This window comes from Typopeltis vanoorti, chromosome 15, assembly GCF_054136105.1.
Source record: "Typopeltis vanoorti isolate ZY-2024b chromosome 15, IOZ_Tvanoo_1.0, whole genome shotgun sequence".
Taxonomy (NCBI): domain Eukaryota; kingdom Metazoa; phylum Arthropoda; class Arachnida; order Uropygi; family Thelyphonidae; genus Typopeltis; species Typopeltis vanoorti.
The window spans coordinates 91,617,645-91,680,582 of NC_143563.1; the positions used below are offsets into that span (position 1 = coordinate 91,617,645).

The 62,938-nt window shown below is 34.6% G+C and overlaps 2 protein-coding genes across 2 annotated transcripts; one reads left to right on the forward strand and one right to left on the reverse strand.

The window, feature by feature from the left end:
• Positions 1–15,812: 15,812 nt before the first annotated feature.
• Positions 15,813–29,977, forward strand: LOC150098969 (kappaPI-actitoxin-Avd3c-like). The gene is made up of 3 exons (XM_090405451.1): positions 15,813–16,016; positions 23,442–23,621; positions 29,726–29,977. The coding sequence occupies exons 1-3, from the start codon at positions 15,959–15,961 to the stop codon at positions 29,728–29,730; spliced, it is 243 nt and encodes an 80-aa protein (XP_090261577.1). The 5' UTR covers positions 15,813–15,958; the 3' UTR covers positions 29,731–29,977.
• A 387-nt stretch (positions 29,978–30,364) lies between these two features.
• LOC150098970 (calexcitin-2-like) lies at positions 30,365–54,043 on the reverse strand. The gene is made up of 7 exons (XM_090405296.1): positions 53,855–54,043; positions 46,226–46,331; positions 43,957–44,009; positions 40,576–40,713; positions 34,284–34,389; positions 32,264–32,361; positions 30,365–30,774 (listed from the first exon to the last, which is right to left on the reverse strand). Exons 2-7 carry the CDS (start codon positions 46,314–46,316, stop codon positions 30,661–30,663), a joined length of 600 nt encoding a protein of 199 aa, XP_090261422.1. The 5' UTR covers positions 46,317–46,331; positions 53,855–54,043; the 3' UTR covers positions 30,365–30,660.
• Positions 54,044–62,938: the final 8,895 nt, after the last annotated feature.

The window sequence follows — 62,938 nt, forward strand, 5'->3', positions numbered from 1 at the left end:
TGTAAAGGCTGGCTGAAGCTCACTGGCTAGAGCTACTTTGGCTGCGTATGGCCCGTGTTTAAGCAACAGGGTGAGATGACGTGGAGGGAGAGGAAATGGCTATGCGCGCGCATGAAATCACAGTGCTGAAGCGAGGACCTGGATGCTCCCACAACCAAGCAAGCCAAGGTAGCTTTGACTAGACGAGCAAGCATGGGCCTTCGATACACAACGCAAAGCTCAATTATTGACACACAAGCTTAAGACGTCTTCTGTCTATAAAAATAAAAGCCTAAATGAAATGCTTATAAATGCATGCATTTATTAACAAATAAATATTACTTCTTTCTCAATTAATGAGCTTGCGCAGCAAGCATAGAGAATTCGCCACTGCAGTCTAATTAAGTTTTCTTCACATATGAAACATTTTATTGCAGTTCCGTGTCAAGTAACTTAATACGTAACTAACGCAAGATCCTCAAATATAAAATGGAGGTCTGTTTACAGTTCCAGTATGTGACTTTTTTTTTTTTTTTTTTTTTTCGGCGAGTTCGTCGGTACGCTTGTTAATATACTGTCTTCCTGACTTTGCCTCTTGCAGACTTATTACGAGCAATCTACTGAACCGCAACTGACCTGAGAAAAACTAAGGTCAAACTCCTGATCACGGGTGTCTTCCAAGGTCAAACCACACTTATCAGAAAAATTGTCTCTTGAAGTCTTCGGGTCCATTCACCCCCGCAGGAAGGAAATATATGGGGGAAAAGTTCCCAGACGCAATCTTAAAAGGAAGTGAATGTGAATGGGATGCTTCCTTTTAACGCTACGAATAGAACTGTGTGTGTGTGTGTGTGTGTGTGTGTGTGTGTGTGTGTGTGTGTGTGTGTGTGTGTGTGTGTGTGTGTGTGTGTGTGTGTGTGTGTGTGTGTGTGTGAAGTGCTTTGATGAGCGACTGATAATCATCTTCTTTCGATGTTTCCGGGATAATTCCAGTTTCCCGTGAACGAAGAAACAAATTACACATTCGCAGTATTTTCTGGGAGTGGGGAATGAGAAACTAGTCCATTTCTCGAACAGTAAAAAAAAAAAAAAAAAAAAAAAAGTTCCGATTTAATAGTATAGCATCTTCAAATAAGATCTAGAGTGCAAATGCTTTTTTGGTTTTCAAATCTGGCAGAAGACTGTGACGTAACTATTAATTTCAAACTGAACAATATGAAAAATTATATTTTTGTTTTAAATATTGCCTTATGTTATAATTATCTAACTCAGCATTTAATACAAGATAATCACAAACAGTGAAATGTGACAACTTCTAACATTTATATAACATTAAATAGATTATATTTACAGTATATTATAACTATGGTGTCCTTCGTTTTTGATAATTCTCGCAATGTATTCTGTTTCAAAATTATTAAACATTTTCTAATAACTAAATCATAAACCCACGGCAGAGTAATCTGAGTCAGATGCAGATGAAAAAAACGAATTGTTTTTAATAAGAAAATCTTTAAATAAACATGTGAAGGTTTGTCTTTAAACTTTCCAAATAAAATGATCGCTATTCTTAGAAGTAATAATTATTCAAGACAATGTAATCGGATTCTCTTTGTATGCAGCTCTTTCGCTAATCTTTAAGATTTTTAAAGTCCATTAAACTAGTGATTTTCACAATACATTCCTGAAACTTTAATCCTATTTAGTTTCCATCGAAACTAGAATCACTCCCTGCTGCGAAGTTCTAGTATATTATATAATGTTTCTAACCTGAAAAATCAATAATTTACAGCTACGCCTGGACTTCGTGACGATTCTACTCATTATCTGCTCCCCCATCATCGAATTAAGCTTCTTTTCCATCCCGTGTGTGACATAATTTAAGGATACCATCTAATAATAACAATAAAAATAAACAGCTCTTCACAATATTATAGATCATATAAATGGGCTATTAATGCGATCCTAATTCAGTGAAAGGTGTTTTTGATCATGCTCTGTTTAACGTTTAGAAGATAATGGTGTGCTACAGGCAACAATTAAAGATTATTGAAATGATGTGTTATGTTTTCAAATTGTACAAAACAAAAAGGGAAAAATATCAACGAGAAAGAAATCACACCAAGTTCATTACTTCTCATCCACCCAAAGACAATTAATTAGTGGTTATAAAAGCGCTTGATGCCATCTTATCTTTACATCTTCACGAAGAAAGTGGAGGTGGGAATTAAGGAACACAACAGTGTTTCCTTCTGTGTATTGTTAAGCCTACAAAAGCAAATACCTAGTCAGTGTTTTAAAGCTGCTTAGATAGCATATAAGAGATCCTTTCTAAAGAAGCCAATGTTGCCAAAACACGTTCAACATAATAAAGAAAAGTATCGGCATTCTACAAATAAAAAGCTACGTCTTTGCATTTTTTTTAACTTTATACAACTAGTATTTCTCTGTCAGTCAGTCCTGACACCCATGACCTAAATTGCACTCAAACATTTGAGGTCATCTGGCCTCCAGGTACCGAGAGTTAAGAGAGAGAAGAGCAGAACAGCACAAGGAAATACTGACTGCCTTTATTATGGTGTTACTGCTTATCAAAATCTTCAGTAAAGTGATTCATTATGAAATAAATAAATCATAAACCCGCCTCTGTACATGAGACCGAATTCAAAAGAAAAAAAAAAGTCGCTTAGAAGCAAAGGTGGAACCCATTCTTTCGGGAGGAAAAATCCCCGACATGGCAAGGACAGACTGGCAGAAAAAAGGCGTAAGAAAAGCATCTATGCTTACTGACCTAGTAACTTCTAACAACTTGGCGTTGTGGAATTATCACGTGGCTATGTAGGCCGACTGAAACAGTTACAGTAATCTAGTGAGTTAAGTTTTTTTTTTAACAGCATGAGGCAGAACGAATACATCACATGGCTTATTGCAATAAGCCATCCGACATAGCATCCGCGCACGGTGTGACCGCTTATTAATGTGATGAAGCTATAATTTTTTTTTTACTATGTAAAACCAAATAAAAAATAATAAACCTCTGACGCCTTTTTATTGTCCAAAGGAGGGAAGCAGAGCTCTTGTAGTCTTTGGAAATCGGTATCAACAGTAGCAGAGTCTATGACTACCAATGATTTCGAATAGATCGGAAGGATAGTACGATATACAATTGCCCCCCCCCCCCTCTCTCTCTCTCGTGATTCTGACTAAACCAGCATCGTGTATGAAATAGTTCCATATTCGGATTTTCTAAGTTGTCGAGAGAGTGAAAAACCTTTACTTGCCTGTGCCAAATATCGATGAACTTGGATCTGGCTGAAAAAGCATAGAAAAAGTTTCTTTAGTAAACGAATACAATCGAACCTCTGACCGTCTTCTGACAATCTAGTATTATGGTTTGTTGCTACAAGACTACGCAGGCCTTTGCAACAAAATATGAAAACGCTTTGCTTGGCAAATACATACACAAAATGACATTCACTTCTTTTCAAGTTTCAAACGACTGTTCTCGTATTACTTTAGAAGAACTCCTTTGAATTTCTTGCAATGTGTTATTTTAAATTCTGGGTGCAGACTCTTCAGGAAGGACAAAGGATTTTATTTTATTTTATTTTATTTTATGAGACACAGGCCAGATCTTGGATAAAAGTGGGGATGATTGGCTTAGAGTCTAAGCCAGTCATCCCCACGTTTTTCCAAGATCTGGCCTGAGTGGTGGCGAACCTTTTTATGTGCACGTGCCAAAAATTTACCAATCGAATAGCTGAAGTGCTGAGCAGTTTTTAATAGGGGAAAAATTAATAAAAAATTAACCTAACTTAATTAATTAATTTATTTATAATATATATTTATTTATAATATTTTATAAACAATTATAATTTTATAAAAATATTTATACTTTTATAAATAATATTTTATTTTATTTATATTTATATATAAATTAATAATATTATTCAGTGTAAAATCAGGATTATTGTATTATTAAATTGATTTTAATGATGTTAGTTTGGAAAAAAAACGGCAGCGAAAAAAATATTTATGCATTGCAACTCACCATAGAAGTCAGCTGAGCAGGGGAAGCAGCAGAAGGATGTCAACTTGTCGGCGAAACGCTTACCGTATTTAATCGAATATAACCACTTCCCTTCGCGCTATAACTTACGCCCCTGATTTTACTTTACGAAAAAAGACATTAAAAAGTTTTGCATATATCTCGCACACGAAAAATGTTTAAACATGTTCACGTTGAGGCAATAGTAACTCGCTCCCCGCGGTTAACAACACATCCTCCCCAACAGCCAATACACTGCAGATGCAAGAAAAACAAGTAGTTTTATTGTATCCCTAAATAAGGTACAGAGCCTTTTGCAGCCTGTGTAATATATTTCTCAACAAAATAGTGCAATTACAGACAGATGGAATAAAAAAAGGCACTAACTAATGAATCACATGTTCCCCTCTCACAGAATCTATGCTGTATAGACTGAAGCAAAACCATATATTGCACCAGAAACACAGTATCTAACTAAACACTATTGTCCAATTTTTCAATTACATGACCGGCGGGCTCAACTCACACAAAGTGTCACACCAAAGGTTGACACTTTGTGTGAGTTGAGCCTGCCGGTAATGAGCAGTTCCGTCGGAACGATAAATATGTTAAAATCGTGAATGTGTTAAAATTAAGAAATATATAGTGAATGTGGTTATGATAGTTTCAGATGTTATGGAATTCGGTTGAAGAGAATTAGCATTTCAACTCAACAATTGTGGTTGCCTTTGTCTTTAGGTCGTGCATCTTTTGTTAATACCGCACCAATCATATGCACGTCTTCGTAGTTGCTCTCTCGTATAAAACAAAATTTAACTTGTACGTACTGTAACAATTAAAAAAAAGGTTGAATAATTGATAAGCGTGTATAAGGATATCACCTGTAAATCGTTGATGTGCCAGCAAAATTCTTGGACGTGCCATAGGTTCGCCATGGCTTAGACTATCTTGCATTTCTAACACTAAGCGACCCAGCTGCCACCATATTTCCTCGGGGCATGTTCATTTCTCTCCCTTACCGTTGAAATGAAAATAATATACATATAAAACTCGGAAATACTTTTGTGCTTAAAATTTCCAAATTATTTCTCTAACGTCAATAATACAGCTAATAATAATAAATTATTACGTGACACTTCCAAGAACTCATCGCAGGAGGGAACTCTACTCCATTACACAATATCCATCTAATCATCTCCACTACTACTTAATTCTCCTAATATGCAACTGCCATTAACGCCATCTACCGCCCATCACCACCACCAACAGTATTTTTTGTCTGTAAATTGCGTGTGTTCTGATAGTCGATTTGCCTGTATGCGGGATGAAAAACCCTGCTACTTCCGTATGAGATCGGCTAGCTCAATTTCAAATGAAAAAGCAAATCTTAGGCCTTTAAATTATCTCAAAATCACTTACGTTTGCCTACTTCATTTATTTTATTATATATATTTGGATATTTAAAAAATTATTTGTATCACCATGAGGGCTTTCTAGATCTTTCTCCCGTCTCTGTGTCAGAATGACACATCTTTTCGTCTTCTCTAAATTATTTTGCATCCAAGAGAAATAATGCTTAAGCATTGCCTTATTCTTTCCTTGATAGCAAACCGTATATTCTCCTTAAAATAGAAGCCAGTTTAGCAGTGCAAATTAATTTAATATTATCCCCTGTTGACGAATTTTATTTCTTATTTTCCATATTGTAAATAACAGCCAATAGATGGCGACACCACATTACCCATGATTTCGCTACTAGGGCAGCAACAAGGATATCAACATACTCTAATTGTAGAAACTTCACATAATAATACATTTCAATTATTAATGCCTTACATTCACATGTGTGCAATATAATTAAATACATTTTAAGGAAAAAAATATTATATTTACAAATAAAATCTCACGCAGTCTCTCATTTTACTATTATCTTAAAAAATCTTAACTATATAAATTGTCTACACAAAATTCACATGTAATTGAACTGTAGGACTTGATACTATATCACCATGTGTTTTGAGGGAATGTCCACGGCAGTTAATAACAGCTTTTACATATCTTTTTAACATGAGTTTTGCATTGAACCAAGTTCCAAAGGAATGGAAAGAGGGAAAAATTGTTCCGATTCATAAGGGAGGTGATAAGACTAGGGCTTTGAATTATAGGCCCGTCTGTGTGTCTGGAGTTGTGGTTCAGTGTTAAAGAGGTTGGTTAGGATCAAGATTCAGAATGGGTTGACAACAGAAAAATACTCTTTGGTGGCCAGCATGGGTTTGTTAAAGGAAGATCATGTTTTAGCAATCTGCTTACCTATTATAATAAAGTGACAAATGCATTGGATAAGGGTGATGCATACATAGTGGTACATTTAAATTTTGCAAAGGCATTTGATAAATTGCCACATGACAAGCTGGTAATTAAATTGGAATGGATGAGTAGTTCGCTGGATTGGAAATTGGCTGTCTGATAGGGTGTCAGAGCCTCCATAGCTCAGTTAGTATAGACGAACCCCTTCGGTCGGAATGTTCCTCACGTCTTGGACGGGAATAGAACCCTGGGTTCTATTCCCGTCCAAGACGTAAGGAACCTTTATTTGGTCTCTTTCGACTAAACTAAAGGTGAGTTAGTAGGTCTCATAGGGAGGTAGGGGGTTTTTCGCCCCCAGAATAGGCAAACCAGCCCCGTGAACACACACACATGGACTACAGTCACGAATACGTCCCAGACATATGCAGGTCCCGAGCCTGGATAAAACTGGGGGTATTGGAGAAAGCAATGGTGAGCTTCCCTGTAAAAATCTCACCAGGAATACTTTGTGGGCAATGCCTACAAAGTCACCTACGGGTTGGAAACGATTGAAGGGATAAATCAATCAATCAATCGTAGGGTATCAGCGAGTTGTCTATGGAGGAGCGATATCTCAGAAGAGGAAAGTTACTAGTGGTGTACCTCAAGCAATGGCGGCTCGTGCATAGGCACTGCGGAACTGCAGCACCCCCAATTTTTCTCGATATATAAATATATTTATTAATTTATTTATATTTGCTGGTGACATTTAATTTTATCATCAACAATCCTATCCAATTCTCTCATTTTTTATAAAAAATAATAAAAATCCATCTTGTAGCACTTAGGCGGGCGAAGGACGCTAGCAGTACTGTGTTTACCGCAGTGTCATATTGCTACGCGCAAGCATATGCACGTCATAGTGAGATGCGAGCTATTAGCGTAATGCGACGGACAGTGTCGAATTACGCTAATAGCTCTGTTGTTTATTTGCAGTTTGTCCCAGTAGTAGAGTGTTCGTAGTGCTTATCGTGTTTATTTCGTCTCTTTAAATATTTGGACATTATAATTAAAGACATAGCATTTGTTATAGTTTTTATTTTAGAACATTATTGGGGTTATGATAATGGATTTTATTTTTAAGTAATTTTGAATTATACTAAACCGTATAATTTTATTGATAAACAATATTTTTTCATGTTTAATTTTTTTTTAATTTTTATCATAATTTTGATATTTTATCCAAACAAGTATACACTGTACTTACAGTGTGTAAGTATATTTCGAAAGTTACAGCATCCCCACGATTTCAAGCCACGAGCTGCCACTGACCTTAAGGGTCTATTTTGGGTCCATTGCTGTTTAATTTGTATGTAAATGATATTGAGAGAGATCTCAAGGGTGATATGCAGTTGTTTGCAGATGATGCCAAATTGGAGAAAGTTATCAGGAGCAGAGCGGATGATGTGGCTTTGCAAGAGGATTTGAATATACTGGCTGAATTGGTAAATGAGTGGGGATGTCAATTCAATGTTGCAAAGTATAAGGTTTTGAAATTTGGAAAGCAGAGATGGGATGTAGAATATACAATCGGTGAAAATGTCTCGGAAGAGGTAGAGCAGATGAGAGATCTGGGAGCGATTGTGAATAATGACCTAGAATGTCGGGGCATATTGCTAATATTGTGAAGACAGCACAGTGGATAATGCGAATGATGCAGAGGACACTCGCTTGTAGAAGTAAGGATGTTATGGTTCCCTCGTATGAAGCTTTGATCAGCATAGTAATCCATATGCTGCATATGGATTACTATGCGCAGATTTGGTCACCTGGATTTCAAAAAGATAAAGATGTATTGGAAAAGGTCCAGAGACGATTAACTAAAGTGGTTTCTGGTCTCTGGAATGTTGAGCATGAAGACAAATTGACAGAATGCAATTTGCAGAGATTGGTAGATAGGATGAGGAGAGGGGGATATGATCGAGACATAAGCTGTTAAGAGGTCATTACCAGATTAATGTCGGGGAGGTTTTGCATAGAATGGGGGAAAGATAGGGAGAGAACAAGTGAACCCTGGACGCTGTATAAGGAGAGTGTGAGCAAGGGGGTAAGGGGCAGGTGTTTTTTGCATGCATAGTAGTTGGAATGCATTGCCCGAGAGTGTGGTAAGCATGGAGGCAGTGAACACATTTAAAGCGCGGTATGATAAACTGCGTGAGTAACTGTGGGACCTCCCGTCTTTTGACTCCATGGAAGTTTTAATTTTAATAATAATAACAATAATAATAACAGTAATTTAGTATGGAAAAAAAGTTTGGCTAGTAAGCAAAGAAGCTTTGATGCTATCCGAAATTATATAGAAAAAAAGTTATACAGCGGAAGGAGGGATGTAGTCCGATTGTTCAGCATTACATATATTGCTTGATTCAGCTTTGTCCATACCCATACTGTAGGCAGTAAAATCAAATATTGAGATACAGTAAGATTTTTACCTATCAATATGTAAATGCGGATTCTGTCTGAATAAAAATTTTAAAAGCTACTTGAAGTCTAAACAATTAACTAAATACATGTACGTTGGTATTTTTAATTTGATATGCGGAAGATATTAATATACATTTCCGTTCTAATTCTTTTCAGCAACTAGGAACGCTGCAGTGCTTCAAGTAACTTTTTGAATAATGACTCAGCATTTCCACCTTCGACATTCCCACGTATATTTATTTCGATTATCAAGTCTATTTGATGTCACTCAAATTAAGCAATATTTCGTAATTTTTTGCAAGCATGTGGCATATCAGTGAATTCAAACTGCATGATGTATTAGGGTACAGAGTAGTGGGGTTTATCGATGAAGTAAGTAACCGAAAAATAAAAAAAAAATTCTTAAAGTGATTTGAAAGGCGGATTAATTTTGTTACATAGGTAGTGTTGATTCCACAGGACATCTGCTGAATAAATATTTTTTCTCAGTTGAACTAAAGAGTTCGCATCAGTGTGTTCAATATTATTATTACTATTATTACGTGACACCTCCAGGAAGTCCACGGACTCATTATGGGTGGGCATACTAATCTACTTCGCTAAATACATCTCATCCTCTCCACTACGACACAACTACCATCAACGCCATCTATCGCCCATCATCACCAACAACAACAGTATTTTTTGTCTGTAAAAACTGCGTGCGTCCTGAAGGCAGATTTGTCTATATATCACTTTTATATAAAATGAGTTATACTTTTTGATTGAGTCTAAAGCGAGAATAATTAGAAAGGAGTTGAAATAGATGGGTTTTAATGTAGCTAATGGAATATGAGATGTTTAAACTCAATCAGCTATTTTGATGTGATAACAGTGTGTGTGTGTGTGTGTGTGTGTGTGTGTGTGTGTGTGTACGCGCGTGAGCTATCGCAAAGTGACCGAATTACATCAGTAGCTCCTTATTGTCTAATTTAAAATTATAGACACTGTGATTTAAGTTTAAAAAATCCAATAAACAATAAATGTCCTAAATCCAATATTTATGAATAAAGATAAAGAATTTTACTTTTTAAAAAGGGTGACATTATTACCATATCTATTATGTCTACAAAACGGATATTGAGGCTCAAAGCGCAATGAAGTTTGTATTCCATGAAAAGGGAAATCCGTACTAGCTCGAAGTTTAGGCTCTGTCTCTCTCAATGTCTTCATTATATTCATCTTCTGCAAGGGATGGTTTTTCGAGGAGGTATGTAAGAATCTTTCAGCGTTGGTGGGATTTCTGTACACTGAGAAATTAAGTCATTTACCATCAGACTTCTAGGGGAATATCAAGGAAAGTTAACGTCCGCAGTTCTCCAAGTTCAACCATGAACTTTATATTGAGATGTGGACAACAGATAGTTTTGGAAATTTTAAATTCCTCGTAGCATGTCCAAAATGAAGAATATATAACATTTTACCTTTTTATGATATTTTTCTAAGCCTTTCCTTTCAAAAGATTCCATGATTAGGTTAAGTAGCATTGGAGGTGGGGAAGAGGAGGAAGCCCATTGCGAGACCTGATTTTCCCTCTATGTATCCTGAAACCGAAAGAAGTCCAGTGTCTGAACATGACACCGGTATCCGTTGAAAAAGATCTCGAAGAAGATTCAAAGTTTCTTCTCTAAGGACATTTGTGAATACCCTGTAACATTTAGGCTTGTCAGAATATCTGATATTCATATTACCGAAACTCTCTCAATGAAATGTAAACTGGTTTGATGAACGACTCAGTTTTACGTGCGGTGCTACCAGTTGTGACGTATTTTTCTAGATTGGAGGAGGGTGATTGTCTCGTGTGTACACTGGGTCTCAAACGATACCTCTGGTTTATGATTCTTAGGAGACTCCGTAAATTCTTGGAACCAAAAGTTGTTTTGAAGTAATATTTATTTATTTATTTACCGAAGTCATTGGTCTTATTATCCATTTCTCTATAGAAAAAAAAAATTACAAAACAATAGGGAAAGAGGCATAGCATATTCTCCGTTTCAAAGTCATAACCCGCTATCTTATATCTCAGACAGAGTAGAATTTAAAAAGGTTTCAATTTTTCCTCGATCCAGACGATTAACATATTAGCTGACTTTATTCGAATTCAAAGTCTGTTACTTGGAGCTAAACTACCAGCTAGAAATATTCCAAAAATGGAACCCTGCTTTTAAAAAATTACAACAACAACGTCGGCTGTTAAAGCGGATGGAGGAAATGAATCAATCGTCATGGGCTCTGAAGAATATCACAAAAATGAATATCTTACTGAGTTATAAGAAAACACCACATCGGTCTGGATTTGGATAATACATGACGCACACATAAGACCAACGACTTGATATTAAAAAAAAAATTATCAACTAGGCAGAAAACGTAAAACTGCTAGATCACCTGGAAACTATGCTGTAGAGACCAAATATGCATTTTTTTTTTTCAAGTCACTTTAGACTTGCCGCTCTTCAACCCGACATGGGTGCGAATCCCCCCCCCCTCCAACCTGCGAGACATATGTATGGAAGTGTCTTTAGGTGGAAGCAATTTTCATAGTGGTGTGAGACCACCGTCTGCTTATCGGAGGCCTAAAAAAAAAAGTTCTATGATGGGTCTCAGCAGCATGTAATCCTTATCCGCGGTAAAAGTAGGACAAGCTTCCTGAGTGGGAATGGTATTTAAAAATCGCGATATTGAGGGTCTCGGTTGTTCTGAAAGATGTTGCAATGGGATATATTCATAATCAAATAGGGTAATCAAAATCAGCAATACATTGATTTTTATAAATACTGCCTCTACTAATTTGTAAAGAGAGATAGACCTCCACCACCAGCACATATTGCCCAATATTCCATATCACGTTATTATCGTTAACTTAGAATTATGGCCTTAGCTTGGCTAAGAGAAGAATATTAAGTTTGTGGGACGAAGAAACTGCCATCTTCACATAAAATACTGGTTAACTCACCTTCATTTGCAGTCTTATGAAGATCTTGTCTTAGAGGTGTTTGAACCCAGTTCATTCCAGCAAATAGGTAAATATCGCGTCCTCCCCCCCCTCACCAATGACCTGCGAATCCATTCTAAGATGTTTGTGTTGGGGCTTTTAACTTTAAGAAAATTTCTGGCTGTAGAGATATCTTTCAATCAAATTATTATTCTCAAAACATTTTGAAAATCCATAATAAAAACAAATTTCCTGGACATTTCTTTAGAAGTATTTGCTTTGAAACAAGATTTCTTGACGAGAGGATCTAGTGAGAACCAAAAAATAAAATAACATCGCTATAAATAAACAACCTATTTGAAGTGTTCTTCGGGACAAACAATAAAGCGGTAACGAATCTACTCCAAGGGTGTACAATTTCGACTACATCATCAGGAAACGAATATGAAATTAGGTTGTTATTTAATTACTTTCACTTCTTCTATTCCCCTTTAAGGGCCAGGACATTTTAATGCAGCCGATACACCACTTTCTTGCATATCCTCGAATTTTTCTGCCTGTAGATGTATCTAGAGGACGGTCTGCCTGTTTTGAAAGATGAAAAACCCGAGTTTTGTTAATTTAAAAATCTTTAAAAAAAAAAACAGTCTAATAAAAAGAAGTGCATATTTGCATATGTTGCATGATCTCGTGCCATTAATCTTACTCAATTTATCCTGTGAGAATTTTTTGTTTGTTGTAAAGTGCTCTTGATAATTCTTATAGAACTCTTTCTGAAAACTGTACATTCTTGTCTAAAATGACGTACAGGAAAAGAAAGCTTATCGCTTGTTAATCTCTGTTTACTCAATGCATTAGTTTTATCACGCAGCGAACAATTTTAGGGATTCCGAGCAAACCTATCAGTAAAACAAACAAGCTAGCAGCAAACTTGTCATCTGCTGATGGGGATGATACTGCAACTGAGGGGAAGATGGGGGAAAGGGGATTGGAGGAAATATCTGGAGATAAGAGTTTGTTCAACTTGTGGCACAGCACTCTTAAGTCGATTTATTATAGAAAACTTTAGTTCTGCTTGAGATTTTTTATTTTAAGCATTTTTATGATAGGACTATACAAGTCATTTTACAACTCCCATCAACGATAAACAAATATTTGGGAATGTTATTTATATCACTCCTCACATCTGCTGCATAAAAATTTTATAGTTCACAGTACGATGGTTTTCTTGTGATATATAACATACTGAAGATTTTTTTTTTTAAATTTCTAATACTATCAGTGTTTGTCAAATACATATATAACTGCATGCATATAGTTTTAAGCCATTCGATCACTTCATTATATGCAAATTAACAAGACTGAAATATAGCCACTTCTGACACGTAGTTTATCGCACTAGGATGGTTGAACTTCATCGTCTATGCTTGGTCGCTAGAGAAGGATTTCGCTAAGGTAATACAAGTCAACCTTTCGTGAGGAGGATCCACATAAAGTGATGCAACACAACCCAGCATCTCCTTAGCGTAGTTAGAAGATGACGTGGATGTAATTTTTCAATGGAAGATGAGTTAGCATGGAGGATAAACAAGTAAATGGCCAGAAAACGTACAAGACAACAAAAATAGAGAGAGTGTGACAACGTAGTAGAGTCCAAGGTAGGGTAATATAATAATGATATTATCGCCAAACAAAAAAAAAAAAAAAGAAATTCAACTAAACTAGTTGTAGTAGCAGGCTCTTCATGCTTTATAACGTTATAATAAAATGCGATTGGCATTTCTAATAATTTAAAAAGACGACAAAACGCACATAGCAAAAGCAGAATCAGCCTACATTGAGTTGGTAACAGGTATTTATACGCATTCACAAGAAGTTGATAACGGCACAACCTCGAATATTTTTAATATTTTCACCAATAATACTGAGAGGAAGGGGAGTGACAATATTTGTCTCTCCCCTTATTTTTTTGTATAATATAGTCTCAAGTTTTCAGGGGCGAATTCTCCATGCTTGCTGCGCAAGCTCATTAACTGAGAAAGAAGTACTATTTATTTGTTAATAAATGCATGCATTTATAAGCATTCCATTTAGGCTTTTATTTTTGTAGACAGAAGACGTCTTAAGCTTGCGCGGCAATAATTGAGCTTTGCGTTGTGTATCGAAGGCCGATGCTTGCTCGTCTAGTCAAAGCTACCTTGGCTTGCTCGGTTGTAGGAGCTTCCAGGTCCTCGCAGCTGCACTGTGATTTCATGCGCGCGCCTAGCCATTTCACGTCGTCTCACTCTGTTGCTTAAACACAGGCCATACGCAGTCAACGTAGCTCTAGTCAGTGAGCTTCAGCCAGCTTTTACAAGTGTACGTGTTGCTTGGGAAAATTCAGTTACAACCAACTTTTTATGACGATGTTATTGACCAGTTCATAAAGAACCGTAGGGTAGAATTTGTATTCACGTAGCTAAATTGAAAAAGATAGAATATCATTTGTAAAATCAATGTTGTATTTGTATGATTAAATGTACATAAATTTCTAAATAATAGATTTAAATGGTCAGTAATTCATTATTCCGTTAATCAGACTTCAATCACACCTCTCACTCCCTGAATGATAACAAGAGAAAGCGTGAATTTAAATTTGTTGAATTGAATGGAATTTCATTCCAATTCAGCATTCGCCCCTGCAAGTTTTCCCAAACGCATCCTGAATTCATTCTCATTCACCCTTCCTCATTCTGCTCCGTCAAATCAATCTATTTTAGGCGCAGCAAATTCCTTTCTCGTAAACTTTCCTTGATGATGTTCATTAAGCAGTATAATGATTAACATGAAAAAAGTAATGTAATCATCTATTATCTTTTTCTTTATATTTTTCTTTTTCTTCTCATAACCTGTTCTATTTATTCTTACTCGCAAACTGCTTTCGTTCAAGAAGTTCACCTTCAACTAACCATGCCCTTTGTCCCTAAATTCTCAATAAATCAACAAAAACAAAAGTGGGGCACTGCTAGCTAAAGGGTGAAATAAACTCATGACTTCTTTTTATGTTTATTATTATTTTTTATTTGCATTTCCGAAATAAGCAAACAGCAAAGCTCGTATTGTATGAGTAATACGAGATCCTGTCGCGTTATACTAGGTGTAATTGTCTATGTTTAAAATCTTTTGGCTTTTCTCTGTTTATCTATTCCATCAGCTCGACCTGTTCTGTTCTTTGAGCAAAACATTAACACAGATCACAATTAACTAACTTTTTTATTATTATTATTCGATATTATTTTTGTACATTGCGGATAACTGCAATTATATATTGGGTACTTTTATATAAGCGGGTGTACAGCTTGCAAAAAGTTTCGGTATCATTTACTGTTTTACACGAGTATAAATAACGATAGCTCGATGTTACCGAGATTCAATTCAAATTATTATTCGCATAATTGCGATGTAAGAATTATTCAGTTAATTAGGTGATCAAAAAGATTACTGATAATTTGAAGAAATCTTAAGAGTATTTGTAATTCGGTAGTATTTACGCAATGAGGGATTTTCAAGGGATTTAAAAGAACTAAAAACAAAATCAATAGAAGAAAAACTAAACCATTATAAACAAAAATGGATGGAACATGTAAAACTACCGAGAAATATATAAGGTGATTTCTAAAATGCAGAACTAAATGTTACTCTAGTGACTGGCATATTGCAAGTTGTTAGCAATGTTTATTTTCGTTGTATTTCCTTTAAAGGACTTAATTTCATGTCTTTTGTTCACTGATAAAATGCGAAAAATAAACACTCTGTTACAGATTATTCCTTCGCAACTTTGTAATTAGCTAAGTGGCCTTTTGACTTTGAGTTTCCGACTAAAATTTCTCCATCCGCTGTGTGTTGTCATTGCGCCATTTTATCACCTGAGTTTATTCCTTTCGGATACAGCCTTGTATTAAAGGATTACCTGTGAGAGGTGTGTTCATGGACACCAAACTAGGCCACTTTCATAACGTTCACTACAAGAGATAACCGCCTGTACAAACTCCTTGGATTCGATGAGTAATGGTAGGAGGGGATTTTTTGAAATTTTCCGTGTATTCTCTGTTTGTTCATGTTTTGAAACTTAGGGGCGTGGGTCACAACGTTTCTTTCTGTATATATACATAAGTGTAGTAGAAATTGCTCAGATTCACTCTATTACCATGTCGTGGATAAGTCGTTTAATGATTGTTTGCTTGGTTTTATTTCTGTATGAAAACGGTAAGTGTTTAATTTTCTTTCTCATGTGAAGTAAAATTTACTTAACAAATCTACATTAACATTTGTTATTTTCAATGTAACGCTTCGTTATTCATACTTCGGCAAGGAAGCAAGAGGAAATAGATTTTTCCATCCCTTGACGGCAGATCAAAAGTACATCCATTTAGTTCAATATAAAAGAATTAAAAAGGCAGGTTTACAAAACAAACAAACAAACAAAAATTACTTATAGAAAGAAAACTAGAAAGAATTAAAGAAGAAAGCGGCCATGGAAAGAGTGTAGAATGAACAGTTGCATGAGGAATATAAAGTTCAAGCAAAAAAGATGACTAGTATAGTCAAGGAGGAAAAATTAGCATATGAGAGGAGGCTAGCACCAGATTCAAGGAACAACCCTAAGGAATTTTTTCGTTATGTGTCTAGAAAAAGAAGGAATGATTGTGTACGAATGGTCTTGGTAGATGAAAGATTGTGGTATATTACCAAGAAATATTTTATTAGAGTGTTTCATTCTGGGAATGCGAGTCATATGCCAAAGAGGATGGAGAGGGTTGAAGGATTAGAGGTAAATGAAGTGGATGTATTTACAATAATAAGTACTCTGGATGTCAGCAAGGCTGTGCTGGATGAAATTTCGCCACAAGTCTTAAGAGAGTGCGCTAAAGAACTAATAGCTCCCTTGACCTGGCTATTTTATGAAAGCCTTGCAACTAGAAAAGACCCTGGGGAGTGGAAGGAGGATAAGATAGTGCCATTGCATAAAGATAGTGGAAGAATGAAGGTATCAAATTATAGACCAGTCTGTGTTACTTGTGTGGCTTTAGGTTTTAGAAAAATTGGTAAGAGCTCGTATAGAAAACTGGGCAGATGAAAATAATATTATCTGTGAAGATCAGATAGTTTTTTTTTTTTTTTTTTTAGATTTTGCAAAGGCATTTGATACGGTACTACATGATGCAGTCTATGGGTTTGGATATTAAGTTGGTGGAGTAGATTGGCAATTGGTTGTCTGATAGATATCAAAGGATCGTATATGGAAGGGCAATATCGGGGAAAAGGAAGTTCCTAGTGGAGTTTCACAGGGCTCTGTGCTGGGACCACTACTTTCAACCTTTATGACATCGTCACGGAAATTTAAGGAGATATTTAACTTTTTGCGGATGACGTGAAGCTGGGAAAGGTTATTGAGAGTAATACTGATGTAGTGACTCTTCAGTAGGATCTGAGTAAGCTGGAAATTTGGATAGATAAATAATAAATGGGGATGCCAGATTAATGTGGCTAAATGTAAGGTTTTGAATTTTGGGAACCGCAGATACTGATTACTCTATATGTGGAAGTATGCTGGAGGAAGTTGAGGAAGCATTGGATCCTGGGGGTTGTGGTGAATTGAAATTTAAGGCGCATGTTGCAAAGGTGATTAAGACAACTCAGAGGATTGCTGCAATATTAAGACGAATATTAATCAGCAGAGATAAAATGGTAATGATTCGACTGATAAGGCCTGATCAGGGCCTTTTCAGTCGAATCTGGTCATTGTGGTTTGGAGGGGGGTGAAGATACTTTGGACAGCATGCAGGGACTGGCGACAAAAATGATTCCAGGAACTAGAGGCCATCCCTGGAAATTGTGCAAGGAAGTGGTGAATAAGAAGGTGAGAAGTATTTTTTATTTTATTTTTAATTTAATTTAATTTTTTTATTATATTAACGATTTTATTTTATATTATTTCTTTTACGTGGAGAATAATAACACAGGCCTGCGATGGAAAAGTTGTCTGAGAAGTAATAATTAATTCTTATACATTTTTAGGTGCAGAGTTCAGAAAAAAATAGTAAAAAATTCCATCACCCACTAATTTTACCCAATTTCTAATTTTATCGTTTTTATTAGTAGCATTTGGATTTAAATTCAGCGCATTGGTATTTATTTTCATTCTCCTTTATTTACAGCTAATTAGTTGTTATAAGTACTTTTTTGAAGTGCCGTTTTATGATAAAAGAAATTTCCACGAAACTTCTCATTCTTAAGATAGGAGAGAGAGAGAGAGAGGAATGCAGATAAAAGTACAGATGGCTACTTTGAATCTGATTCGCCGAGATAACGGATGACTTTCCTGTTGTCATAGACACATTTTCTTGTGTGATTCTTTAGTTGAACTTTAGTCGCCGACTACTAAGGTTATCATATTTCTGAAAGGTGGCATATTTTCTAAGTTCGTGTGAGATTTAATTTAATGTGTTTGCAGTTTTTTTTAATGTTTTTACGTAGTGTCGTGTAATAATGTTGATGTCATTCGTTAAAATTTGTTTAACTGTGTTTCAAATGGTGTTTCAAGAAGTTGCAAAAATTCGCCTAACATTTTCTGCTACATATGCGGGGAGTTAGTGGTAAATAAACAACGAAGAAACATTACAGATTTCGTAAAAAAAATGTAGTATGTGTATTTTGGGATGAAACTTGGTGACTTAGATAAGCCATGGGCGCGGCATATAGTATGTTCCATTTGTGTAGAACTTAGAAGGTGGTCGAAGGGAGAACAAAAATCTTTCCATTTCGGAATTTCCATGGTATAGCGGGAACTCCGCAACCATACCGATGACTGTTACTTCTATTCTTCGAATGTTCAAGGCTTCAATGTGAAAAAAAAAAAAAAAAAAAAGAGGCATTTCCTATCCTAATTTATCATCTGCAATACGCCCAGTGGAACATGGTCCTGAAATACCCGTACCAACACCTCCACAAATTTTTAGAAGAACCACTCAGCAGCGATTCAAACAAAGAAGTTGAAGATTTCAATGATGACGAATACAAAGATTGTGACCCACCCGAGTTTTTTTTTCACAGACCGATTGAAACGATTTGGTCAGAGATTTGGGTCTTCCTAAGGAATCTGCAGAACTGCTGGGCTCGAGACTAAACGAAAAGATTTTGTTAGCTTCTGGCACTTCTTTCTCATGGTTTAGATACAGAAAACGAGATTTTCTTCCTTAGTTTTCAGAGGAAGGTGATTTAGTTTACTGTAGCGATATTCCCGGACCGATAAGCAAATGCAACGTAAAATATGAAGTCATCGATTGGAGGTTGTTTATCGAATCCCCAAAAGAAGCCTCAAAGCTGTGCTTCTCCATAATTACAATAAGTATGCTTCAGTACCAATGGCACATTCCGTGCATTTGAAAGAACGATATGAAATTTTAGGCTTCATTCTCAGCAGACTTAAGTACAATGATCATGGATGGACGGTGATCTTAAAGTCATATCTATGATTTTGGGACAACCAAGAGGATACACCAAATACCCGTGCTTTTTGTGCGAGTGCGACAGCCGAGATCGAGAGCAACATTGGATCAAGAAGGAATGGCCAGAAAGAGTCACATTAGAACCTGGAAGTAAAAATGTGTTACACGAAACTTTGGTTGCTCGGGAAAAAAATCCTTTTACCCCCACTTCACACAAAGCTGGTATTGATGAAGCAACTTGTAAAGGCTTTGTCGAAAGAAGGAGAGTGTTTTAAATACATCTATGCAAAATTTCCGGGATTATCTACAGCAAAATTGAAAGAAGGTATTTTTATCGGTCCGGACATCAGGAAACTGATGAAGGATAAACTTTTAGAAGAAACAATGGTAACTGTTGAAAAAGAAGTGTAGAAATCTTTGAAAGAGGTAGTGGGCAAATTTTTAGGAAATCACAATGACCCCAACTATAAAATGATTGTGGAACACATGCTACAGAAATTCAAGGATTTAGGATACTCCATGAGCTTAAAAGTGCACTTTCTCAACTCTCATTTAGACTACTTTCCTGAGAATATGGGAACTGTCAGCGAAGAGCAAAGAGAACGATTACACCAAGACATCAAGGAGATAGAAAGAAGGTATCAGGGCAGGTGGAATGTCAACATGATAGCTGACTACTGCTGGATGTTGCACAGAGACGATCCGGAAAAGAATTTCACAGAAAAAGTTCAAAAAGAAGCTTTGAAGGAAAAAGAAAAAGACACCACAACGAAATATAAAGTATGTACTAAAGATTAATCTTTAATTAAAGCATTTTTTCCAAATACTTTCATTCCAAAAATGTTTACGGAAAATTTTAAATACTGTTATTTTACTTAATAGAATGTGTTTTAAAACTATTTTACTGTAATATTGAGATCCATTTCGTGAAAAATCCCTACGTGATAGAGAAAAATGTTAGAGATATTTGAAATCAACGGTCAAAAATAAATCAGAAACAGTTAATAGTTTCCAGACAACTTTTCATGACTCGAATTTTGCAAGCCTGTGTAATATTTGACTTATGTTTGTTCTACTTAAGAACATGATTAAATTAACCCGTGGATCGGCACGTGATACTCTTCCTAATTTCTTAACAACTGTATATAATCTGAGTAAACTAGATATAAACAATGAAAACAAAAAAAAAAAACGCAACAGGCAACGTTCTTATGCAATTTTAGAAGAACAATATTCCTAAGGAAATTAAGTGTTGCAAATATAAAAGTGTTTGCAGAGTGGCGCCATCTGATTACAATACCTACAACTACAAGAAGATAATCGACTGTGTGACCGAGTTCGTAAATTTCTTAGCAGAAAAAGCCACATATAAAATAATTGGATTTTAATTATTTTTAGATATTCTGAAATAGTCAAAATCGAAATGATCGAGAGCCCATTACAAATTTTCCATAGCAATTTGTTGCAGAAGTCAACAAGAAAATGCAAGAATACTTACTCATTCTATATAATAATTTTAAAAATATTGTAAATAATTACGAAAAAAAAAACACATTTCAAAAATTAAAAACACACACACACTTGAAGATTTCGCGTATGAGTCGAAAAAAAGTTTCACGTTTTGTCTCTAGAACTTGATTTCCAAATATCTAATCTTTCGCCATCCATGAGACTTAATGTACTACAGGTTTATAACGGATTATTCATGGGTACAATTCACATTAAAAAAATAGACACAGATATGGAAAAACCGAACAGGACGACGAATCCTAGTTATAATAAATTAATATAAAACTTTTTAGTCTCTGGGTTCCACTATTTTTTCTTTTTTTTCGGAATTAGCCGTCTCGGATTGTAATGGCCCTAAAACATCGAAGAAATAGTGTGAATTTTAAGTCGATGTTATTTAATGAGATAGTAATTGAGATATTAGTACAATATTCATTCCGATTTTTTATTATATAGCGCTTTAGCTGATTTTTTTTTTTTTTTTTTAGATCACATTGCAACTACTTTTCATTATTGACTATCTATACCAGGTGTGGGGGAAACCCTCGCCTGCGGGCGAAATTTCGCCCGCGAGTCTATTCCAATTCGACCCTTTACTGATGTACTCGTATGTACATGTAAATAAAATTTTATAATAATTTAAATTTATTATAATTAAATTTATTTAAATTTAAATAATTAAATATACAAAACTAAAAATAGCTATATTACATATAATATGATCGTCATACGTCTGGTAAGATATATATTGCACACTACATACACTATATATATATATATATATATATATTCCACGCATCTAATAAAAAGTCAGTTTCCTGGTAATTTAGTCGATTATCCATCTCCAAACTAAGCACATTCACAAAAGAATCTTAACCTGTTAATGTCTAGATTCTATAAATAAATCAAGAAGTGCCTTGGATTCTGGAGTAGTTCTGTGATGGCTTAAAAAAACAGCGGATCAAATCAACGAAGTTATTTGCAAGAACCATAGAAACAAAAACGAATGGACAACAAGAAGACACGAAGAGAACAGAATTAAGATGAAATCTTTGACAGAAATGAAAATATTAAGTGAGTCATTAAGTTTCTCAATATCAGTGAAGAAATTGTCATCAAGGATTACGTTTCGATGCCCCGGTTATGAATCCGTCTAAGACGACATTCTGCATACGGGCTTTTCAAGTGATGGCAAGTTTGCCGGTCTCATACAACGGCTGAAGGAGGTTTTCTTTCCGCCAAATAGACAAGCTAAAACACACGGAGCTGACACAGAATTTTGTGGATGGTTTTAACCATCTCTCTACATGAAGCTTAGGTTTCTATGAAGCCAATTATTCGAGCATGACAGGCTATTAAGCCTAGCCACATTAACGGGAAGATGAAAATTATTTTTCCATGAGAAAAGTCAAAACGGGACGTACACTATAAATGGCTCTCCACAAATCACCTAATCAATCTAATCAGCATAAAACTAAACTAATCCAACTATTCCCTCTTTCCAGAGCTATGTAACAGCGGCAATATTCGCAAGTTTTAGACCGAGTTATTAGAAAATTCGTGTGACCTCGAGTTCCAAATTAAACCTAGCAGCACGATGCTTGCTAAATTTACTTCCTTACTTTGAAGATATGTTTATATTTTCAGCAGTCTCTTATATCACTTATGTTATGACAGAACTACGTTTGTTGCCAAAGTAGAACATCCTTCAGTTCATTCATTACATGAAAAAAATAGTTCGAAATTCCGTAAGATATTCGTTTATAAATTCTCCGCACCAGGTGACTCGTAATTTAATGATTTTTCTCATCAATTTTTTATTTATTTTTTTATTTTTAGAATAAGCTTCTATGTAAATTATATATAAAAAAAAGGACGCATTTTATCTTTTCTAAAATATTCTTTAATTATCTCCTTATAGTTAGCTACAAATACTGATTTTAAACAGTTCTATTCAACATCAAATCCATCACTATTACGAATGAAACTTTTGATTTTTGAAACAGAAGATTTTGCATTCTTCAACGTTCATGCAACTTTTCATTTTGCCCGCCACTGTTGCAGCGATGATTTGCGATCACGGGATATTTCAGAATGCATACTTCTCATCCATATTCACCGACCGAGTGGATAGCAACTCTCCAAACCGACAGGATTCGAGTTGGAATCCCATCGCAGCATATGATTAATATATTAAAGCGGTTTGTGATATTTATTGCTCAGTGTGAGACTATTTGCATACAAATGCTTGAAAAAAAAAATTCAATCTTCATAGCGATTTCTGGATTGACCTGATCTTCAGCCCACCCATGGTATTGTATGCGAATATACTGGAACTTTGGGGGGAGAGGGCATAATTACAGATGTGTATAATTCTGAATTAGTTTTTAGAAATGTTATAGATGTACTCTTTGGCGACACTCATGCCATCTACAGGCAGTCACCATCCTGGTACATAAAATTAATATCTTAATTTAAAGAACGAAAAGAGAGTACTTGTCTACTGAAAGACTGTGAACTTGTTACCTCGAACCTAGTATCTTAGGTAGGCAAAGGGTTAAACAACCGCATACTCCACAACATGCAAAACTTATATAAAATATAGAACTTATATAGCAATTTTTTAAGCTACTCTGGCTCTGTTATTTACGTATGTACTTATTTCTTCTCCCAGAGGTCAGTGGCGTTCATGATTGCTGCAACCTACCGCCCGATGTTGGACGTTGTAAAGCGAGTATCCCATCCTTCTTTTACGATGCTAAGGAAAGGAGATGCCACATTTTCTATTATGGTGGTTGTGGGGGCAATAGCAACAGATTCGCTACCAGGAGAGAATGCGAGGAAGCATGCAAAGGTAAGTAATCATACCGAATAAAGTAGAAGGGAATAAAAGGGAGTACCGCTTCTTTTATAATTTTTTTTCCCATGCATTTAGATATTTGGAAGCTTCACGAGTTGAATTACTAGTCGATAATTAAATATTACTGACAATATAGGAAGTTTCAACTAAATGTCGGATTTTTAGGAAAGAAATTTTCCAAAACGTTATCGAAATAAAGTCCTTGAGCGTCCCATAAACTTAAGTTTTTCAACATTGCCAGTTCAAGTTAATCCTGCTACAGCTTTATACGATTATCAGGTGGTTTAACCTGACAGACCGGCTAACTTTCGATGCACACGGACGAGCAACTCATATTTTACATAGATTAACACAATTCTTTGCTTGACTGTCATTATCATGTCATCTACTTATTATAATGGGGTGGACCCACCTGCGCACAAAACTATAGGTGATTTTGGTTAGGTGCCGATCAACAGTGTGGTTTGGAAAGTTAAAATATTTGCATATAAAATCAATATTATTATTGTAAATGCCGCATTAACGAAAATTTTTTTTTTTAATATGATTCGATTGCATGAGAAATCGTAATTTCATAAAGCCCAAAATTGTAAAATAGCTGTAAAATTCTGATTACGTCAACTTCTCAAGCACCGACGATGGCTTAGAACATCCGATTGCTCTGTTATCCAAATTGTATTTTACAATCAAGTAAGAAAACAGCGTAGTAATTTGTCTTGCAATTTTGAGAACCGTAAACATATTTGTTCGACAGAAATTTGGGTGTTGTGCGTGACTTCAGAAAAGGAATATTTTCAAAAAGGTAAGTGCTTTTTTTTTATCCCCCTTACTTATCTTTTACTAGCACCATGTTACAAAATACCCACACCCTCGTTTAGTTTTATTTTTTTTTTACGTTGTATGATCTGATTTATTTCTGATTTTTACGATTTATAAGTTTTTAAAATGGGTAAAAGTGTTGTGTTGTTTCTAATCTGAAAACTTATCAGAAAAATGCCTTTCGTTGCAACATGTTCCGTATAATACTTTTCCCTTCACAGGAAACGATACATAATATAACATTTTCCAAGACTCCCCCCCCACCACCACCACCAGAAAGTGGGTATAATCTTCAGTGGGTATAATCTAATGTAACTGAAACAGCTATATAAGTCGTCTAGAAATGTATACCTCGGTTAAAAGCGAACGACTGTCTTTATCATTGCTATGGTAAGAGGACGGATAGTTCAGCAATTCCAGAAAACATCGTGTAGGCGATGCTCACATTTAGAAAAACGTATAACTAAACGACATTGAACCCAAATGAAATCTTCCAACACAAAAACTTCACTCACTTTTCCATATAAATAACTTCACATTCGCTTAAACCAAGTTCAACACTGCGTTAAGTTATAATATCAAAAATTGGAAATCTTACTTGACCTTACACATTTGAGAGAACCAACAAATCGCGCATCGGTTCCCTCTCATTCCATGAAGGTAAGGAGGCGATTGGGAAAAGAGTTTACAAATTAGTTCTTACATTATATCTCGCTTGTATCTTTCTCGTTTATATATTTCACGTGAGTTTTCATTCTATTAAAAAAGTTGCAAGACGAGATACGCTGTTCCTTTATTATCCATTCATTACATTTCGTTCCTTCTACATTTTTCCTTTTTTTCTTTCTTTTTTTTTTTTTTTGACAGTTCCCTTTACCACTGACCTAATAATTTTTGAATTTGCATTCATAAGCCAAAATGATATAGACTAGTTTTTAATTAATTTTAATTTATAGTTTTTAATTTAATATAAAAACAAGATTTAACCAACATTATTACAACAATTTGACTGATGATACAGAACAATTCAGATTCTGCCCAAGGATCTAAGAATAGTCCGTCAGATAGCGTCGTAAAATATGGGCTGTTCCAAGTAATGCTGTTTTTTGTAGGTCTCGTTGATGTTGAAATGCTGTAAATAGTTGGATAGCTTTTTTTGAAATTGCACCAAGTGCACCGATAACTACTGGAATAACTTTAGTGTGTTTAAGCCACAACCCGCCAACTTCGATTGCCAGATCTCCATATTTCGTAATTTTTTCCAGTTCTTTATTGTTATCACTGGGTACTGCGATATCGATAATCCAAACCTGTCGATGTTCGATAATTGTGATGTCAAGTCTATTGTGTTCCAAATGCCGATCAGTTTGTATTCGAAAGTCCCAGAGAATTTTTGCTGTTTCGTTTTCCAGTGCTGTCTCTATTTTATGCTGCCACCAGTTATCGAAGTAGGAAAGCCATATTTTTTTCATACATGCCAATGAATTATTTTGGCCACTTGAGCATGGCAGTATTTATAGTCAGTTTGAGCTATCTTGCTGCAGGCGCTGATTAGATATTCTCCATTCTCAGAAAGATTCTCATCTTTCTGATCGCATAATCTGCATTTGCTGTTATTATTGATGTTCAAAATTTTTGCTTTCATTGCATTAGTTTGTAATGCCTGTTCTTGAGTCTGCTAGAATAAATTCATTATTATTATTATTATTTAATCAGACACATAGTTCATCAGTGCCATCTGTGTGTGACAGTGAAATGTTGTACATGATTTTTACAACTGATAATACATGAATAAAAGCAGACGTATAAATATCGAAATACTCACAGTTCTTCGGTAAACAACTAGTCATATTCTTAACTCTGTGATTTTTCTTTATCTAGAAAAGAATTTCATGATGATTTTAATTATGATACTCGACCACAAATCCACAGATGAATTTTGTTTTTATTTAGCAATTTTTATTTAAAATGTTTCTCTAACTTGTCAAATATGTTAGAGGTACCTATGCTGACTTCTTTTTTTATGTGTCAATGTCCCCATACTTCACCCATGGCAAAAATATCCCATTTTCAAAGCATCCGTCCTGCACTTAAATGCGAGACATCACTTACGGTTGATTTTTTTTTTCTCTCTCTCTCTCTCCTCTACTCAGGACCGTTTATTTTTAATTATGTATTTAAACACGCTGCGTATTAAAATATATTTTTGCTGGAAAATACCCCAGTAATAGCAATAAATAATATTTTACAAGGAATTTAAACCTAGCGTAACATTACTTTTTGTAAATTAATTACTGTTTATTTATGTTATTTATTTATTTAACGCAGACGTAAATCAGTGTTATCTAAACATAGAAATGAATAATATGTGAAATAAGAAAAAAATTCACAATTTTTGTTCCATACTACAAAGAAGAGTTTAGTGTGAGGCTCTTCTGGGGTGCACTGAAAATATACCAACGCAACCAAGCAAAAAGCACTGTACTTCTTATTTACAGCAAAGATTTGCTGTTTTTTCATGCTGATTTCAGGTTGAGCATGCGCATTAATACTGTGTATTTAATAGAGTTATCCCGTAGTTGTATTTATGTTCACAGATTTTTTTACTTTTCAAAATCCTTTGACAACCTGAATAAATAATGATTTATTGCATGAATTTAAAATTATTGACTGTATTTTATTTATGAACTGTTAAATACACGAGCGTGGAAACTCGAGTTTTTCATCCTACAAAACAGGCAAACCGGTCAGAACATAAGCAGACTTAATTCACTGGCAGCACAGCCTTTTTTGCTTTTGCCTTGAATCCACAACAACCAACTAGCTGCTGTAGTTCAGGCGTTATCGACAATCAGTGCAGTAACGAGGGTTTGAAGCGCCTGTGACAAGTGTCTAACTTGTGCCCCCCCAACCCAAAAATGACAAAAATCTTGAAAAATTTAAATATAACAAGTTAAATTTTACTAAATGCAATATAGTATGTTAAATACTTACTATTAACCCATCAAAATGAGTTGCGGTGTGTTGCAGAATTTGTGTCTAAAGCGGCGTATTGCTGAAATTTAAAAATACAATAAAAAATAGCGGACTTTTATATCTATTTATTTATTTTTATTTTTTACGTTCTGTGCTCCAAATCTAGTTGCGCCCGTGGCGGGCGCCTCTTTCGTTACGGCACTGTCGACAATCTATCCATCCATATGTTCACTGGGCATCCACAGATGCCGTATGGTCACTCCAATGCTCGGTGATGTACCACACCAGGCCTCGCCATGTAGTCCTGTTGTTTGCTTATCTGGAGACTTCAACTCTCTGAAGATCAGTCATTCCACACACACCATCCGTCCATCTCATTGATGGTCTACCCCTTCCTCCTTTTCCAGGAACTTTACCTTCTATTACTGTTCTGAGAAGGCCTCCTTTGATCTTTTCAGTGTGTCCAAAATATTTAAAAATTCTTCTGTCAATATCCTTAAGGAGCCTTAACGTTCTACTGATCTTTTCTAACACCCATTCATTTGTGCGCCTTTCAGCATATGATATCCTCAACAGCCTTCTTTAACACCATATCTCAAAAGCAGATATTCTTTTCTTATCTGACTTCTTTAGATTCCAAGTCTCACATCCATAAGCTGCTGTTGGAAAAACAACTGCATCCAAAATCCTCAACTTTGTTCCCATGGAAATAGACCCATCCTTCCATATTTTAGACAAATCTCTGACTGTTGTTTTAGATACACTTAAAGTACACTTGTTTCTCAAGAACTTCCCTCTTTGTATTTCCTTTGAGAACCATAATCTTTGTCTTGCTAGGATTGAGTCGAAGTCCTCTACTATTACTGATCTTGTTAACTTTGTCAAGTATCTGTCCTAGTTCTTCCATGTCATTACGAAGGAGGCCTGTATCATCAGCATACCTCAGATTACTAATCAATCTTCCACCTATCCTAATTCCTGTCTTCAGCATATCCAATGCATCACACATGATGTCCTCAGCATATATACTAAACGAGTGAGGAGAAAGTAAACATCCTTGCCTAACTCCTTTTCCAACCTGAAGCCAACCAGTCAATCCAACACGTTCTTACCGTGGCTTCTTGCTTCCAGTACAAGTTGGCTATCAACCTGATAGTGTGTTGAAGAAAACCCGTTCTTTTCATTATTGCCCACAGTTTCACATGCTGAACACAGTGCATATCGACGATGCAGTTGAAAATAGCTGAGTCCAGGATGTGAAGAACCTGGATCAGAGCCTTTCGGCTTATACAGTAGGTTGTTAGACCTCTTCAACTTAGCCGGTTTCATACGGTGGAGAAGGGTTTTCTCTAGGAAACTCGTGTTTTTCATTCCACAAAACAAACTGGCCGGAGAGGAACCAATTTGTATTGTGGAATGAACTCCCCCCCCCCCACACACACAATTTGCAGACAATACAGAGATAGGATTAAGCGCCCTATCGTAAGCAGGTTTATAAAATGCCAAATTACTTCGCCATGGCAAGCTACTAAGCCTAAAACGAAAGGGAAGATGGGATGGGATGACGAATACATAAAATACAAACTTGAGTAGAAGTGAAGATGTGTTTACGTGGTATTTTTAAAGGAGTTAGCCATGAGTGATATAAAAAAAAATTTGCTTCTTGGGTGGGGAGAGATAGAAATTTTCTTGGATATCGTACGGAATGTTGTATTTTTAATTTTCTAAGGATTTGGCACAGTATTTGATTTATAATATTTGTTTATTTAATAAATATACTTTTTATTAAGATGTTACGCTATACTTGTTTTTTAATAAATATTGTGATTAATTACAAATTAAAATATTAATTTAGTTGCGTAAAATACTGTATTTCACGCGCAAAACTTTTGTTTTGCTTACTTGGAAAAAGGATTAAAGCCAAGTATAAAATTTCTTGATATCTTTAACACACACATGTATGTATGTATGTATGTGTGTGTGTGTGTGTGTGTATGTATGTATGATAATAAAGGTTAACACTGCCTACCCTGCTAACAGACACAGAATCACAATATTGTATATATACACAGTGCTATATATATATATATATATATATATATATATATATAGTATAAAATTTTATATTTTAAAAATCAATATTCCTTTTTTTTATTATAATAACGTGTGTATGTGTTTTTAATTCCTAACATTACATTATAATTTATAGAAAGTTATAAGGTTTTATAGAAAAATTTGATTTGTATGAATCTTTCACTCATTGAATGAACTATTAGTGACTTTATTTACTTTTTATATTTCAGGATGAAAGCAAACGATACCTTTTAGGAATGTAGCATGTGAGGATTACGGACTTGTATGATTGCTAAATTCTCGTCTATTTACTGCGCATCTAGTCTTAAAATTTGTATTTATTCGTTTAGTACAGAAATATGACATAAACGGAACTGTGTATTGTTAAAATTTTTATGAAAAAATAAAGCTAGCGGAGAAGCATATGGAATATTATAAATCAAAATGTATAAATAAATTTAGTTTTAAAAAATACAAACCTTCGCCATGATATCCATCTCTCTCTCTCTCTCTCTATGACCAATTTTAGAGTTTTTTTTTTTTTTTGGATTGCATGGAGCGACTTCTATCGGCATATTCTATTACAGACAAGAAGCATAAAATATTTCCGTATATTTTTCATCGGAGAAATATTAACCGCACACACATCCCTCAAAAATTATGAAACAAAGACGAGAAAACAGTTCACTTTTAATATTCTATGAACAGTGCAATTTCTTTTTGGCTCGGTCTAAATTTTTGATTCAAGTGTAATTTTCCAAATAAGTTAAAACTTGAAATAGCAAAAAAATCGACTGTAATTCTAGTACATATGTCATTGGCTTTCTTTATGTACATTGGTTTCTATGAAATGAAGACAGTTGACAGTCTTGAATTTTAAAATGATATTCAACTATATTTATTTATTGAAAACTAACTATGAAATGATAAAACATTATGGCTACATTATCAGATCCTAAATTATGGAAAAGAGCAGAGGGTTATTATTATTATTGCATATATTTATTATTCGGCTCTTCAAAACATGGCGATCTTTCTTGGATAATGATTTCCACAAGCCATGCTTGCTAACATTCATTAAGGCATGCATATTCACGACGGTCGGAATAACTCATTAAAAAGGTTTTAAGGTTTTTTTTTTTTCTTTCTTTCTTTTCATGCAGTATCAAAACTGCAGTCTTCCAGAAATGAAGTTTCCAAGTGCACATGGATCGTCAGAGAAGAAATATTCTGCAGCCAATTCACAAAAGTAGACAAAGTCGAGCTTCTTGGTATTATTCTGGAATGGGAAAAATTGCAAAAATCACACTCAAATTTCAAAATAAAGTTAATATTATACACAAAGGAAAAGGATAATTTAACTAATTGTGTTTTTATGCTTCGTTATGTCCTCAAAGAATTTTTATTTATTATTTTACATACCAGAAACGACTTTTAGCCACCTCTGGTTGTTCGTGCGATAAGTTTTAATTGTTTACATAGGCCGACGATGTCTAAACGTACCGCTTTTGTATAGAAGTGTAAGGGATTGGAAATAAAAGAAACTTTCTTGACAAACTATATACAATAAATTTATGGAGCGTTTCACAGATATAAACAATTTATTATATACTATTCGAATATTGAAGGAACATTAACTCAAATTATTTATTCTTTTCATAAAATGGTTTCTTTTTATATTCTTTCTCACTTTAACACTCTCGAAATGTATTACACGTTGTCTCAAACTTCTTCACTCACATTTTATCATTTTTTGTGAGTAAATTTTATTACAAGGAACATATCTGAAATTATAAAACTCAATTTATAATTGATAATATAATATAAATCGTTTACGGTATTGAAATCTTTTCTTTAAAAAAATGGATGCCAATATCTTTAACAAATCTTCAGAAGCGTTATCTTAGCTAATGTTCATGTCTTCTTTTTGTTTCTTAATGGCGATTATTCTAATATGCAATGAAGTACGTATTTTTCCCGTATATTGAATTGAACTTTGATTTAGTTGACTGTAGCTGCCAAATTGAAGCCGTAACAACAACAACAACAAGAAAAGAAAAAAAAACAGATGATAATTGAATTAGTTTTTTGGAATATGAAACAATGTATTTTTGCTAGGTTGGGCTGGATTTGTCTTGAATTACCGCCGAAATAACTAATATGATACCATTATTATTATTATTATTACGGCTATTATAGCCTATTTTTGTTTAGGAGTGTCCCTTATTTTAAATACATTAGCTATTTTTACTCAAAAAATTTTTTATATATATTTTCGGGCATTATGGGTGAGTGCTGAAGGCAAATTATAGCAGAATAAAAGAGGAGGAAACATTTTTTGTACATACCTTGTTTTTGTACATACTAGGATGTCTTCAAATTCCATGTTCCTGCTGAAGGTTGATTATAACAAGGGGGGAAGGTGGTGGGGGAGTGTTTTGATATAATATCATACCGTTTTACTATATTTGTTAATCGGGTGTGTTCTGGCTAGTCTGTCGGTTTTGCGCGATTGAAATCAGTTGAAAAAATACTTTATAAAGGAGAGAGGTTTAGAAAAAGAAGTTTATGCACATAAAATAATATTCCTTCTTAATTAAAAAAAATAATGGAAGTCGTGAAGGCCTAATTGATCATTTTAATAGATTTTTTAGTTAACTGAAGTTGAAAATTTAAATTAACCATGAATATTTTTTATAAAGAACAGAGTAGCTAGAATTTATTCTAGGTATTCTGTTATGATGAAGTTAGAAATATGTTATATTTACTTCTGTGAACATGATGAAACATTGTCTTGATTGGCGCTCTGGAATTCCAAAACTCTCTAGAATAAAAGAATATTCTTCAACATCTACCTCTCCATTACCTGTAAGAGACAACCAATTTAATAAAATAAAATCAAAGTTTGAAAAACGGAGAACAGAAATAATTTTCAGTTAATGGGAAAGAAATATAAAATCACACTGAATTTTTTATTTTAAAAATATACAATGTTTCAATTATTATTTTTGACGAATAATTTGTAAATGATGAGTTTCTTTGCATATCCAATTTCATTTTCTTCTGGAGAATATGAAAAATTGGATATGCAATTCTTCATTTTCTTAACAGGAGAAAACTAGTGTAGACTAGAGGCAACTTCCATGACTGTAGGTACTTCTTCCTATCACTTTTATCAGCCATCATGAGTTAATCGATCTTTCGTGCATGTACATCGGGTATTTTTCGTTCAAGTCCAAAACGTGGTTTTTAACACAAAAAATCGATCGTAGAATTCGTCCTATTTTATACGATAATATCAGTTAAGCTCAGATACAAACGAGATGGCAGTGGTTGTCTTCAGTACGTCAGTATGATACGTCAGCCATAAATTTACAAATCATCAGTAGAAATGAACCCAGTTCAAAATGATGAAAGATAGATATTAACTGCCTACCCATTTCCAAAAGTAACAGGATATTACCTATTCGCCTTGGGGAATGAAAAGATGTTGAAAGATTTTTTTTTTTTTTATGTTTCCCGGTGTAGGAAAAAGAGAATAACCGATAATATCATATTAATTTAATTTCACCAGCATTTTAAAATTAATTATTATATATTTTTGTATCTGCTTTGGCAAGTAATGTATCATTATTTCAAGTTGGTTTTTACTTTGTCATCTTTTGTACTCACCATATTATCAAAAAGAGAATCGAAAAGATCATGTTGCGGAAACATTTTTTTAGACTTTTTCAAACAGAACAATGGACTTGTGCTGATAAAAGACTTGCATCGATTCTACAAAAGAAAATAGCACTTTGGATAGGTATCTGTGTCTGATTTTTCGCTGTTTTTTTACTTTTACCTCTTTCACTTTAGAGATCGTCCAAATTTCTCTCATCCAAATCTCGTTAAGGATGAGAGAATTTTTCTCTGCCTTTTCAGAGGTTCAAGTTAGTGTCTCAGCCGGACGAAATCTTTTGCAACTTCAGTTTCATCTCAGAAAACATTCCTGAGAAGTGTCCAAATGCGTTTGGTTCTTCAGTCGAGAAATTTTCGATGCCGTACAATTAATTATTCAACCTGATTACTTTAATGTTGTTCTTATTATTAGATTAACTGTCCTGTGCAGTCAAGCATCTAAAAAAATTAAAACGTAACAACTTGAATGTTCAAAAATTAGAAAGATCACTGCAAAGAGACAGTGGTGTGTGAACATGTGGAACAACCCAGGGGGAAGGATCAATTCTAAAACACAGGCCACTAGAAATCAGAGAATGCAATTAGAACTATGAGATTTTTGATATTAGGACCAAGATGACATTTCTCTAGGTCTTTGGAAATTTCTGTCAAGATCATGAATCACTCCAGAATGGAGATGACTCGTATTTTTTCTTTATCTGTATTCTTTATTTTGCAGTGATTTGTTCTCTGTTATGCAGAAGTCAGTGTATAATTACCTTATTTCTAGTATTGTATAAAGAATTTTTTTAACTATTTTATCTCCACTTATAAAAGACGAGATTTCTAAATTGTTTATCGTCTTTTTGGATATTTCGATTTAGAGACGGTTAATAAACAATATTATTAGTATTCTTCATTCTCATCAGCCTTCTATCTATCTATGGAAGCTTTCCAGGATTTTGTAACCATCGTAGTTACAGTACTAATTTATTCCTTGCATATAGCAAATAAACATCACTGTCATAACCTAGGAGACTATTATTGCAATACATATACCAATAAATAAATAAAATTAAATAAAAAGAAAAAACAAGGAATTCATAATAATCATTCCAAATGACTTACCTGTTCTGTCGTACATGTTAAATCTATACCATAAATAAGTTGTTAGCCATTCGGGAAGGCCAGCATTCTTCTTTAGAACAGGACCAAGTTGTTCCCACATTCGAACCTGTTACAGAATATCGGGTATTGTTTAAATAAAATAAATTGATGTTTTTAATATTCATACATTCATCTAAAAATTAATTAACACACTTTTTTCTATATCACAGATATAGAAAATATATTCTATATAATTAAAAACAAAACTCGAACGCATTTTAGTCCTCAAAGGGAATGGGCAAGTCTGTATTATCCCTAAATAACTTTTTTTGAAGATTAGTATGCAGCAACAACTCTCTTGCCAGTTTCTGATAGCCGGCTCAAAGCGATCACTGTTTTCTTAGAGATCTTGGGAGGAGAGTATGACAGACAACTGCTGAAGGTCTCTAACACCAACATTATATGTTATTGTTTGAAATAGTATGTTTGACGATGGATTTTATTCAAATGCGTAGTTAAAAACATGTTTCTCGAAGATAATGCCCTTCTTAGTAGCGCCAAAGGTCGACTAGCTACGAAAAAGGCTGAAAAAAGTCTACAAAAGTTCATCTAGTCAGCGACTAGAATAGAACTTACAACGAACTTCCATACTGAGGTTTAACACTATGTTAATAAAGGCCATTTCTAGAGAATTACATGTGCGTCCTAACACAAAAACACAAAATAATATTTAACAATTTTACATTAAATAATTCTTTCCCATAATTAATAAACACATCAATAAAGTATTTCAGGATACTTCATTTAGAAGGTGCTAGGTTTTTTTTTTTTTTTTTCAAGTAAGTTAATCTGGTTTAATTTGATGGGTACTAAGAACTGGTTGCGTATAAGAGGAAAAATTAATGAAAACAGGAGATATTAGGAAAGTATTCACAAATTAAATTATGTTACCAAGATTTCAGTTTAATCCAAAATAATCTACTCACAAACACACGAAAAAAATTGAATGGAACAGAAACCTTCGCTTTTCTTCACTCCGCTTATCTTATTGGATATGTATTTCCTATGTAGAACAAAGTCTAAATCTCCAAGAGAAGAAATTTATATAATAGTCATAGAATACTGCATAAATATGCAATGATTAGCCAAATACCTTAAATTCTGTGAATTTTTAATAAATGATTTATCAGCAAAAAATGCTCCATGAAAGGCAATGAAACGAACAATCTCACTTGGTTTCGAGGATAAAATAGCTTGAATAATTCCATAATTAATTATTATACGTATTGACAAATTGAAGGTATATAGAACCCTGGCAAAAACAGTTTTTAGGAATCCTCTGTTTACATCTATATGTCAAGAGCAACATTGAAATACAAAAACAAAATAAGTTGAAGAGAAGAAAAACTTCAATTTTTATTATATAATATTTTTAAATGTTAAAAAAAAAATTAATGTCACTTTTCTAGCTTTTACAGATGCAAATCCTGAATTTTTTTGTGAACGAATTCTATTTCTTTCAATTGTCATTAAACATAAAATATTAAAACAGGAGTTTAACACTGATCGCAGAACATTTTTTATTCAAGCATAATTTTTGAAAATTTTAATTTCATTTGTTGTTTCCTAACTTCTGTGGCACTTATAAGAACAGGTCCTCTAGCATAACTGTGCCACAATGCAGGATTAATTTGGCATTGATTATAATTGTTCTTTTTTTTTTGTTTTTTTTTTTGTAGTGCCAAAACTAATACGTATAATGGGATACGAAAACATTATCTTGCAGTAATCTTTCCGTAATGCGAGAAATCCTCAAAAAAGACCTTTATAGATGGTTCTAGTCGCGACCAGAGGAGTTTTCTGGATTTTCCCAACAGGTTCTGAGTGTGAGCTGTTCTTCGATAAAGCCAAGGAGAAGTTCTCCCGGAAACTTTGTTTTTGAACTGCAACTCATAAAATCGATCTTAGAATTCATGCCAATTCTAACAAATGCAGTAGCCGTTAGCCACCCTCTTCTTCTGAAGTATCGAAATCATCGGCGATCATGAACTCATATTATCCGTGACGACTTAAGGTAGGAACGGGCTGTACACTATTTAAAATTCACACAGGACTTCCGACTGTTACCTTTCAGTAATAAAAGGGGGGGGGGGATTAAAGAATTTATTTATGCATTTTTATTTTACTTCCACATGCTTTTCTCATAGAATCAATCGTTTCGAATTGGGGAGTTATTATATAGGCGTATGCTGACTGGAAAGATTATCCTAATTTTTCCAGTCAGCATACACCTATATAATAAATCATCAGTATAAAATAATTATACAATATAATAAACTCAAGTAATTTTTCCCTAAAACCTAGGAGATTCCTGGATATTAATATTATTAGGTTTTGTTATATTTTAAATCTTCAATTCTTTACATATGTATCATTGATCATTTGTACATATCCGAGTCTTATCCTCTTGTCTTTTTTTTTTTTTTTTTTTTTTAAATCTTTCTTGCATATAAAGATTAGAAACGAAATACTTTTAAATTAGCTCTTCTATTAACCTTTTAGCAAATATTTTTAAATTTTAATTATACATGCATCTTCTTATTTACTTTTTTTATTTTCTGGTTGTAAATTTTGATATTTTAAAGGCATATAGTATAATAAATATATTTAAACATTTAGTAATATTTTAATTTTAAATATATTAAATTATATTAACATTTTCATGCGCATACTGTTATCTGTTTTATGTGATCATTGTATCCGCTCTGTATGGATGGATGCTTGTGATTATCTGTGAAAATACTAGTTGTGGTGATGATGGGCGGTAGATCGCATTGGTGTAGACTGTAGATGATGATGGTAGTTGGTGGATTGAGTGGTGGAGACAGAGAGTTGTAGGGCAGGTGCCCTCCCTCGAAGAGTCTTTGGACTCCCTGGAGGTGTTACGTAATAATAATAATAACAATGCATCCAGAATATTCAGTACCTATCTAACGTTTGTTCTGCGTATGGTTTTGATTCATACCGTTCAGAAAGGCATATCAAAAATATATAATCAAATATTGTTATATGCCGGAAGCTACTGTTTTGATATATATAATTTTGTATTTATTAGTTTCACTTTTGTAGGTGAATCCAAAAAAAGTAAAGGCAAAGGAAAATTATTTTCTAAATCTGAAAACGTAAAATATTCGAAGTTTTAATGTTATTTTTCAATGTAATTTCTTACATTTCTAAACACTTGTTAAATCGATCAATAAGATTCTCAAATCGGCTTGAAAAGAAAAGAGACACAACCAACCCCGGCAATTGGGAAGGCACGTTTATACTGATTTTCCCTGAAAGCATATTTTAACAGGCTGGATTATTATGACACTAAAATTATCATTATTATCTAACTCTTGCTCCACGCCAGCATTAATACTAATATAGTATTGTGGGTTTACAACCCTTTGTTGGTGAGATTCGCTTTAAAAAAAAAAAGAAAAAAAAAAGAACTTTACTTTTCTTGATATCCTCCCGTAAACAATTAACCACACGACAACCCTTAATAAACAAAAAATAAAAACCGCAGATGACTCTACCATTTTCTAATAGCATCTAAGATATTCGTCGACACAAAGTACCCATTTTTATCTCGTTATACCTCTTGGAAAGAATTTCCATTGGTAATGAAACAGATTTGAAATATATCTTTCTATTGAAGGCAGAATATATTATGCAGTTAAATGTTTTTTTTTTTTTTTGGTCTGCAGTACAAATGAGCGATAACTAGAGGTCTTTTCACTTTACGATCAGCGTAAACTTCGAGGCATGATTCCATTTGCGTCCTTTGGGCATAAACGCTGTGCTTCTTTCGCAGTCGATGCTAATGATTCACACACACATTAAAAAAAAAAAAAAAATAAAAAAAAAAAAACGTAATTATGGGTGTAAAGCAACTCTAGGGCAATTTGTTTTAAAAGCACATGCCGAAGTAAAGAATTATGGCGAACCGAAAAAATTTAAAAGCTAAAGTAATCTCATCTTATTTTTTCAGTCTTAAATATTCTCCTGTGTAATAACAGCTCTTAATTATAGCTTGATTGCGTTGCATCCAACAGTTTTCTCTGCTCGAAGCATCGTCAGTGTTGACGATTTTAAAATTTTGCTTCGAAATCTTGAAGAAACGTTTATCTTTTTTTTTTTCCCTCCGAGAAAACGTATAAATATTCCACTCTTTTATTTTTTTAATTTACTTTTTATTTTATTTTTTAAATTAAATTAAATTTTTAATTTAATTTTTATTTTTTAAATTATATTTCATTTTTAAAATTTTGTATTGTTTTGATTTATTTATTTAATTTTATTTATTCATTCACTTATTATTGAAAACTGAATACAGTTTATGAACGCGAAACGGCATAATATTAGAATAACGATTAAGTATCATGCACGTATGTTTTATGTGTAGTCATGGCAACTTCAATGGGGGAGAAGAATAGATAATATTCAAATCCAAGTCTCTTTCTTATTGAAGTATTTGGAAGATGGGTAAGCGTCGCACGCATCTCTTAATGTCATCTCGATCATGAAATTAAAGTTTTCTACAGCATAGGCAGATCTTTGGACCACACTGGCAAACAGCTAGCTGCATCGAGACAATAAAAGTAATAAACCGCGGATGTATGTATGTGATAATCACTGTCCGACCACAGATGCGAGAACCTCGGCTGGCAATATGCCAAGAAAAGTCAATTCATGTTGAAGGGGAGAAAGGAATAAGGTGATGTACGAATTCGTCATCAACACGCGAAATCACGGGCTTTATACGTAAAATTTTCCAACTGTTGTACAAGCAAAATAGTTACCACTTTAAAAACTAGAATTTTCATAAAAGAAAAGCTAATTTTCCGACGTATAATAATAAACACTCATCCCACGAAACATATTGATTACCCTATTATCGGAATGGATTCCCCTTCCTCTGCGATGCGCAGAAGTGTCGAGGGGTCTCGCATCTGTGGTCGCACAGTAGAAAGTACCAACTTCTAATACGGATATATATATACAGGGTGTTCGGGATAAATTTGACAGTTTCGTAAGGAAAAAGAAAATCTTCTTTGTATCTATTAAATTTAATGAATTGACAAAAAAACATTACAGGCAGAGTTAATTACAATACTATCAACAAGATTTACTCAAAATAACCACCATTAGCATCGATCACAGCTTCAATTCTGCTTCGGAACCTCGAACAAGCTGATGCTACAGTCTCCCTGGGAAGGGCCGCAAAAACTGTTTTAATTTTATCCATTAACTGGGCTTTTGTATTACTGGAAGTGCGATTGGTGTCTTTTTCAACTGCGCCCCATACAAAATAATCCATGGGGTTAAGGTCTGGGGAGTTTGGAGGCCAAACATTTGGACTGGTGAAGTCGTAGAAATTTTCAGACAACCATTTTTGACTTTTCCCAGAGGTGTGGCAAGGGGCCGAATCCTGCTGCCATACATACGGCCTACCATTGGCTACCCTTGTTATCCAGGGCTTGACTACAGTTAGCAACTCCACGAACAAAGCCCGAATTCCAATGCCAGGGTTCTTCAACACCTGTTCCTGCAGATTTGCGAGGAATTCTGCTGTACGAACGCAATCAGATCGTCTGCTAGGGATCTTTCTTCTTGCTACATCCTCGTAGTCACCATTGCAAGTCTCTAGTTCATGCCTGATTGTTTTTACTGTATTCAGGGAGCATTGGGCAGCAGTCGTAATATCCTTATTTTGATGGCGGGCACGAATCATCATGATACAAGTTATTCTCTTCCATGATTCAGGTGGGTTCCAGCTATCCATCCTTTCTGACATCTTGTATATGAATGAAGAAGGGTCCAAACTTTTAAATGAAGAGAAGTGTGTGTTAATACATGTAACTTACGGAAAAATATAATTAATTATAAATATGTCAAATTTATCCTGAACACCCTGTATATATATATATATATTTTTTTTTTTTTTAATTTTCGAAAGAAAAAATACTCGGGAGGGAAAAGTAGTTTTTCCACACAGTTAAGTGTTAGAGTTAAATTTATTCTGAGAAACACAACTTTATTTTATTTTAAAAAAATGAAATGATAAAAATCAAGCTTTATGCCCTGGATATATAAAGCACATTAGGATAATTTCTCTCTCTTTCGATCAGTTTTAACAGCATAATTTTACTTGGTCCTAATTACACTGGAAAGGAAAAATTATTAAAAATTTATCTTAAAAATTACAGTAATCGAATGCATATATGTCGAATAGATCTAATAGAATTAATTCATGGCTCCTTACCCATTCATCAGCAGAAACTTTACCATCCTGATCACAGTCTGCCTCTGCTAGTAAATAATTCCATATGATTTTATAGACTTCTTCTATCTTTTCGTATTTTTGGGAACCCGGTTTCCAACCATTAAGTCTGCATATGAACTGAAACACGAAATAAAATTAGATGTTCGATATTCAGAAAAAAATACTGGATTATTTTAAATTATTAGCTTTAAATAAAGGACTTTCATGACGAAGAATTAGTAATAAAGTTATTACATCTGAAAAAGAGAGGAGGGGAGAGAGAGAGATTGAATTAACAATATCTCTCTCTCAGTTAAAGAGAGAGAGAGATTGCTTTCGTTTAACCACTTCAGTTAAACGAAATTACACATAAATACACTCAAGTTCTGCACAGCATTGCTTCCGAAATATACCGTAGTTCATGAAATATGTTCTGGATAATAACTAAACAGTTAGCGAAATTAGTATTATTATTTAACAGCCACGAAATAACATTGCAATATAGAACCTGACAAGGAATAAACTTTGTAGTAGCTTACAGAAAATTTTCTAGAATATTTGTGCATAAGAAATCTACCACCAGTTTTTAATTCTGATCGTTTTGTACACGTATATTATATAGAAAGGACAGATAATCCATTTTCTGTCCTTTCTATATAATATACGTGTACAAAATTCCTTGCTTGTATTCAGAGGAGAGCAAGGCAGCTAATCGATCTCATTATCATTCCAAACTCCCTTTGCTTTGAGACGATTTTTGCTTGCTTCACGGTCATGGGTACTGTTTAGCTGAAGTGGTATCCGTAAACGCTTTACTTTCTCGTATGATAAAGCACGAAAGGTGAGTAGGTAATATTTATCTGTTACCGCTAAAGCTCGAAAGCCGTTAATGTGCACATTACCTAGCTAATCTGCAGATTAACTGATTTTGCTCCGTTAACGTGCGGAATCAAGAGTTTTCCACATTTTACCTAGGTAATGTGCACATTAACGGCTTCCGTATCGTTAAAGTTCAAAAGTTTGTTTCTCTCATTTCCTTTCCCTACTCCTTCCCCTCTCTCCCTCCACCTTCAGTTTGGTTTCGCCAGTGTCTTGTCGTCGCCGGTTGTTTTTATTTCTCATAATTTGCATCGGCTGCTAGTGCGTAGCATAGCTAATTCATTTCCTTAATTGTAATAATATTTTAAACCGTTTGATTCTTTGTATTATAGTTTTTTAATTGATTGATGATTGATTCTATCAACTAATTTGTTGATTGTCTGATTGCATTAACTTGATTCTTTAGATATCGAAAAATAAATAAATAACATTATGTTAATTTAAGCGTACAGAAACGTTGCTGTTGTTCCAGCAAAGATCTTATTTTCACTTTAACGAGTGCTTAGTAGGTAATTTGCAGATTACCTAGGTAATTTGAGAAATGAAACAATTTTCGGCACGTTAACGGATCACCCTAGTTAATCTGCACAATACCTAGATAATCTGTAGAATAACTGATTTCTGCACTTTAGCGGTAACATATCCATTAAAAAAAGTTTAGTGAATTATCTTGATTTTCATTTTCTTACTTTTCCACCAAATCGCTTTAACTTGCTTCACCAACCAGCTTTCTGAAAGAACCTACATTTTTAACATTTCCCCCAATAATTCAACTCTCATCCGACCCATGGTACTAACATGAGTGGGAATCATATTAACAAATATAAGATTGCTCGAAACTGGTATTAGGAGAGATCGGAATGTTTAAAAAATGGAAGTACAAACGAATATATTTTTATTTTCTTCAGCATTCTGGTCTCTCTTCATAATTTTTACAGATGTAACTAGAGATGACTGGATACTCATGTATAGTCATCTGTGCTTCCAGACTCGTCATTTAAATTTTAAATTTATTATTTATTTATTTTTTATACGAAAAGCTTTAACCAATCAAGCTCTCTTTTAGAATGTAAATCAATCCAAGTACTTCGACTGTAAGAACCTTTTAGGTTCTTACAGTTTATTCGTACAGTCTTAGGTTCATAACATGCGTACAGTTCTTAGGTTCGGTAACAGTATGTGAAAAAATATAACGCGAGCGCAGGGAAAAATTGGCAATCTCATTCCAAACTAAACTCTAATACATGTATTAAAATGGGAAGAATATTGGTTCAATGCCTTTCTTCCGTAAATTTCTACAGAAACAAACACCATTTCTACAGGGAACTACGGAGGAGTCATTGAACATATTTCCTCAAATTTATAAGTGAAATCAGGTTAGTGAAAAATGATTTTTCAATATTTTAATCCACTTATTTGCATTAAAATACGTTTAATAATAATATTTATTAAATTACAATTTAATAATGATTACTCGGTGACATATAAACAGCAGTTTATTTTAGACGCACGAATTGTTAGATTTGGGAAATGCACTGATATTATTTTGAAATATCGTTATTTCTTTAAATCAAGAATAAATATAAATCTACTGAAGCCGTTATTCCAAAAAATGATAAATGTGATGCCATTTAGTCCTAAAGCATGGCGAGATAGCCAGACTCCACCCTATGCTACTCAGAGACATCTGGCTAAGAACGATGACGTATTAGGATTTTTTCTTTTTTTCAATCGTACCATTTCTGCTAAAATCTCATAGAACACGATTGACACCTCTTTCGGCACATTTAGAGATGGCACTTCCCCCGTCTTTTGTTATTATTTTTGGCTATAAAGAGTCCACCTTGTTCTCTGTTCACTTTATAATTTTCATTATAATTTTCTTTTGAAGTCCAGATTAGTTTTGGTGCATTTACAAATCGTTTTTTACTTATAATTGTACACTACCACAGCGCGCGAAAACAATAACAATTATCGAAGTGTATGAATACAAATACACAGCATGTTCCTGTTGAATAGTAAATATGAGATTGAGGAAGCGAGCCTCGTCAGGTGTCTGCGTTGTGGAAAACCGCTCATAGGTGACGTGTGAGTAACGTAAGGGATTTACCGTAAAATTTTTAAAACTCGTTTTTTTTTTATGCACTTTCAGGACAATTGCGCAAATCCGAATTTACTTGTCGAACTTGCGTAAAATTGGATGTGCCCGTATTTTTATTCTGCTCGTAAAATATCGCGATTATCGCAAGGAAAATGTATGATTTGAAAAAATAAAGAAACAAATACCAGGATTTCCAATTACCAAGCAAAACGTACAAAGAAAAGTGAGAAGACTTTGTGTCAAAGAAAATGTTTAGAAATGTAGATAGCAACGGTGATTAATTAATCTCCCCATTTTCCCAATAAATAAATTGGATAATTACTATATTCTCCAGACTGACCTTCAATGAGTTTAAATGACAAAATTTTATTATATTAATTAATTATATACAGGAATCTTACCTCTCTAGACATGTGAAAATCCTTTTCCGTAATAGCTCCATCTTTGTTGAGATCTAAATTAAAATAATCAACTTAATATTAGAAGCTGTTCTAAACAGTGGTGCATGCCTTTAAAATAAAAACTTTTAACATACTAGAAGTGAAGTTAGAGCTAACGCTAGAAATAGTTCATACGTCCAAACTATTCTTGAACAATTGTCTGTTGATACAGGAAAGGGCCTTCACTGAGCTGTTGTCATAAAGCTAGAAGCAGAGAATTGTCTAGAATGTTATTATAAGCTAATGTTTTTCATGTTTTTTCATGGGGATGTTTTTCATATTCCGGCCCGAAACATGAAAAACATCCCCATGATGCATGGAGATGTTTTTCCACCAAACAGTTGGCGCAACACAACCAGGCAGGTAGCGTTTTTCTGGAATCCTACGAACCCAGACTCGTCCGTCGGATGGTGAAAGGTGAGTCAGCATTCAAGACAACGCGCTTTCACTTCTCCTGAGTCCAATGGCGGCGAGATTTACACCACTCCACCAGACGCTTGGTCTCACCTTTGCTGATGTTAGGCTTGTGTGTGCATGGAAATCCATCTTCTTCTCCCTATGAACAGTTGTCGTGCTTGCAGAGTCATTTCGTAACTTTATAGGTGAATGTTTCAAACGAGGGCAGGCGATTTTTTTTGGCGAAAAGCACTTCGGCACTCGGCGGCTCCAATCATTGGCCTACCAGACCTCGATTGTGCTGCTGCTGTTCTTCCTAGACGTTTCCACTCCACAATAACATTAGTTACGGTTCATCGGGGGTAATTGCAGCAGAACAGAAAATTTCCGAACTTTGTTGTTGCAAATGTGTCTTAAAAATAGGACCTATCCTATTTTTAATATATGTAAAATGATCTATGTGAGTATAAACGCTTTTAGTAAAACTGTATCGTTCGCTGATGACCGGCATTAATATATACAGTACTGAAACGACGCTTGAGGATTTAGAAAACAGGATTAACCACGATACGTTGAAACTAAGTGGTTTAACAATAATGGCCTTAAAATTAATACCGATAAAACTAAATACATATATTTCATCATAACATATAAGCTAGATCGAGATATAACTATAAAACGGCAAGAAACGAATTATACTGGTACTCAAAACTGTAACTGTAGTTTAATGGAGGGGGGGGGGAATCGGTAAAGTATTTGGGCCTCCATATACCGACAGCAACTTGAAATGGAATCCCCATATCGCATTTTTAACAAACAAGTTGAGGTTCGTAATTAACAGAATATATTATTTTAAAAAATTTGTCAATTCAGCATTTTTAAGATGCTTATACTATTCATCGGTAAATTCTTCACTACAATATGGTATCACTTGTTTGGGTGGAGATTACTGCAACAATTTCTTTCCTTTGATTTGAATACAAAACATAATAATCAGAGCTATAGCCATTACTAATTTCTTCGCATATTCAACTAGTGACTTGTTTGCAATTTTCAATATTTTGCCATTACAGAAACTTTATCTATAGAACTGTATACTATATGTAAAAAATAACATTGTAACTTTTTCGCTATATAATGTAGATTATGGTTTACGTTGTGGACCGAACTTGCTGTTAGTTCCCAAGGCAAACAAAGAAATTTTTCACAAATATTTTGAACACTTAGCAACAAGCAGCTACAATAAACTGCCGAATGAAATAAAATCTGTAACATCAGGTTATACGATTAGAAAAGATTGAGAGACTACCTCATGGGACCAAATAATTTCACTTTTATTTTAAACGCATATTATAGAAAATGATTCTAAATGTAATTTTTTTACGATTATTTTCCGTATGTATACGTGTGCCCTCACAGTCATTTAATTTTTTAGTGACTTTATCACCTGCATTGTATTTTTATAGTAACCAGCATGGCGACGACTTTTGATCACACACACACACACACACACACACACACACACACACACACACACACACACACACACACACACACACACACACACACACACACACATTATTCCTGTCTTTATTATTATTTACTATCAATCTCTATATTACCACTTGAGATATAATTGTAGGATATTTTTATAACATATACAAAATATTACTATCACTTGCATTTATTGTATTATACTTTCATTTGTAGTACTTATTCAGTGTTAATAACATTTATTTAACATTTAAGAACTAATTTCAATTAGTTAAACTGGTTATTGAACATACTACAACAATTAATACCCATCTAAGTTCAAATAGTAAAGAGTACATACCGAAGAATGTATTGAATTCATAGAGCAACTTTTTTCGACGAAAGGGAGAAACAATTTTTGGTGGTTTTCGGTAGCTTGAAGTCACTCCCATTTCACAACTTAAAACCTAAATAAATGTGTAAAAGATCATTTTATTAAACAATGCAGTGCGTTTGTAATTATATGTAGCTTTATACAAACGTTTCATTCAACTATTATAACGAATCATGTTAATGTAAACAATATGGTAGTTTACTGAACCTTTTTAAAACATTTTCTTGTTATTATTCTTACTAACACCATGTTCCAACATAAAGATGTATACACAAGTTCACGTGGAGAGTGGAGACTACTGTATGTCATTGTTGATACAAGAGCGTACAGAGGATTTCAAATTGGAAGTGACCATCAATTAGTTCTAAGTAAGATAAAAATGAAAGTTTTGAAAAATGAAAATGAATAGTAAGAAAGTTTTAAAAAGAATTAAAGCTGATCAGTTTTTACAGGTAAAGGAGAAAAAAATGAAACCTTTTGAAAACAAGAACCTCAGTGGCAAACTCTGAAGAAAACATAGAAAGGCAGGTAGTGAAGTTGTCTCCAAGGATAAAAAAAAATAAGAACTCCATGGTGGACACAAGATGTTAAAGAAGCAGTCCTGGAAAAGAACAAAGCATAGCGAAAGTTTCTAGCAAATAAGTCTGCAGATGCCCTAAAATAATACAAAGAAAAATGTAAGAGAGTTAAGCTGTGTTTAAAAGTAGCTAAACCAAAATCACGAGAAGACTTCGGTAAGAATATAGAAGATAAATATCAGGAAGGCGACAGAATGTTCCTGAGGCTAATGAAAAGCTTAGAAGTGGACGAAAGAATACTGTAAAAGGAATCAAAGATGATAAAGATGACATGAAAACTGAAGATAAGGATATCCTAGATGTCTGGAGTAATTATTTTGAAGGACTATTAAATGAAGCAAGCAGTGACAGAAAGAGTAGTAGAAAATTTTCAAGAAGAAATACAAACACGAGTACATATCAGTACTTGAGGTAGAAAAAGCCATCGAAAATCTAAAATGTGGAAAGACAGCTGTAGTAAAGGATATTCGACCAGAAATGTTCAAATATGGGTATGAAAGTTTTGCAGTGGCTCCACTGCATAGTACAAGAGGGTCAAATTTCGGATGATTTGAGTAGAGCTCTTATAGTTCCCATTCAATGTTCCTTCTAATTTCTACCGGCCCAAGTGAGCATGAAAAACATTTTGTGCGCAAGTTTCTCGACTTAGACTCAATGTGCGTACTAATGTAAGATTTCTCATATTAATGTTGTCCTGTTTTTTTTATTATTATTTTTTTATATATATACAGAACCGGTCAGGCTGCGAGCACTACATTAATTCGCTTAAATCCGCGTAGCTATTAAAATCCATCGCCTTTGCACAAGTTCAAGTGACTATACTATACAAGTGATTTATTACTTAAACAGAATGGGAGAAAGGTTAGCAAAACAGGTGTTTGATGCCAAGATGACAGGAAAGAGACCAAGAGGAAGATCAAGGTCTAAATGGATTGATTCAGTCTGAATAATTTATTATATTATTAATATTTCCCGACTGCGTATTAGACCTTAGAAGAACAAATGTTAGATACAACAATATTGTGGTGCTGACATGTAAAAGGCTAATTTGGAGAAAAAAGTTGTTGATAAGATATTAATAATAATGTAAACTTAATTATGTAATGCTGTCATAGTAGCCTGAACATCCAGCAACAACGAATATCGCATTGCTCTAGAACAAAATATGATCTGTTACTGAATATGTAATCAAATGATGAAAAAAGGCATTTTATGAAATAAAATAAATAAATTAATATTATTTATTTATCATATTATTAATATTCCCCGCTTGCATATGAGACCGGATAATTAACCTTTTAAAAGTCCTGATAAAGGTTCTTCATGTCGTACACGAGATTCAAACTCAGGTCATTCCAACTAAAGGGCATCATGGATACCGACTGAACTACGAAGCTTTCATTATTGTTGTTGTTGTTGTTGTTGTTAACTGACATCTCCAAGGAGTCCAAGGACTCACGGAAGCAGAACTCCACATGACAGAATGCACTCTACATGAAAATTGCTATCTCAGTCTACACACTACTCTATATATTTATTAAAATTCAGCAAAAAATGCTTTGTGTTGTTGTTGTTGTAAATCTACATGATAAAAGCAATTTAACAGTTCGAGTAGTTAATATTAAGTATATGTATATCTTCGGAAGCCAACGCTTGGCTTATGTGAACATGTTTGTAAGTGTCGATAAGATACATAATTAGAATAATAATAGTTTGTAACAGATATCACTCGATTAATATAGTGCTATTATATACGATTTTCAGTGATACGTGCAAGCGTCAAGTTACTATTTTTTTTTTTTTCACATGCACCATAACACATGCAGCCCTGAAAAAGGCTTTGTAGTCGCTACGTAACAACTAGTGATAATACTTTCTACTAATATTAACCTTAAAAGGTTAATATTAATCATGTCCCAGATTATTAACGTCTATCAACCTTTGACATATGACGATAGGCTCCTTTTTATGTTATTTTAAGCCACTAATGGATGTATAACTTGCACTAATAATTGATTTATTATTAAACTGGAAGGACACTATGGGTGGACAAATACTTAAAGGTCAAAACCTAGTCTTGACATGAGCAGAGGAAAAACACAGAATGGCAGACATAATACAGAAGCATCACACGCCGCTAATACACAATGTAAAATTATCCTTTAAACCCTTCTATGAGTTCTTAATCAGTCATTCAATACAATAGTTAGCATGGGTTTGCTAAAGGAAGATTGTGTTTTAACAATCTGCTTGTATCTTATTGCTTACATAACAAGGTGGCAACTGTATTGAATATGAGTCATGCATACACCGTGGTATATTTTAGATTTTGAAAAGGCCTTTGATAGAATTGCCACATGACAAGCTGGTAATTAAACTGAAACGGATGAGATGGGACAGTAGATTAGCTGTTTGATAGGTATCAACAAGTTGTTTAAGGAGAAGCGATGTCCAAGAAGAGGAATATTTGTAGAAGTGCACTCCCAGAGCTTGTTTTGGGGCCGTCGCTGTTTAACTTGTGTGTTAAACCCAAGTATTAAGGGAGGTTTAAATGAAGATATGTAGTTATTTGCAGATAATGAAGTTGGGGAGAACAACTATGAAGAGTAGAGCGGATGTCAAAACCTTACACTTTGCAACATTGCACTGGTAGCCCCTCTCACTTGCCCATTCAATCAGTGCATTGAAGTCCTCTTGCAAAACCAAAGATTTTAAAATTTGGGAAGCAAAGATGGGGTGCAGAGTAACATCTGGGAAGAAAATCTTAGATGGGTGAAAATGATAAGGGATCTGGGAACCATTGTGAGTATGGACTAAAATTTCGGGTATACGTTGCTAAAATCGTGAGAACAGCTCACCGGACTATGGTAATGATGCAGAAAACGCTAACGTATAGAAATAAGGATGTTATGTTACTTAAATACAAAGAGCCAATAGGCTTCATTTCAGCGATATCAACATTATTTAAATGAAGGGGATATTAAATCCCACATTGTTTTAAAACCGAATAAGAAACTCAAAGATTGGAATCAGAGAGTTTCATGCCGAATATAGTATAGTAAACTATAAAAGTATCGGCGACTACTAGCGTGGGCTAATGCACGTAGTCCAAGTGCGTAGTACAAAAATGTTTATCGCCGAAATGAAGCCTATTGACTCTTTATATTTAAGTAACTTAATGGGTGCAACTCGTATAGCAGAGTATATAAGTTCTTTTCGCTATACCCTTTGGTATTAATTTGATCTAGCTACTCGCTGATGAAGCCTCAATAAAGGCTGAACCCGGTCTGGGTAGTGACCTCCCACCATAATGTAATAACAGCATACATTTCCTAGGAAATGTGTTTTACATTATGGAAAATACCAAGAATAGCGATCAGAACTTTACCACCTTTGCTACGAGTTGCCCGAGTTTGTGCTTGGACTACGTGCATTAGCTCACGCTAGTAATCGCCGATACTTTTATAGTTTACTATACTATATTCGGCATGAAACTCTCTGGTTCCAATCTTTGAGTTTCTTATTCGGTTTTAAAACAATGTGGGATTTAATATCCCCTTAATTTAAATGAGGATGTTATGGTTCCATTGTATAAGGCATTGATCAGAACGAATTTGGATTACTGTGCACATATTTGGTCATGTGATTTTCAAAAGGGTGAAAAGATATTGGAAATGGCCCACAGACGATTGATTAAGGTGGTTTCTAGCTTCCAGAACGTTGAATATGGAGATAGACTGAGGAAATACAATTTTCAGGAACTGCTGGATAGGATGAAGAGGGAGTATGTGATTGAGGCATAAGTTATTGACAAGAGGTGGCCCCTGAAACTGTAAGGGGTTTGAGCCAGGAGGTAGGGAGCAGGGTTTTTTTTTTTTTTTGCATGGAGAGTACTGGGTGATTAGAATGCATTGTCTGAGAATGTGCTGAGAGGAGAGACAGTCAATGTATTTAAATTGTAGTATAAAAGTGTAAAACTGTCTAGATGACAGTGGGACCTCCTGATGAGTCTTTTGACCCCGTGGAATCTAATAATAAATAGTCAAAAATGTTCCTCATGTCATTGACGGGAATCGAACCCAAGTCTTTCCGACCAAAGGACTTCGTCTATACCGACTGAGCCACGGAAGCTCCCTTTGGAATGTGTGTGTGTGTGTGTGTGTGTGTGTGTGTGTGTGTGTGTGTGTGTGTGTGCGCGCGCGCGCGTTAATATTAACCTGAAAACACACACAACTTGACGCTTGTGCATATCCACTGAAAATTGTATATCATAGCACTGTATTAATCGAATAAGTGATATCTGTTACAAAATATTGTTATTCTAATTATGTATCTTATTGACACCTACAAACATGTTCCCATAAGCCAACAAATCTTCGAAAGATTTGTGTGCTAATATTAACTACTCAAACTGTTAAATTGCTTTTATCATTAATGAATATTTACAACAACAACATCAACAAAAAAAACAGCATTTTTTGCTGAATTTTAATAAAATTATCGCGCAGTGTGTTCAACGAATGGCTTCTAATAAGAAGGGCTTCTATTGCACTTGTATTGTCTTTGTTTTGCTGTAGTGTAATATCTGTTGGCTTCTAATAAGAAGGGCTTCACTTGCGTCACCACCTCTACAGATCAGAGCAACTTTAGAAGCCGCAGGCTTCCATGTGGGTGAAACGTTAGGACCCAGCCCGCTTCCTCTACTGATCAGAGAACATTTTATTGCACCCCCACGTCTACAGATCAGAGCAACCAAAGAAGCCGCAGGCTTCCACTTGGGTGGAGGGAAAAAGATTGGGGGGGGGTGAAGTGTCATGAGGGTTGAGTTGGTGTCCGCAAAGTGGTGTTTTGCTATAGATATAGTGACGTATCTGTTCCTGAACGAATGGCTTCCCGAAGCCAGCATTCTAATGAGAAGGGCTTCACTTGCATCACCACCTCTACAGATCAGAGCAACAAAAGAAGCCGCAGGCTTCCACTTGGGTGGAGGGAAAAAGATTGGGGGGGTGAAGTGTCATGAGGGTTGAGTTGGTGTCCGCAAAGTGGTGTTTTGCTATAGATATAGTGACGTATCTGTTCCTGAACGAATGGCTTCCAGAAGCCAGCATTCTAATGAGAAGGGCTTCACTTGCATCACCACCTCTACAGATCAGAGCAACAAAAGAAGCCGCAGGCTTCCACTTGGGTGGAGGGAAAAAGATTGGGGAGGGGTGAAGTGTCATGAGGGTTGAGTTGGTGTCCGCAAAGTGGTGTTTTGCTATAGATATAGTGACGTATCTGTTCCTGAACGAATGGCTTCCAGAAGCCAGCATTCTAATGAGAAGGGCTTCACTTGCATCACCACCTCTACAGATCAGAGCAACGAAAGAAGGCGCAGGCTTCCACGTGGGTGGGACGTTAGGACTCGGGTCGAGTCTGCTTCCTCTACTGGATGGGAAAACGATTATGGGGTGAAGTGTCATGAGGGTTGAATTGGTGTAAGGAGGATAGCAGTGTAATGTAAATGGTGCATGGAGGTAGGTGACATCATTCATTATCACATCTGTATTGTAAACATCATTTTGTTTTTCCTGAACCTGATTGAAATCAGAAATGATCTTCATTTCAATTTAAGAGCGATCCTAAATACCAAATTTTATTAACCTCCATTCAGTTGCTAATAATAAGAAATTATTAACATTTCGAATAGTTTTGTGAATAATAAAAAAAAAGTTCAGTTATAGGGAGGAAAAAGAAATATAAAAACAACTTGTATAAGGCTGATGTGAGAAGACGATTCACTATGAATGTTATTATCATTTAAAATTGTTTTGTCAAGAAAACGAATTATGACAAGATTATTATTATTAGTAGTAGTAGTAGAAGTAATAACTTCAACCCATGTTTCCAATAAATTATAACAGGAAAAATCTTTCCTCAAACAGTATTGAGCATTACTGACTGATTAAACAATAATTAAAGGATTACAAAGTAATATCTTACCAAATAAATATTAGGCTAAACAAGATACATACCATACAATACAATGCCACTGTTGCTGTTATTTTCGTGTATCACGATGTCTGTGACATGAGTGGATTCAAAGAGCTGTATGGAGCAGTATTAATCTTACAAAAACTGGCAAGTGTGACTAAGTTACAGCACGTTTATTAAATTGAAATCCGTTTACTACAAATGCCCGATTGAAAGCAAAATCGAAACGAATCGACAAATGTAATCGAACAGACATCTTAAATACCGGAATTATTAATATCAATTCGAATCATTTTACCAAATTTGTTAATAAAAATGCCGCCCGAAATAAAAAAATAAACGATATGGACAGTTGTATACATTCTAAATATTAAATATTAAATGACTTCGAGCCACAGCAGAGTTATTAAAACAAAATGCGAGATGGCATGGGCAGATTTCAAGTTCAGAATTTCAGTAAAGTTCTTCAATAAGTTGCTTATGGACCGATAAGTGTTCACGCATTTTGCAAAATGAAACTAATGAATCTTTATAAGCCTTTTTTTTTTCTATTCGAAGGGGAGCTACCGATTTTATAATAGAGTTACAGAGTCCCCCCCCCCCGCCGGCACAACAAGAATTTCAAGGAAAACATACTGCAGTTCACAAACAAAATACGTTTAATTACAGGAATGAATAAAGTTGAGCGAATTGTACAGAGTAGCGTAGAGATCTCCCACGATGATTTTCGCTATCATTATTTAAAATAAAATCAATATACTCAGACATTTCTTATTCTTTATTTAGAAATAAGGTAACGTTTATATCGTTTATAACGACAGAGATGAGCAATCAGTGTTCTAATATTAACGTACAAGTTTAAAAAAAATGGAAAGAATTTTACAGCATTGTATTAAATCTACTAATTTGTAGAAAGATATATAAATAAATATCAATGGATCTTATATTAATATTGATTCACAGAAAATTCACAATCAAATATTATTTACAAAGTAACTAAAATACTTGTGTATTTATATATAACTTTGCATTATGAACTTCTCACCTTTATATTTTTTCTCCCATTTCTGTAAGTGCCAGATAGATTCCTCACTTTATATATATATATATATTAAATTCACAACACAAATATGAAGGATTCGGTTTTATTACCACGGTTTACATTAATATCAAATATACACTTGTTCTAAACACCTTCAAACACACACTGTAGATGAGTTTCAAATTTCTGTGAAGCTAGAAATGAACAAATATGTGGAACTGCAGGTGACACGGTACTAGGTTATTCACAGTTCACTACGTTTGCCCGTAAGATAGTACGATTCGGCAACCGTGATAGTTCACGCTTTCATATCATTTTTTTGAGTGTGTGTATGTGTGTGTGTTGTTTGTTTTCAGCAATGCTGGGAAGGATGTTTTTAGTGCCATATGGTCAATGCAAGGATTATCAATTTGACCTTCATTCAAGCGAATGTTTTTTATTATTATTATTTATTTATTTATTTATTTATTTTGGTTTGATATATATAAATTAAAGGCGTTGAATGCTAGAGTTCCTCGAAGCAATTTTCAAAAAAAAAACAGTTCTTCCAAGCGATTTTGGTAAAACTTGACATTCTTAAATATTTTTACAAAAAAAAAAATACTAATAAAATATCTCAACAAATTAAACGTTGCGTTTGCGACACACGTATTATATCATTGTATCACGCACAGTGATAACTTTATATAATTTTCAGAATTATTATTATTATTATTATTATTATTTTAACGGTGTCTCCATGGAGTCAAAAGACTCATCGCGGGAGACCCGACATTGACACACTAACTATTATTTACACAACACCTGTCATACCTCTCCTTAAATTCATTCACAGTTGAAGTATTCACAACCACCTCTGGCAAAGCATTCCACCCATTCACAACCTTCCAAGTAAAAAATCTAGTCCTAACACCCTTGTTAACCACACTCTTACACAATCTCCAGGGATGGCCCCTCGTTCTCTCACTTCCTGCACTGGTCTTAAAAATATCATCAGTATCAATCCTGTAAAATCTCTTTAACAATTTAAATACCTCTATCATATCTCCTCTCTTACGTCTATCAGCTAGTTTTTGGAGCCCACAGATCATCAATCTATCCTCATAGGGAACATCCCACAGACCTGCAACAATCTTTGTAACCCGCCTCTGAATCCTCTCCACCACCTCCGTATCACCAAGAAATCCTGGCGACCAGATCTGTGCACAATAGTCCAAATGCGGCCTTATTAATGCCTTATAGAGTGGAACAATAACCTCTATATCCCTGCTTGTTAGTGTGTTCCTCAACAACCATGTAATTTGATGTGATGTTTTGGCAATCTTTGCAATATGCCCTTTAAACTTAAGTTCTCTGTCCACAATAACTCCCAAGTCTCTTGTCTCATCAACTTCTTGCAGTTCAGTTCCGTTAATATAGTAAACAGCATGCGATATCATCCTCCTGAAGTGCATTACCTTACACTTAGCCACGTTGAACTGATAGCCATTTATCTTAGTCCATACCGTTCAGCCCATTTAAGCCATCCTGTAAGATATTTACATCATTTGAATTGATTATTGCTCTTCCCAATTTTGCATCATCAATAAACAAGTGGATATTTCCATTCAAGGTATTTCCAATATCATTGATGTACAAATTAAACAATAGAGGAGCAAGCACTGAGCACTGAGGTACACTACTAGTCACTTGCCTTTTCCTGGACTCAGCTCCTCCGTAAACCACTGTTTGATATCTGTCCACCAACCATCCTTTAATCCAAATCACCATCTTTGGATCCATTCCCATTTGCTCTAATTTATGTAACAGAGTTCCATGTGTCAAGCAGTATCACTGAGTAAGGATTTCCTTTAACTAACTCCACTGTTACTTTCTTATAGAAAGTAAGCAAATTACTTAGGCAAGACCTACCCTTCACAAAACCATGTTGCCCCTTATAAAGTATCATATTGCTGTCCACCCAGTCCTGAATTCTAATTTTTATCAATTTCTCCAAAATCTTAACCACCACTCCAGATATATTGATTGGTCTATAATTTGCAACCTGAGTCTTAGAGCCTCCCTTGTGCAATGGAACTATTTTTCCCTCTTTCTACTCTATTGGCACTTTACCAGAACTGAGGCGTAAATTAAACATCCTGGTTAGAGGAGTTGCTAATTCTCTTGCACATTCTCGTAACACATGGGTCGATATGCCATCTAACCCAATGGCAGTGTTAGCATTAAGGTTCTTTAATATATTAAGCACCTCAATTTCATCTATCTCTAGACTCTCATCAGTCAATGGCACATTTGACACTGCACTATCACTACCAAGATGGTACACGTTTGCGAAATGATCACTAAGCAACTCAACTATTTGATTAGCTTCTGTAATTTCCCTACCATCAACAGTTTTTAAAGTAATCTTTCCATGGATATTCTTCCTTTTACTAGCCACATAGCGAAAGAACTCTTTAGGGTTTCTTTTGGATTCATCAGCCAGCTTCCTCTCATAATTAGCTTTGGCTTTCCTTACCATACAGGTTACTCTCTTTACCTGTACCTTGTATTGCTCATTGGAACGCTCATCACATTTTTCTTTATATGTCCTCCACAACCTTTTCTTTATCTGAACTCCTGTTTAATAGTATTATGCATCCATTTTACTCCTACTTGATTTCTCCTTCTGATTCTGGGAATACAGTCTGATATAGCTTTCTTCAAATACTCCTTGAGAATCTCCCACGCACCATCAACATCTCTCCCCTTGAAATTCTCATGCCATAGTACAGCTGAAAGCTGACTTCTCAGCTTTTCATAATCACCAGCCTTGTAATTCCACATATACCCATTCTTAATAAAATATTCAGCACATCTTACAATCTCCCAGGTCAAGACCACATGATCGCTTTCCCCAAGTGGAGACGTTGTAACTAAATTACTTATTGATATGTTCTCCGATGTTATGACCAGCTCTAATACTCTAGAATCTCTTGTCCCTTCCATCAAATGCTGTTTCAGGTAATTATCTCTTAACAACTGTATAAACTCTATTTCCTTTGTTCCTTGTGACTATTCCTTCCCCCCAATCTATGTCCCCAAAGTTAAAATCCCCCATAATAATTACTTGACCTTCAATCATTGTGCTAATTTGCCAATACATAAGGGCAATAAGGGAGAATATCTACATTCTCCCTTATTCCCTTTAGATTATAGCAACAACCAATTACATATTTCTCCTTGTTAATCCCTATCTCACACCAAACAGCCTCGAATGAACTACCCTCTACATACCTGTCACAGTGAGGTACTTCTATCTTTTTTGGCTTTAATGCTTCGTCTATCATTAATAAAACCCATTCTGTCATCTCTGTCCTGCCTGAAAATACTGTACCCCTTACATTCAATCCCAATAACTATATCATTCTTAGTTAACCAAGTTTCGCTAATTCCTATAATTTTTGGCCATGTTATACTAAGTAATGACAAAAATTCTTCACACTTATTCCTAATACTTCGAGCATTAGTATACATAAACTGCAATACTCCATTCTCCCATAATCTCCCTATGTGCGAATTATCCCACTTTATATACTGTTAATATTCTGCGAACAATTAATCCCAAATTCACAGTGATTAATGACCTTAGTACCATTTATAGCTGACTCTATCACCTGCCTCCCTAGCAAATCCCATTTCCCTGTTTTTGACCCTTTATTCTATCCTTTATCAATAAATGTTCTAAATGCCAAGCTCCTAATCCATTTAAGTGCAAACCATCTCTCTTAAAATACTCCTTCCTTTCATCAAACTCATCCCAGATATTCATAAAATGAATATTCAGTTTCATTTCTTTGCAAAACCTTTTACACAATCTTGACACCATTCCATTTACTATAATTGCTCTTCTGTTCAATTCATCACTATCAAATCGTGGTAGCACACTCATGATCTTTCCATTCTCACTCTTTGCATTCATTGCTATCATTAAATCCTTCAAATCCTGTCTTACAGAAAATCTTTTGCTACCTAGATCATTCGTCCCTATCACTGCAACAATCTCACTCACTCTATCTTTCTGCAATTTCACAGCCCCAGTTATATCCTTAATCTTTGACCCTGGATAACGCGCTTTAATTACTCTACATCCTTCACACCCTTAATTATAGAATTCCCATACAGCACAACATCTTTTTTGCTTCTTAACTTGACATCGTTTACCCCCACTGATGCTTGTTTTTGCCCCTGATCTTCTCTCACATTCTTTAGTATATCACTCAGCAATCTCTGTGTATCTATTTCTGCACTATTTATTCCATGCACATATTCACTTCTGTCATTCTCATACCTTGTCATTCTTAATCCCCCAATACTTTCTATTCCATAGAAAACATTAGAACATATCGGAATTCTGAAAGATAGACTATACAATTTTGTCCAATCAAAATTATAAAATATATTATAGTCATTTAAAAATGTCCATTCCTTTGTTTCAGAACTTGCACAACACAGTCTACTCCACATGCTTCTTTCAGATATATTGGGATATGGCTGTATAAAACATGTATGTTTCCTATGAGACTGATGGCACCTAACTGCGAAGTCTTGATGATCACTTAAACTTGGGATATTAGACAAACCAGATGTATCATCATATATTACACTAAAACTTCTGTGATTATACCAGTCAATTAATACATATATTAGAAGATGTGAAATGGACTGTGCAATCTTTCGTTTCTACCTTGACATCAGATTCAAGAGGTGATACTATAGAAACACAAGATGATAAAGATGTTAAGTAATCTGGATTGACATCCCCAGCAACTACAGAAGAAATGGTTGACTCAGATAACAAAACAAAACTAGAAAGTAAAGGATTGATGTCACCACTACCCAAGATTGTGTCTGGCAGGTGAGAATTAACTGTAGCATCAGAAACTGACAATGCACTGTTATGCACACATTCATCTGAATTGATGAAAGGACTGTCATCACTACTCAAGATTGTGACTGGCAGGTGAGAATTAACTGTAGCATCAGAAACTGACAATACACTGCTATGCACACATTCACCTGAATTTATGAAAGGATTGTTGTCATCACTATCCGCGATTGTGACTGGCAGGTGAGAATTAACTGTAACATCAGATACTGAATGAGACAATACATTCACCTGACAGTTGGCCTTCAGTAACCAGGTGAACAATGATTGGTTTCCTTGCTTCGTGACGATCATAACCTAAAGCTCCCTGCTGTATGCCTTCCACAGAATCATAGTACTTTTTAGCAACTTCCAAAAAATCTTTAATTTTTAGGAACTCTGCAGATTTTAACAATGATGGAAGCATATCCCATGAAATATTAATTTCACCATGGTATATATATTGGATCATCAACCTTAAGTCGTTAAACTTCATATCATTTAATGTCACAACAGAATGACTACTTGGGTTCTCTAAAAATAAGCTGTACAGAAGAGTGCTGCTTGCAGATAGTACTATTTTGTGAGCCTTAAGGGTCATTCCTTCACACGATAATATTACATCCACCAAACTTTCACTAGCAAGTAATTTATTAAAAGCAGATAATATATTAGGTGTGTGATTGTGCCCTTTCAAACAAATTGTCTGTGATCTTGTTATCATATTGAGTTCTGAACTAGGATTAAATAAAAATACTCATATTAGGATTCTTTAAAGTACCATGCCTCTAACTACTTAAAAAAAAACAAAAAAAAGAACTGCAGGATTTGCGAAAATGCTTCATTAAACAAATTATTTCACAGACAACATTAAACAATAAAAATACCTAACAAAATTTGCATACGTTGCTTGAAATAATTATCTCAGTATTATACACTTATAATCAATAGTTTTCATTTAACATCCAGTATATATGCTCAGAGAATGGCAGTATTAGGCTTAACAACAAAAACGCGATCACTATAGCATATTATTCTCAAAATGTTTCATCAAACACATCATTACATGAATAACCCAAAAATATCTAACACAAATTCAAAGAAGATTTAACAGCCACGAGCTGTCACAATAGCGAGATTAGGCTTAGCTACAATGATGCATAATCATACAATCTGATACCAAATGCAAACCAATTATGTCAATTGCAAAAATACTCGAAACAAAAAAAACATGGTTGACTTCAAAGAAGCACCTAACTGAGAATTACACAGCCATAAAATTTTTTTTTTCAAATTTCTTGCCAACGTGTTGGCAACACTTTCATCTCAGACAGACCGTCTGTTCTGCTCCAATTGTCGGTTAGTTTTCTAGTTTTTGTTACTTTCTATTGCTTGCCAGTGTATTCCTTTGAAAATGCTAACAGATATCAGTCAGTGAAACGTTGGATATTAAACTAATATTTACTTGACTAACATATAGGATTAAGTCTTTAATTTATTAATACTAGTAGTCAAGAAAAAGGCATAATAATAAAAAAAATACAATTTTTACCTATTTTATTTATTTTTTATTTATTTATTTTTGAAACAAGTAAACAAGAAAAATGTATATGATATTTATCTTGATTATCTTGATGGACCTGTGTTTCACTCATGATTTCTCCATGAGTGCAGGTCACAAAGATGCCTCCAACGATCTCGATCTTGAGCTTCTCTCTTTCACGTTATACCCATAGATTTCACTAGCGGATCTTCCCATCTTGTAGGTGGTCTTCCTGGTTTTCTCTTTATTCTTGATTGCCAGTTCAATATTCTATATGTCCATCTGTTATCATTGAGTCTGGCTATGTGACCTGCCCATCTCATCTTGCTTTCATATACTGCAGTTACTACATCTTTTATGCCTGATCTCTTTCTTAGTTCGTGTTTCTAACATGTTCCATTCTGCTGATGTTATAAATCCTGCGTTCTATTGCACGCTGAGTTATTCTGAGAGTCTCTTCTTTTCTTGTCATGTTCCATGTTTTTGATCCATAAGTGAGTGATGGAAAAATGTCACTATTAAATAGTTTTGCCTTCGCAGAGATGTCAAGATTTGGATCAGTGAGTGTTTCTTTTTGTCCGTTGAATGATAGCCATGCAGCTTTCTTTCTTTTTGCTAGTTCTTCAGATAAATCGTTATTCATTTTTATTGTTTGTCCTAAGTACTTGTAGGAGTCAACTTGTTCTATAGGGATGTTATCAATACATAGGTGACTCTCACTTGTGTTGATGTTTTTGATCCATTTTGTTTTTTCTAGATTCATTTCTAAGCCTATCTTACTGCTGTTTGTGTATACTTTTTCACCCATTTCTTCTAAGTCTTTTGGGTTGTGAGATATCAGTACTAGATCATCGGCAAACATAAGGATTTGTAGCTTTTCACCATCTATGTTTATTCCTCCATTTAGGTCTATTTTTTTCAGAATGTATTCTAAAGTGCTGGTAAATAGATTTGGGGAGATCATTGCCTCGAAAGACCCCTCTCTTTATATCTATATTTATAGAAAAAAAAAAAATCAGCTAAGGCCTTTTTGTTCCCGTATATACGGGAGTAGGCGAGGCCATTTAGCCCTATCTAACTTTTGGAGACCGAGTGGGCAGTTCAATCTCCACTGGTACCCAATCAGAGACAGATGGCCCAAGGCTATCACTAATTAAGCGGTACGCAGTGAAGAGAGACGGCTCAAATGTGCCGCCATCTCGTGGTCTCTAACCCTAACACAATATATTTAATGTCTGAAATAATGTGGGTTCTACGGTCGATTTTCTTGAGTTTACAGGACGAAAAACTCGAGTTTCCGGGAGGAAAAACCTGCTTGCCCGTGCCAGAGATCGACTAACTCGGGAACCGGTCGAAAAAAGGCTTAGAAAAATTTCCTCTAGTCGCCGACTAGACTCGAAACCAAGACTTCCTTCGTGCGGCCTAGCGCGGTGGTGTGCAAACGCCACATCCACTGAGCTACACAGGATCTATATTTATAGGTTGATCAAATAGGATTATTTGTGTGGTCTGATTTTTGTTAATTTCTTTTATCATGTGGATGTAAGCAGGGTCCACATTTATTTCCAGTAAGGCACTGATGACTGCATTGTGTTTTATGGTGTCAAATGCTTTTTTAAAATCAATAAAAAGGAAACATAGAGGGATTCGGTATTCTCTGCATTTTTCTGTTAGTTGCGAAATGACCTGGATATGATCTATTGTGGAGAAGCCTCTTCTGAATCCTGCCTACTCTCTCTGCTGGAGTTGTCTTCGAGAGTGTTTTGGATTCTGCTCAGTATTACTCTGTTCATGATCTTATATATGTGAGAGAGTAGACAGATTGGACGATAGTTTTTGTCTTCTTTGTTCCCTTTTTTGAATAGAAGTATGGTTTTTGAGGTTTTCCATTCCTCTGGAATCTTTCTTTCTTTGAAGTACCACGTGAATCTGGCTGCCAAGGCTTTGAAAATAATTGGTCCAACTTGTTGGATTTCTTCAGTCTTAACATGATCAAGTCCTGAGGCTTTACCTTTACTCATTTTCTTAAGGGAATGTTCTATATGATATGATACATATCATGTTCTATATGTATGTATATGATATATAAAATTAAAATAATATTATTCAGAAAATATTTACACGTTATTGATTATTAAATTAGCACATGTGTATAACGCCATGAAAAGTAGTTCTGCCGCGTTTTAATCCATATCAAAACGCGTATTGTTTTGATATGGATTAAAATTTAGTTGTGGTATAATCTGGAAGGTGCTATATGTTTCGTTTATAGGAAAAAGAACTAATCAATTTCTCATCCAACCAAGACGGATTTAAGTCCCCCCCCCTGATTAGGTGTTTTTATGGCAATCTAATGTGCAGCCAGCTTGCCCTTTCCGCTGCATCTCTCTAAGGATAAGTATTTTATGTCTGTTGAGCTGTATTATTCACGAGACCAGTTTGTCTGTTCTGAGGAACAAAAAAAAAACAGTTTTTGGGGAAAAAAAAACCTCTACTACTTCGAATGAGACTGGCTAACTTCATCATCATCATCATATGTATGTATATACTTACCAAACTTGTTATATTATATGCATATATATAGCAGGTTCACTGAGTTAGCAGCCTCACTAAAAGATGTTGGTCAGTGGTCGCTCGT

Coding starts and splice junctions, on each gene's coding strand:
- LOC150098969 (XM_090405451.1), top strand. CDS start 15,959: ATGTCGTGGATAAGTCGTTTAATGATTGTTTGCTTGGTTTTATTTCTG. Junction 16,017..23,441: donor TTTATTTCTGTATGAAAACG/GTAAGTGTTTAA, acceptor TTCTTCTCCCAG/AGGTCAGTGGCGTTCATGAT.
- LOC150098970 (XM_090405296.1), bottom strand. CDS start 46,316: ATGGGAGTGACTTCAAGCTACCGAAAACCACCAAAAATTGTTTCTCCC. Junction 40,714..43,956: donor ATTTTCACATGTCTAGAGAG/GTAAGATTCCTG, acceptor TTCGTGTTTCAG/TTCATATGCAGACTTAATGG. Junction 30,775..32,263: donor GTTTCATCATGTTCACAGAA/GTAAATATAACA, acceptor TTCCCATTCCAG/AATAATACCAAGAAGCTCGA.